At 38.9% G+C, this 72,089-nt stretch overlaps 1 protein-coding gene across 1 annotated transcript; it reads left to right on the top strand.

Moving 5' to 3' along the window:
- Positions 1 to 26,850: 26,850 nt before the first annotated feature.
- On the top strand, positions 26,851 to 71,472 carry nkd1 (NKD inhibitor of WNT signaling pathway 1). Its single transcript, XM_032560654.1, has 10 exons — positions 26,851 to 27,031; positions 27,141 to 27,173; positions 27,359 to 27,498; positions 55,825 to 55,882; positions 59,522 to 59,625; positions 59,731 to 59,826; positions 61,693 to 61,840; positions 62,695 to 62,776; positions 64,282 to 64,409; positions 66,182 to 71,472. Exons 1-10 carry the CDS (start codon positions 27,007 to 27,009, stop codon positions 66,718 to 66,720), a joined length of 1,353 nt encoding a protein of 450 aa, XP_032416545.1. The 5' UTR covers positions 26,851 to 27,006; the 3' UTR covers positions 66,721 to 71,472.
- Positions 71,473 to 72,089: the final 617 nt, after the last annotated feature.

Here is a 72,089-nt window from a genome sequence, read left to right as displayed (position 1 = left end):
TTTGTTTTCCAAAATACATCATAAAATATCCTCATAACTCCAAACTAAAGTGGTAGACAAATAATTTATGTCAGTTATTCCAAATTAATAAGTGTCTGTATATACATTACCCGACACAAGAATTTATACCCTAGGAACCTTTTCACTTTTTGTCACCTTGTGTAATTTTTATGTGAACAAACAAAAAACTAGTGCATTAATGTCACATTGACAAAAACATTGACGTTTTGTGCATGCAGCCTTTTTCTAATTTGAAAGTTTGCAGTAAAAACAATAAGAACTGAACCTGAAAACAGATTAAATGCAACTGTGGTGGTTGGCAGAAAGATAAAATAAGAACTTTATTTTTTATTGATGATTTCCTACGACTTTAATTAGTATTTCCACAGGTAATTAAGACATAATCACTTTTTATGTCCGAATTGGGCACACAGACACCCTGTTACAGACAGCTTTACACTGCTGTTAGGTTCCCGCATGGTTTTTCTATTTTTGTAAGAGAATCAGCTGCTTTCAGCTGACAAATAAAATTCATCCACAAAGCCACGAAGACAACCATGGGGATGGAAACCTCAGGCAGAATGTTGTTTGCGTGTCAGAGAACATTAATTTGTTCACATTAATAAAGTGTCATGAGTTTAAGCCACTGCCTCAGTACTGTGTCTTGTTTAAAGCCCACAGAGAAAATATTCACAAATAGTGTCGGTAAACACTAACACACTACAATAGAAATCAGAAAATGTTGAATTTTCACTTCCTTTAAGAGTAGTGTCAGTTTAAATCAGTAAGAAAAGGAAAAACAACTGTTTGCAATGGCCGTTGTTTTCAGTGAACTGTCTGCTGCAAGTCAGATCCTCTTTTGTTGTTGAGCCTGCTCTCCTGTGGGAATAATGAGCATGAGGCGATCAGACAGCAAAGCTGTTTTCCAGCCTCTGAAGTTTGTGCCAGAAATGCACATCCTCGTTATCCTGGTCCACAGCTACTGGGAGCAGAAAGTTTCCAACTTTGCTTGTTTTCATCCATTGTATTTGCATCACTCTCTAACATTAAACCTTCAGTTGAGTAATGGAGTGGGTACAGAATATTTTCATTAAGCCAGAAGCTGCTGTCCAGCCATGACGAGTCGCTTCTCTCTGTTCTCAGCTTAGGCAACTTCAAAGTTCTCTTGAAATTTTGCCCTGTTTTTATTTCTGTCAGTCTTGAAGCCCGTGTAATCAACAAAGAACTGACTTGAAGGTGTTAGAGAGCCCACTATGAAATAGATCAGTGCTCACTTACATCCCTGGGTATAAGAGGTGTGGACACAAATTTTCGCATAGGACAGTGGTTGAAATGAATATGAATTTTCAGTATTTTGATCTCAGCATTGAGAAGGGATAAAAGGCACAGTCCAAGGCACATCTGAAAGAGGAGCTTACATTTTCTATAAAACTGAACCTAAGTCAGCCTTTGATCTTTTAATCCTGTGCTCATAAGGTTCTGAGATAAGCAGGCATGACTAACGTCTCCTTCTAATAGTCAAGAAAGAGCAGAGCCCACATAATGAGCTGTTTTACCCCTTTTGAAGACAAATTGGACTGAAATTCCATGTTTAATGGATCTTCCTTTCAATAGAACTCAGTTTAAAGTCAAGGGAGAGATGGCCAGTCACATTAACACCACGATTAAACACTGTGGAAGCGTGGCCTTGTTTTTCTCCCATCCTACAGTAGATCTGTCTAAGCCGTCTGCTGCTGTCCTTGAGCTCTCATCTGCTTATTTCTTTATTTAGCCAACACTGTCTCTAACGCTGAATTGCACAATTTACGTAAATGCAAAACCAGTATTGAGTCTTGTCAGTCTTTCGCCCACGGATCTGAGCGTCTGTTTGTCCTCTTTCTACATCACCAAATCCTTTAACTAGACTGAACATAAGTAGTCTTCTTATGAACAACGCATTAAGTCAACGATTCATTCCGTAATCTCTGGAACATATTACTTTTGAATAAATAAAAGGCGTTGTACCTTTTATGTTTGTCTAATTCCAGGGTGGTTTTAATTCCAAAATAAAAACTAAAGCAAAGTTGGAAAATAAATCTCAAATGTTGTTTTAAAGAATCTCTGTCCCACGTAAAATTATCCAGTTCAGTTCTGATCAATCTCCATATTGTATTTATTAAATCAGACATGATCAAATATCTGGTTCAATAAACCAGGTTTTGTAGTGGCTTCTTTAATGCTTATGTAAAGAGCATTTTAATGTTTTGTTATGAGAGTTTCACACCTAAAATAGGATTTATTTCATTGTAGGATGGATAAAGTCAACAAAAATTTCCTCTGACAGCTGTTGACTAGATTACAACAATTTATAACACTTTTTTCTTTAGTGCACTGTAAATTGTTTGGTGATTAATCACCAAACAATTTTTAGTTGTTTTTTCCCTAGATGTTGATATTTAATGGTATGGTTGTTTGAAAGCAACTGTCCTAAAAGATTCTCATATTAATCATCACTACATCACTGTCCCATTGCCGCTTAATACCTTTATATTATATGTATGAATTCTAATTCCCTAAAGCTTAAAGTACACACTGACACCAGTAACCTATGCAGCTCAGTAATAAAAACTAAGTCAAATAAAACCAAAGACTAGCCTGGTGACAGCTCATAAATCACAATCCTAGAAGGCTTTTTGTTACATAAACTTAAATCTCATCTAATGAGATGATTTTCAACCATTTTATTTCCAAAGATCCATAAATAAATGTTGACCTATAAGCACTTGCAAGGGCAAAGCAGGTCATCTAATCATTTTTACAGATTAAAGCCCTCTGTGCTGGCTTTGAAACTACAGCTGAGTAATAGTTTCTGTGTGTCTCTCCCAGAGGCTGTGCTGAACCTTTAATGGGTAACACTCATTCCCGGTTGCTCTGTCTCTCCCTGTAACTTCCCCTCTCTATTTCACAAGCTGACAAAGTTATTTAAATCTTTCTAATTCTTTCATCTTATATTCTCTTTGTCTCATTGTTGTGCACTCAGATGAAAAAGACACAAAGAGCAGAAAGGGAAGAGTTTTATGATAAAACACATTCTTCTCACTCAACTTTCCTTTTTTTCTTCAGAGAAACTAATCTCTGCTACTCTTGAGAAGTGACAGTGGCTACAGAAGATGTCGTGTTGATAACACGGAACAAGGCCAATTTGTTTAAAGGCTGGAGTTCAGGAGAAGGCGTGCCACGGAGCTGTATCCATACACAGTATTTCTGTTTTGCCACCAGTGAAGGGTGTTCTACCGTGTGGCTGGTTCCCAACTCTGCGTTTGATGACGGCTGCAGGAAAAGGAGGGCATTGTCTTCTGTGGCCTGCAGGCATGTTTGTAGCTACACAGACTGAGCCAATGGCGAGTCAGGGGCCAGCAAAATGTCAGACGCATGTGACCACGCTCACATGTCTTAATGCAGGCCTGTGTCTGGCTGTTGTCCTTGTACCCCTCAGACCCCATTTGTCTTTATCCCTCTGTCTCCAGCTTCTCCCTCTGTCTGAGATATACACGCCATCTGGTCTGGCTCCACATCTGTGGATATCCTGTCTACAAAGGCTGGACAGCAGCGCTCTTTGTGCAGCGAAGCTTTTGCGCAGCGACGCTTTTGCGCAGCAGCTCTTTACACTCTCAGGCACCTGCTATGGCTTAAATCACGTTACTCATGCAAAGGAGGAAAGCCAGTCAATAGTGACCTCCAGTGAACATTATTTGTTGTAGATCATTTAGGGCGGTGTTGTTTATAGCCTCAGGCTTCAGCACAACTCCGCCGTGGAATACCAACATGGCTGTGCAGAGGAAATCCATTTGCAAATCTGTCAGCAACCTGCACAGCTATAGCAAAAACAGTCAAAATCTCAGCTTTTTACCCAGACAGGGCAGTATGCCAGAAACTATTGAAAGGGGGACAGTTTGCATTAGGACAAAAGTATAAACACACAACAGTCACTAATTAGCATATTTCAAAAGGGCTTAAATGTGCTTTTATCCTGTTTTGTATGGCTGTTTTTGTGGATTTCAAACAAGAATATAGAAAATGCAAAACAAGTTACTATTCTCTTTATGTGGCCTTGCACAGATGCATACAGAGTGGGAGCCATTGTGGTAAGTGCATGCGTACCAGCAGGAAAACCTTATATACCATTAATGGTACTGGTTGTTGCAGGTGAGACGAATTCATTTTACAACTCAATGAGTGTGTTCCAACTACAAATTGTTAACTTTTATTTCAACTATCTTTAAAAGTCTGTTTTCAAATTATGTTTCAGCAGATGTGAATGTTTTGTATCACATTTACATTTAATTTTTTTGGAAATCAGATTTTAAAATCTCAATAGCTGCATGCATGTTGGTTGTTACCTTTCAAGTTTAGGCTAAATCACTGCTTACTGTTTGTGCGATAGCTTATAGCTATCGCTATTTAAATTAATAACAGCTGTTATTAACTATAATCTTTTTACATTGTTGTTTCCAGCAGATTTGTGATGCCGCATTCCCTCATTTCTTTCCCATGTCACTTTGAACCTTTAGGCCAGAGTGCTGCTCGTTCCTCTGAGCTTTAGCTCTAAAAACACAAACATGTCAGAAAGATGGAGCTTTTCTGTTTTAAACCCTCGTTTCAGAGTAAAGTGTATTTAGTTGGCTTGCAATCTCGACCATCGTCATCCGGAGAACACTTGAGGGTGGTTTTTTTTGCCTTTTTTGGTTTCCTTCTGTCTGCCTTTGGTGCTATAATTGAAGAAATAAGTTGTTAGGTTTTGATCCAAAGAGTTGAGGGATGTTTTCTGCTATTAAATTCCACAGGACACACCCAATCCTTAAGTGCATCTGTAAAATACTCCCACATTTTCAACACATCCTTTTTTGGCAGAAAGTGGGGTGAAGAGTGTTCCCTCTCACTCTCTCGCTTTCTCTCTTGCTCACACACACACACACCCACGCACACGCCCACACACCCCCACACACACACACCCACCCACACACACACACACACACCCACGCGCACCCCCGCCCACACACACACACACCCACCCCCACACACACACACACACACCCACGCCCACATGCCTGCATATAAATCATAATTTTCATCTCATCTCACCTAGCTTCTCTCAGTTTTTGAATGTTCTGTTTTTATTTTGCAGCAAAGACAAAAACACATGTGGGATGCGAGCAGTAAAGTGACAATCGGAGCTCTCTCAGTGGTTTGATGGTGGTACTGAAGTATCTTTAGAGTGGTAGCAAGATTGAAATATCACCTTTTTCCACAGCTGAAGTCATACAACTGATTTTCTGCTTAATTAAAGCACTGAAATATGTCTGGAGAAATGCGCAGCTGAGAGCTGCAGGCTGCCTAAAACCATTGTGCTGCAATCTTTCCTTTATATCTCCATGAAACGGTCCAAGCTGAGAGGGACTCTGATCACAGCGAGTTGTGTACTCTCTGATAATGCTGTTTCAGACCCTCTGCAGGCTCGCATGGGCTTTCATATGAGTTATTTGTGTAATTATTATCCTCATGAATTGTGGATTGTCAATGACAGTTTGAAGATGAAGCGCTGTGTCAATTAAAGTAATCCACATTTGAAGCTCGCGTCACCCACCACTACAGAGAGAGCAGTTCCTCTGATGTGCAGGCATGAATACAAGCAAATGCATGTGATTAAATATTGTTTCCTATTATTGTTTACTTGAGAATTTCTCTGAAGTTAATTCAGAGAGTCTTCCACACTAAATCACTTTGAGGCGCACATCAGAGGGAAAGCTTGAAATCAAATGCTTTTGGTTTTTTAGACTTTCTCGTGGAAAGTTATTTGAGAGATTTATTTCAAACAGATTCTCTTGTCAGACTCATCTAAAGCCTTGGAATTTTAGAAATGCACAATTCTCTCCAGAGCCATCATCAAACCAGACTGAGCTCAAACTTTCCACAAACTTTCGGTCAGACACATGTTGACCTTTTAGACATCTTCTCTCCAGAGTCAATAAGTATATTTGGGATTGCTTCTACTTGTCTCCTTACGTTTTTATGTAACATCACAATTCACCTTTGATCTGGAATTTATTGGATATTTAACCGGAGAGCACATCTTGGATCCATTTAGACATGTGTTTCAAATTTTAGATACAACCAGATTTTTTATTTGTTACCAACTTGTCCATCTTCATTCTGTTTTCAGAGAATTCACCAGAAATTTGTTCAATTGAAACAATCTCCTAGGTCTTAAAAAGCTTGGATTAAGTTCAATACAAACTACAGTAACCTAAATAAGAATGGTCATTGTACTCAGGAGAAGAAAGGTTGGAAGTGCTGAAAAACTTCATCTGTCAGAACACAAACTTTTCCAAGCATTCTTAAACTTTATTTGGCCAAGTCTGTATCAAAGCGAGCGGACAATCTTCTCTTTCATCTCTTTGAGGCTGCGCACGAAAGGACTGTGTCCTGCCATTTCTGTGAACTTGTACAGCTTAACACGATGAGGTCCATGGGTTTTTTTTTTCTTTTTTTCTCAGTGGGTTGTCCTTTGAGTCTATTTTTTTCGTCTCCAACCTTTTGATCTAAATCTTCTTAACTTTAAATGAAGTGCTTCACCCTCTTGGTGATTCACAGTTTTCATGTCACTGTTCGTCTTAAGATGTAAATCCTCTTGGAGACGTGACGACTTGACCATGTTGTTCAAGTGCGGTCAGAGCTTAAGTGTGGACATCCAGGCTTTCTCCGATTAAAAAGATTAAAGAAAATTTATTTTGATTAGAACAAGTGGAAGTACACACTGACAAGAGGCAACAGTAGGACAGTTTGAATAAAAAGTGATACAACATTTTTGATGAGTTGATGGAAGGATTTTTTTCATTTGTTTGATAGATTTTGAGATTCCATATTTCTAGGGTTAGTCACTGTAAAAAAAATGATTCAATCTCTACTTTTGGAGAATTTTAATTGAAACATTGTATATGATTGCTGATGAATATTCAAGTGTCAAGTTCTTGGTAGCATCAACCCAGTTGTCTTCAATATACTTAGTTTTCCTGTATCTGCTGAGGAAAGTCATACCCACATCATGATGTTGCCACCACCTTGTTTGAACATTAAGGAGAGTCTGATTCTTTATTTGGAAAAAAAGGAACACTGTTAAAAATTTAGACTTTCTTATGTCCACTTTACAGTTATGCATTATTGCTCTATCACATATACTCTCAATCAAATGTGAGTAGAGTACCCCAAAAATTGTACTCAAGTAAGAGTAGCACTATTTGAACATATTTTGGCTACTTTCTTGGCAAAACGTAGCCAAGAAATTACTCAAATAAGAGCACAAAAAGTATTTGGTAAGAATGCTAGTAAAGTACAGAGTAACTGATCAAAACATTAGTTATTTAATATTTAAAAGTGACATCATCAGATGAACCAAAATACAAAGTTATGTGAAAAGTTTGTATTTTAAGGACCAAAGTGAAAATATGTAATGTAAATAACATAATTACAAAATAACAAAATTAGGCAAAAGAAAAAAATATTCAAATTAGTTTCTTTCAAAATAAAACTTATGAAACTTAAACAGAAATTGCAGGTGTGTGTCTGTGAATGGTGAATATTTGGTTAAAACAAGCTTGTTCTTGCTTTTCGTTCAGTGAAGTCACTCAGTGAGCAAAGCATTCATAAATTTTGATGACATAAGAATAACAATACTTCATAATGAAATTACTGAAGTAAAATTAAAAAGTACAGTGTGGTAAAATTAGTCAAAAGTATTTTTTCCCCAATAAGTTTCTCAAGTAAATATATGTATCTTTTATGTAGCCTTTTAAAAACCAGCTCCTTATTCTACACTATTTGCTTTCTAACGCAGAAAATTTATGTCATCGTTCACAACGTCTCCTTCTGTTCGCTGATTGGCCCAGTCAAAAATCAACTGGACACTAGTCAAAAGGAGAAAGCCCAGACTGTACTGGAAGTGAACTTTTTTCCAAGCGTAATTGAACAGGAAGGCAATAGCCAGGCTAGTTATTACCCAATTCTGGTCCCAGTATAATGTATTAAAATTTCTAGTTGTAAAATGTGTGAAATATGAAAATGGGGTCTTAATACTTTTGCATGACAGTGTGACCAATAATTAGCCAAGATTGATGAACCGGACAGTGAGGACCAAACATTCCTGTACCTACACATATAGTGAGCAAGCGATGCCAGGAAGTTCATGGAATAAAAGACCTCTGGGGTCCTCTGTGCACAGTGCCACGAAACGGGCTTTTGTATGTGCTGTGCACAATACTTCACCACTGGCACGTTGGACAGCGTGAGAGCTTTGCTGCCAAGGGAGCTTCAGGCTGTTGTTCTTTTCATCCAAGTTAAGCCACTTGGCCTGCAGCAGAATGGACATGGAGAAGAAAGGACAAACAGAGAGGCTTGTGGGACATGGCAGGGTTCCTCCTGGTCTCTCTCTGGGACACATTTCCCCAGCATTTTATCCTTGCACCCCTCGGTTTGATTCACCATGAATTCTTTGGTACTGCTCAATTTACATGTGTGCCAACAGGCTTTTAATGTATTTAAAACTTGGATGACGTTCAAAGGATGCTATAATTCCTCTGAAATAGGCCTTTTGAAGGCTTTATCTTGTTCTTTCTCTTCTGGCTAATCTTGGAGCCCCTCTGTCTGCCAGAGCAATTTTTCTAATGCCAATTAAGCTTGACATTAGCATAAACCAGCTTTTAAAGTTTTTTTTTCTCTTAGAATGAAAGACTTTTTTTAAATGGACACCTATTTACACCAGAATAGCCTGCTTTTGAGTTTCAATATTGTGCAAGGTCAGTAAAGTAAGTTTTTGTGTCCACTTTGTTGACTGAACATGTGAAAACACGATGGGAAGAAACTCTCCTCATAGCAACTCAGTGCTTTTATCGATCCATCCATTTTCTGTACATCCTTGGCCCTAGTGGGGTCGGGAGCAATGTTTTTATTTTTCAATTTTTTTATTTTGCTGATTAGCAGTCAAAGTGGCCTGATAACACAGTCCAAATGAAGGTTTGCTTTTAATGCAAAATATGTTGGCAGTCTCTTTCATTTCCTCCAAGAACTGGATAATTGCTTTCTCACTTAGGTGAGAGCTATAGGAACTAATTAATTACCATTAGGGCTCAAAAACAGAGCGCAGTGAAACAGAGAGCAAATGGCTTTTTATTAGCCATAAATGTGAAGATCTTACCCAGAGGAGGGAAATGCATTCTTTGCAGATTTCTTGTGAGTGCAAGTTAAAAGGCTCATTCTTTCACCACATTGAGAGATGGGACAGTATTCACTCTGGGGCATTGATGTCAGAGAAACCAAGCTGTTATCTTCATTGGATCTTATTTTTCAATTGGAACTGAATATCAATATGACATGCCATTCATTGTTGCAGAGCAGGTACATAGTTTGTCTATGTATATCATAATATATGCTTAATTTTCTTAAACAATAGGATGCCAGCAATATTTCATACCACCAACTGGAGATAGGCTTACTAGAGGCTTACTGACCTACATTCACACCATGTTGGTAAACATAAATTAAATTTCTGTAATTTTTATTTTAAAAAATAGGTGCACAGGATTAAATTATATTTTAATTTTCTCTAATCCAGTGAGTTGTAAATATTACATCTAGGCTCAAATATATACAGAAAAATCCCAACTAATACTTGACGTATAAGTTGCAGCCACACCACACACTTTCTGTAGCCTTCAACAAATTTGTGGCAAAGTTATGAATGTCTGTCTATTTTTAGTGTTAGAAATGATGGAGCTCATTCAGACTGGTTGACTTGCTGGTATATATTCTGCTTTTAAGGGAAGTACACACATCCTCAATAGAACTGATGTTGGGGATTAAAGAGTTAGTTAAAGTTTAATGTTTATTTTCCATAAAACTGTTCCAATTGTTCTCTTTGAAAATTCTACTGCGTCCAATTGAGCTATTTGGACACAATAGCAGGAACAATGTTGGGAGGAAGTCAAGATGAGAGGTTCAAACACCACACTGTACCAAATGTCATCCATGGTGGTGGGAGCATCATGCTGTGGGGCTGTTTCTCTGTCAGCGGTACTGGTGCATTGCACAATGTAAGAAGAATACTGAAACAGGAAAACTATCTCCAAATTGTTAAACTTAACCATAAATCAACAAGTAAAAAGTTAATGTTTGGACACAGATGAAACTTACACAGTTGAGAACAGTAGTTACAACACACATTAAAACAATTTGTTGACTGAATAAAGGAATCTAACACTGAGCTTCTGCAGATCTTTGATCTCAATCCTTGCACCCTGGATGCTTTCTTCTCATATGGAAACATGAAAAAAAACTTTTTCATTTTTGGACCTGTACTGTGACTTGGTTTGTGGTATTGTAAGCAGATAAGAATAATCAGAACAATGCATTGTGTCCTTTATTGCTTTTTATTGGTAAAGCATCATTTTGATTTGACAATTTTTTTGGCTCATGGTGGAAAAGTTTGAACACTACTGATCTAAGATGGTTCCTGAACCATCCTGCTCTCAGTGTATGTCAGAGTTTCTATCCTAATACCAATGTAATACTTCACTGTCAAACATGTTTCCACAGTAAATAAAATGGGTCTACAAACTGCAACATGTGCCACAGTGTTAACGGCAAAGCAGGAAAAAGTGACCAAACCATCAACAACGAGAAATGAGAATTTAAATCAACTACAGTGTGAAGTTTAAGTGTAAAGCTTTTGACTTTTCTAGTGTCTGAGTTAAGTAAACTTGGAGTGCTGCTCACACATTCCTGAAAACAGGAGAGTAGTGCTGACAGGGAACAGGTCTCCAAGTAAAGAGGTTGTCAGATTCCCTCGGAGGAGTCCATCAACATGTCTTTCAGCACTCTCTTATGTTTCTCTCCCATTATCTGATTCTTTAATCACCTTTGTGTTTCTTTGTTGATGCTGCCATGGCAGTGATTTGCTGCTTTTACCTCACAGCTATGGCAGAGTACAGATGCAATTCACCCATCAGATCAGAGTGCTTTGACTCTTAGTGAGAAAAACAACAACAAAAAAATAAAATTAAAATAAAGCTGTCATTGTTTCTCAGCAAAATAAAAAGTGGAATTCTTGAAAATGTGTTAATTTTCATTATTTGCTTGGAAAAAAAAACAACTATTTGTGTCTCCATCAGTCTGTTTCCTCCGAACCCTCAACACATAAACATCCCAAAAAAGAAGAAGAAAGGAGTAAAATGAGATTGCAACCCATTAGCAGCAAGTCACTTGCAGTGAACATCAGCATAAGAAAGTGCTTTCAAGTCTGCTTGCTGTCAGCAACTCTGGCAGCTTCGCAGAGCTTTTGGCTTTGACTGGGAATCTCAGCAAAGTAGAAGTGGTCGGCAGTGACAAAATCAGTTTGAACTCGTGTGTGGAGGATCTGTTAGAAGACGCTGTGGATCAAAGATGCCTAAGTGGGTCAATACTACCTTGACCATCAGAGAACAGTCACATTTTGACTGAGGGGTGGGGTAATCTGCAATGTAGAAGTAGATTAACATTTTGCAAAGATTCTTCTCAAAGACCTGAGATCAAAGCAGAGCATAGCTTTTATTTATCCTCTTCCAAAGTTATGGCGACTTTGTTCATTTAGTAAATCGCATATAGCAGAGCAAAATGTTTTAACCTCTTTTAAGTGTTTTGAAACATTTTTAGGTTCCTAAGATGCTTTTTTGTGCAAAATGTTGAAATAAATAATTTCTACTTTGGTATTTAGGTTGAATATTTTGTTAAATAGCACCTACAATGTGAAATGTCCCACTTAGCTTCAAGCAGAAAGTAGTAATAGCTGCAACACAATCTGGTCTCTGTTGGCATTGTCTTTACAATCTCCAGTGTCGGTGGGTGAGACGGACTGAAAGCAGCAATCAATAAACGTCTATTGAAGGTGGACACCTGCAAATTTACATTTAAAACAATCTGTTATCTTTATGATAAAAATAAATATGTTTGTGGTACACATAAATCATGTTTAATGGCTTTGAAGGTTAGCGGTTTGAGAAAGATTTGGATAAAAAAAAGAATTTTAGATCATTAAAATCAAAACTACTTAATTCACATGTGTGAATAAATAAAGAAATGGAAATATTTCTATCTTGTTATAAAAATGTTTCAATCATTGCTTTTTCGTAAAATTAAACCATGACATAGCATTAAGCAACATCCATCACTGTGATATTTTCTTTCTTTTTTTCTTTTTCTTTTATTTATCCCTTCTGGAACATTTAAACAATTAATCAATCTGCATACCCACACAGAAACCCTTTAGTCTCCACTGCTGTCATAGGTCACTGGAAACCAAAAGCTTTGTTTTCCTCTTCTGGGTAAAGACAAGCATGTAGTCTTTAATCTTCTGAGTTGTAACATCGTCAGTCATTCTTGCATTGCTTTGGTGTGGAGTGCTTTGGTATTGTCTTTATCCACACACTTTCTTTTGTGGCACACAACAAACGAGAGAAAACGAGGAATGTCTCAACTAGGATTTTTATCAACAGTATTGAGGTAAGTCCTGGTCAATATTTAAGAATAGGCATTGGTCAATACCAAGTCACACTTTTGCTGATGTGCTGTTTTCATTATCATTTCATTGTTTCCTATCCATTCATTAATCATTTTGGCTCATGTGGCTACAGGCAATTGTGCAAGGCCAAAATGCTGTTCTCCTATTTCAGAAACTCTCTTACCTGTCAGACGCACCAAGAGCTGCTTGTGAGCGCAGTAAGCGTAGTAGGTTACATGATACAGAAAGACAGACAGGGAGTCACTTCAGGCTCTCTGTGTCTCTTAGAGTTATTATCAGAAACCCCAGATTTGATCAGTGAAACCTGTAAATCAGTTTTGCATGCCATGTAAAAGAAAGCAGCTGGGAGTGCAGCTGGCATAAAATGACAGGGAGTACTCTAACAACCAGTTACCAGGAGGTGAGTTTAGTACTGATCATTTAAAAATATAGTATTCCAATACTTTAAATTGGATCAGATTATCCCCAAATTGATTGAAAAGACAAGTGAGCATAATATTTTAGATGAGAGTGGTGAAAAACTATGGTGGTTCAGTAACAATACATGTGCTGTTGCAACTCTAATATTGAGAAATAAGAATATATTTTAAGAATACAAACACAATGTGTGTTGTTGGCACTGTTCTAAAAACAAAGGGACATGCAATCTCAGAGGATTGATTCAAGGCTAAAAACACGAAGGCAGTTGCAGCAGTGACCTGATCTGCAGCTGCATTATAGAACATGGTAAAGACATGTGAAAAGGTCTTATTTTTCATGACCATCATCATTCCTTTTTGAAAACTTAATCACTTTAGAAGGATTTACTAGGAATGACATGGAAATGATAAACAGCCTTAAGTGCTACCAGTTTGTTAAGAGGGAAATCCGTTTGATCTCTTCCATATTAAGCTTAAAGTCAGATTTAAATGTTTATCGCTCTCAGCTTTTCACTTCTTTTTCCAAAGTCTAAGAGCAGTCATCACTTGTTACTGGGCTCGGAGGAACAGGAGTGAGATTTTGGCTACAATGTTAGCCAGTCTGTACGAGCACAAAATGGTTGGTCTTATGGCTGTAATGAGCCATGGCAGCTACTCAGTGGGAGCCCTGTATGAGCAAATGGACAAGAGAAGAGGAGCCATAATGGATTAAACTCAGATGAAATCCTTTATGAACAAATCACTATGATGATACTTAAGAAATAAGGCTATTTTGATGGTGCTTTTGGTGTTATTTTCCTTAACAAGGCCCATATGTTGCTTTATTCTATGAGCTGGAGTCAGAAGAATGCCAAGGTATTGTTTCATTGACCACTTTACCTATTTAAATAGATTTAAATGAGATAAAAACATTTATTTCCAAAGAGCATTTACTTCAATAGTGTTTTGTCTTAGCTCATAAACGGAGGCAATTTCTGCTTTTACCAGGGCTGTGCTAATTCCAGCCTGGCCTTTGGTACACTCGAGGCAGCCCTTTAAAGACGGCTCCCTTTTGAAGCCTGCTGGTCGAGCTGTTCAAAGCTGCAGCTGTTTTTGGTGGTGTTTGACAGCTTTAATTGATGTTTGTTTTGGCATCGAGTTTCGTTCCTTTCATGCAAATGTCCAGCATGTGGGGAAGTGGGTCAGGGCAGCACTAGGTGGGCACTGCTTGTGTGTGCTGGGATAAGAGCAAAGCGGTTAACGGATTTACATTTCAGATCAGAGAATGTCAACAAGCACAGAACGACAGAAAGAAGCAATGCTGATGTTTTAAGTTAGAAATACAGGCTTCATTAGCATCTTCCAGATTAGATCATTGCTGGTGGGAGCACTCTGAAAGATATCAGCCATTTTCTGCAGCTTTCACTGAGGTCCACCACTTTTTATCAACAAAATATTTCCAAATTTGTTGTCCACCTGAATGCCCACTGAGCTGTGGCCATTTATCAGACTCCAATACCCCTCCCCACTCCAAAACCCACCCCGCCCCCTATCCCATGATCCCTTTTCCCTCAGCCTGCGCTGACATCACTATGGAGGCACGCTGGGGCCTCTTCATCTGCTCTCAATTAAAGCCTTGCAAACTCCTCAGCGGAAATAACCTCAAACTGCTATGATGCTAAGAGAAGCAACCTGAGACCTTGACAAAACAAGTTAGTGGCAAAGCATACCACCAGTGTGTGTGGCAAGGTGAAGATTTGTGTATGATAATCAAGTTAGAGCATGAACAGAAGTCCTTCGTGTGAGGCAGCGTTGATGTAAATGTAATCTTCTGATGACCAACCAAAGATGTCATAAAATCATAAAAATGTTTCAATCCTGTTTCACTAATTTTGGAAGGAACCCAAAAATTAATTAAAAGTGTCATTAAAACTTGCTATTTTGGGTTTAACATGGATGTGTTTTTTCAAAAGCCTTCCAGCCTTGTTAGATGGAAGTTGATTTGTACTTAATACAAAGCCATGTCTATACTTGATGTATAGACACAGTGTGCTATTACTTTAACTTCAAAAGTCTTTTTGAAATGATCAAATATAAAATTATACATATTCAAGTTGATGCGTACATTATGTGCTTGAATGTAATGCCAATGTTAGTCTTTAAATTATGGAATCAAATAATTTTTGGGAGGTTTCAGTTGTAATATACATGTTATCAACTGTGGGTCTTTGAGTTTTGGTTATCACTTTGGTTTTTGTCTTTGGATAATTTTTGTTTTTTAGTTTTTGCCATCCACTGCCTCCACATTTAATTTTTGTTTTGGTATCCTTAGCTCTGTATGTGTTTTGGTCCCTTTCTTTTACATTCTTATCTAAGTTTTGAGTCTCTTACTCAGGTACTCTTCATTCAGCTGATTAGTCTCACCTGGTTCAATCAGCCACTTCCCCAGCAGTCAAAAGCCAGCCAGTTCTTTACCTTCTTTCAGATTCTTCTGATCTCATTTTAAATTCATTGTGATTGTTTTTCCTCCAAGCACCATTGTTGTTTTGATTTGTCGTCTGGTGCAATCCAGTTTCTGAAACATTAAGCAAAGACATGGGCATCCACCAAACCTGGCAAAACACATTAGTTTTTTTCTCTGGATGTATAAAGCTTGTAGAAAGGTCCATAAATCATATTCTTGTGTTGGATAATGTTTTTGTGATAATTCTGTTAATTCATTGTGCATTTAATGTTCAAAATCTCTTTAAAACTAAGAAATACAAACCATATTAGATATGTGTGTCGAATAAGCTTGTCATATTGTGCTTTAAATACAAATGCAGTTGTTTTCAGATGCAAACAGCAATGATATTAAACCTATCAGTATGTAAATATCTTTAGAACTGTTTGCTAAGCCATATGCTATTTGAACTCCCCTTTGTACAAAAACACTGAAAACTTATTGACCTCTGCAGTAGTTTGTACGTTTTACAGTTAAAGTTCACTGTGGTAATGAGCATATAACTCCAAGCTGGGACTCAAGTTTTAACAGATGATAGTGACGCTCACAGAGCATCAGAGGTTGTTGTGACCCAGATGCTCTCCAGATGTTACCCAACACACAATGAGAGTCAGACATAGACAGGAGGTGAATAAAAGGGGATGAGTATCTCTGGAAAAGGCCATGATTAATAAATCTTTGCAAGTATAAAAATTTCACCTGTATTTCAGAGCTACGATGACAAAACAAAACGAAGTGAAGCAAAAACCACTTTATGAAGTCAGATGCATTAAATATATACAGCACACAAGACTGCTGAAATCATGAGAAGCTGGAAAGACAGCTGAGCCTCAGGAATGGGGGATGGTTCCTCTTCTCTCCAACTGCTAGTTTTTCCTCTCTACAACTGAATGATAAACAATATAAACTAGTTCTCCTGTTTATATGGGGAAAACAAAGTAAGTGCCAAATGAAACGCATCATTAAAAATTTATTTTTAGTCCATAACCTTGATGTGACAGTCACTTGCTCTACTTTGTCTTATTCCTTGTTCATCAGGGAACAAAAAGCAAAACCTTCAGCAGAATGATGTGACTGACCACCACGTACCCTCACCCCTCTGTCCTTTCACCCCAACCCCCAACTTTAGAGTCAGTGTTGAGCCACCAGGCCTCCAACTGGCCAGCCTTTCTCTGCTGGGAACAAGAATTCATTACAGAGAAGAATTGCCTTATTGTGAAGACCCTGTTGCCCCCTCGTGCAGGAGAGGGTGGTGCCTTGCAACATGGACACTGGGACATGATGCAATGACCCGGCTTCAGAGGTCACATCACCCACTCATCACACACTCACTGTTTGGAAAAGCATTGCATGTACAGGACCGTCTCACAACCACATTAAGGGCCAACCTGCTGATATTGTTTTTGATGTTGAGTTTTCTTCATATTAAATTGATGTAAGTTGATGTTTATATGAACTACTGACTACACAGCTTACCTGTGGCCATGCAGGTGGATTTTCTTGCTTAGAATCTGAAACCTAAAGTTTTACAATCCCTGTAATAAAAAACTTAGGACATTTTCTGTTTTCTTCGGTTGAAACAAAACTGTGTTCAGTTTATCTTCAGGTTTATTTGATGGTGATATCAATCTGTAGGAATGTCACTACACTTCCCTGTGGCAGTGTTTATACACCTCAACCTTATTTCCATTTCACAATAACAAAGATCAATGAATTTTGTTGAGGGTTTTATCCAACAGTCAAACACAAAGTAAGTCAAAAAGTGTCTTTTATGTTCTTTGTCTAACTGGTTGAATTGACACATTTTTTAAGTTTTTGAGTGATGTGTTTAGAAATTATCTATTTTTGTCCTGTTGTATCCACCCAGCAGTACCAATTGTTTGTAAAAATCAAAGCTTTGAAAAAAAAAAGTCAGCAGCCATACAAAAATACTGAGTAGGTAGACATGTTTTGGATGGGTTCAGAGGGCATTTTCTCATGTTCAAATAGGAAGCAGGTGTTTCCTTGCCTTTGTAAATAGAAATGGTTTTATTACAAGATTTACTTGCTAGGCCATAACCCTGGATATCTCAGAAGCTATAATGAGATAGTTGAATGCAATATGATGGTTGCATTCAACTGCTGAGCGTGACATTGCTGAGGCCCCTTTCTCATCAGATTAAGACCACCACAAAATCTCTTGGAACTCCATGACTATTCAAATGTGATTATATTACAGCCCAACTCCAGTGTAGCAATAATGGCACTAATACTGTATGTTCTTAGTACTATAATTAAATTTTTCATTTGCTGCTTTTCTTGCTATACTATCATGATGTTATCCCCAAAACACATAGGCAATTCACACACTCTGCACAATTTTCTAACATTTACAAGAATATTCTTGTAAATGTCCACCATCAGTTTCAGCCTTGCTGTAAAAGTGCAATCATCAGCTTATTAGAAGCACATAAACTCAGGTGGATTGGTTTTCTAAAGTTCAGTGCATACCATAGCATATCAGTAGCTCCTTTTCATTTGGTGTAGTACTATTAGATGTACACAAAATGTAAAATCTTTTGTATTGTTGTATCTTCCCATGCATATATAGTTTATCTTTAGGTACTTCACAAATATGCAGGTCATTTTTTGTTTTGAGAGATGGATGAAGATCATGGTTTGTCTTTGTGATGGACTCACACCCTGCATGAACAACTTTTGAATAATGGACAGAAGTTGGCAAGACTATGATAATTTATATTGCACAATCCAGTTCAGATATTGAATACTGAGATGCAGTTCTAAATTACTTTTCTCATAATCCCAACCCTGTCCTATGATTTACAATATCATACAAAATGTCTTGAAAGAGAGAGATCTACTCAGACTGAGAAGTATGATTTGTCATATTTGAACATTGCGGTTTGACTAGAATATTGCATTAAAGAGATATCAGCCAGTTTTATTTGTGGATTGTGTGGTAGAAACCACCCTTTAAAGAATTAGAATTAAATTTGTTGCTTTACTTTGGAAATGCCATTGCTGTTCTGCAGTTGAGCAGATACAGACATTGTTCTGTGGCTCTGGTTGTGAGCCAGCTCAAAATTGTTTTGTTGTAGTGGAAAAAAAATATTAAAAGCAGTTGCTTTACAACAGTGCTTCTGGCATGCCTGTTTTCACTGACAGCGGGCTGCAATTTTAGACTTGTTTTAACATAACATGTTTTTAGAATAAACATAAAAAGAACACAGAAAAAAACACTGCAAACTAAAAAAGACCTTTGAGTAGTTCCTTTGGGGGCGTGCCATACTGACAGAAGTTTTTTTTTTTTTTTTGTAGATCAATTTGTTCTGCAATCATGTTGTGTACTCATGCACTTATTGACATAAAATGTACCTCTTCTAAGAAAGCAACTTAAATAGATTGGAATTTCTCATGAGTGATTTTTACAAAACTGTCTGGAAGTAATATTTTATGTTAGTCCCAACACAGCTGCCATTGTGTTTTATCTGTGTGATGAAATCTGCAGCCTGCAGATCAAAATAGATAATGCTATTTTCCTAGTACTGGTTAAAAATAAGACTGTCTGACTGAAAATCAAAGGTGTTAAGATTGAGAATAATAAAATTAAACAGAACTAAAAGGTTTCATGTGATACAATCTCCTTTCACAAAAGGCTGAGACGTCTGTTTGGTTTGTTTAGGGGAAATGATCGTATGAATGAATTCAAGACATTGTATTTTTACTCTGAAATCCTAAGCAAGGTAGTAGCCATGCTGTAGTGTTAAAAGAGCAGAGTTGTTTCACAGCCTGATTGTAAGATGTGATGATGGCATCTGTTTTTCCAACCAGTTGGCTATGGGATTTGTAAGCATTAACAACCGTCTGTTGTTATGACCAGAATAGAGGATCTTCTTTGGACAATAGTGGAAGATGAGTAGATATTCAGAAACATTTGAATACCTTCCAGTGGGTATGGTAGGTTTAATATGACAGTAGCTTAAAGGCTTGTGGCATAGGTTATGAAGAATCTCTGAAAACACAGGGAAACATTAGGTACATTGTTAGGAAGCATGTAACTCTGGTTATAGAGATAGATCTCGAATACCACTACAACATAGGACAATCAGGCACTAAAAGCTCATTCTAGCTTAAAGATACTTGTCTGTAAAGTACTATCAAAAATAGCTTTGAGAAAGATGCATGTGGGATTGGCAACTAAAGCTTGTCCAACTGAGAAGTCCCAACTCTTCAACTTTAGTACCATGCATGTCTCAGAGGTCTCAAGTTCCATTGAGTGATAATTAGTCTCATTTAACATAAACATGCCCAAATATCCACTAGCAGCATCTCTTAAGTCACACCTTGGCTGAGTCACAAAGAACAGGCTACGGAAAGACTATATTGTCAGTGGTTCAGCTTGAAATGACAAACAGAAGGTTCATAGGAGTTGTGCTGGTTCAAGCTGATAGCAGAGATCACTGCCCTTCCCTGCAGTGGGAGTGACAGGCTGCAATTTTTTTCTCCTCTCTTCATTAGCTATTTACATTAGCACCTAATGTGCGGATCACCATCGCCACTCAATGTGAATCCAACCAGTTCAAAAGGAGAGTTGCTTGGAAGTGTTCACGGCACCCCGGGAGTCGCCGGGTGTTGGACGCCTGCGGGGTGGTGGGTGCTGAGAGCAGGGGCTTGTTTGGATCAGGGACTGAATTTTCCTCTGAAGATGAGGAAACGGTTTATGGCACGCTCCCATGAGAGTGTCTCCTGCTCTTTGAAGCTCCTGTCTTGGTGGCTGCTCTTATCTTTGGGAAGGGATTATTTTATCTCCTCCTGTTTCTTTCTTTTTGTACCTCTTCCCTTTCTTGCTCTCCAAAAACTCAAATCTGGTCCAAAGACCTCTGTGGAGATCATCTCATTGCCCTTCCAATTTCTTTCCACTCTTTTCCAATTTCTCCTTTACCGTCTAGCCACTGCCACCCCCAGCCTTCTATTGCTTTCTCAGTTGCACCACATATTATTTTTCTTTCCCCCGTATATCTCCTGTATTCTGCCCTTCCAATACATGACAGACTGTGTAATTAATGAGCATCATAAACCTCTCTTTCTATTAGCTACCCATTAGTAAACCTGGCAAGCCTGTCATTTTGGACAAAAACACACAGCTCTTTCATTTGATCCCCACATCAAAGGAGAACCCCACTGTTTTCGGCTCAATACACTAATTGTGTCCTCGTTCTGGATGGGGCTACACCCCCACTGCTTCAAAAAAGCAGCCAGTGCTGACGGGAGATAGTAAAGAGGAGTACAGAAGCAGAAATCATTGATTATACAGGCCTAATTTTGGAGGAACCTTTTGTTGTAAAAATTACCAGACATTTAGCAGAAGGCCTAAAAGTCGGAATGCGGACATTTATCTGCACACCACCGAAGAGCTTGCTTTTACTGTGGGCATATTTTAAAAAATAGGATGTGTCAGTGGGCTTCAGGCTCTGTTAGAGGTGTTTTATATGCTGCTGTAAAGATAAAAAGGAATTTATAAGTGGGACGGAATGGATTCCCCTACTTTACACTACAAACAAATAATGCAAAATCACGAATCAGCAGTCTGGTTAAGATATCTTTCATCAAGAAATGCTAAAAAAACAAATAGATTATGTGTGTATATGTTGCTTTTATGAGTCTATATGACCTTTTTCAAAAATTTAAAAAAATATTTTGAAAAAGATTGAGAAATACTAATGCTAGATATTGGGCAAAACACAGCATGCAGAAAAGCAATAACCAACAAGCAGGCTGTTTTTCCTCTTCTTAAAGGCCTGACACATCACACACTGGGCCACCATAATAGGCCGAGTCACTACGATGGCAGGAATCATCACTTTACTTCAGTCACTATTGTCTTCTGCCCTTTGCAAGGCTCATGATCTTTTGTTCCCCCACATAAAGGCAACAGTCACATGTCTGAGTTTTTTGCGACCTGCAGCTGCTCTTCTCTCTCTCTGCTTCACACCCTCTTCTTCATCTTCAGGAAACACTCTCCTCAGTGGCCTCGGCAGGCATCAGGTCCCTAAAATTGTTAGAAGGAACAACCAAAAATCATTAGATTCCCCCCTGACTCGTGCCTGACTGCCACCATTTATTTTTTCAAAAGAGTATGACAAATTATATGATGGAATGAGTCAGTATTGGCTACTGAGGATTTTCCCTAAGGGCGATCTACGTTAATCAATCAAGGCCACCTACATCAATGAGCAGCTGCTCCCAGTGTTTAGATTTGTTCTATGGAGACAAGGGAACACAAAGGAATTAAAAACTTGTCTCTTCTCTGGGTTTGATAAATGACTCAATAAACCGCAGATATTTGTTCTCCAATTTGATAAAGGGCCAGTATAAAATAATCCCATCCCGTGATAACGTGGATTGATTGTAGGTTGGGGGTGGGGGGCCAGGGTATCTTCATGTCCTTGGGATGGCTTTAAACTCTTGCCACCTCCGCTTTCACAAGCATCAAAGGCAAGAGCTTGGAAATAGGGCTCGCAAAGCCATCTCTCCGTTGGCCTCTTCAAAGGACAGGAAGTGTGTCAGAGGGACAGGCCTTCTTTCCCAGCAAATTTGGGCAAGTTGCTATAATAACAAGCTCATCTGTGTGTCTATGGCAGTCCAGTTCAAAGGATGGTTAGATTCCTCTTGGTACAACATGTGATGGTGAAGTTAGGACTGCTACTGAGTCATAAGCATAGAAGGATGATTTATGAACATGCTTCCAGTGAATAGACTTAGATATTAAGCTTCTGTATTTATATTGTACCTTTCACCTTTCCTAAAGTTTTACTAACTTTACAAAATATGTTATGGGTGAACAAGGCATAATAAAGTTTTCAATGTAACTTTACTAAAAATCCATCCAGCTCTCATTTACCATAGCTGAAACTTATATTTTCCATGTGTGTATGAACTGGCTCTTCATCTACTTAGATGTATTTTCTAAGAAGCTTGTTTATCTAACTCATACAACACCAAGTCATCCATGGGAGCTCATGGGAGGTGAGAAGTCTTTATTTATTTGTTTATTTATTTAATCTGCTTAATCAAATAAAGCTAAATCAGTCTGGTTTTGAAGTGCTTTATCTGGAAGTAACATCAATGATCCTCTCTAGCTCGTCATCGGAACTTCCTAGCCATTCCCAAAGACAAATATAATCTCTTCTGCATGTTCTGGCTTTGTTCCTGGGTCTCCTTTGTGTAGGGAAGGCCCAGAAAACCTCTGAAGGAAGATGCCCAGAATGCCCCAAGAAGTTAATCTTATTCTGATGTGGCGGAGCAACAACTTTACTTTGAGTCCCCAGTAAACGATGAAGCTCTTACAGAGGATGCTAATTTCAGCCATCATGTCCAGAATATTATTCTTTCTTATCCATACCTAACGGTCATGGTAAAGGCTTTTTGGACGACCTGCTTCTCTACTCTTCCTAACTGGAGCAGAGCCTGCATTACTGCAGATGAATCCCCAAATCCATTAAGCCAAAAGATGCCGAGAGAGCTCTTCAAATCTTCATAAAGCAATGATTAGACCCTATGGTTCCCTAACAGATACACTCTCCTCTTCATTACTATGCGTTGAAATTCTGATTCCAAAAACAAACTTTCACAAGCTCATTTTAGAGCAGTAGTCCTCAAATCCAGACACTGAGGACCAGTGTCTTGCAAGTTTTAGATGCCTTTCTACTTCAACACACCTGAGTCAAATAGAGGTCTGCAGAGAACTTGACTGCTACTGAGGAGATAATTCAGCCATTTGATTCAGGGGTGTTGGATGGTCACTTCTAAAAATTGCAGGGCACTGGTCCTAGAGTAAACTTTTCACAAGAAACTGAGAAGTGTGACACCTTAGTAGTTAGACCAAACTTTCTGTGTCTCTATTTAGCCAGACTCACCTTCCTTGTTCAAACCTGTAAACCTTGGTAATGACTGTCTTAATATATCCTTTCCCTGGATAACCTCCTGGCGAATCTTTGCTCAGTCAGACCGCTGTTACCATTGGACTCATTCCTAAGGCAACTGTATTTCCATACATACATTCCATACATTTCCATTTTCACCCTAGATGAGCCCTTAGAGAGCCTCTAGTCACCTAGACTCACCTTCCCCTTTGGCTAACCCTCCACAGTTACAGTTTGTCTTGGCTTGATCTCCTCCTGAAGATCCCAAAGAAGTCTGTTCTGCCAGACTCACTGTTGCTCTTAGCAACCTCTCAAAGCTGTGGAAATACCATGCAACTTTCCCAGTGTTGACAGATTTAGAAAAGAGTAGGTATTCACTTTAAGAGACTGGTTTCTGTTCTACAACTGAACAACTGTGGATCACATACTTAACAACTGTGCTTGATGTTGGTTCACACCGACATGATTTTCAGACCAACTGAAACCTTCCGAACTCTCGTGGAAACTCTTGTTTGGGCAACAGTTTGAAGTTGGAACAGCCATACCAATAGGTGGTGTTACTAGAACATATTTCCAGGATTTACATCGCAGCTGATGTCTTATCCCAACCTCTCTTGAACATTGTCAGTGATCTGTTCACACTACCTGACTGAATTCAGGTCCACATAAAACATTCAAATGTTTGCGACTGAAGTTGGGTCAGTTCAGGTTCCCTCACACACTTGCAGCCGCCAGTTTGAAAATAACTGTTTATTGTTCTGATTAGCTTTGCTGACTGACCACATCTAGAGTAAACTGGCCGATTAGGAATTGGGTGTAAATTGGACCAAAAAAATGTGCAGTGTTGACCCAACTCAATGGGTCTCTGCTTCACCAATCCTACTTGAGATATTGATGAGAATCATTTGTTCTCCATGCTAAGTTCGTGATGTAAGAGGTTGAAAAAGAGTCCATGAGCTGAATTCATGAATTCCATTTATTATACCAAAATACAGCTGGTCCATTCTGACACGCTACCTTTAAGAGCTAACAGTCAAAATGGCAACGAGCAACAGTTGATAACTTCTTTTGTTAGCCTCTGTCTAAGCTACGCCCCAAAGAGGGCGTTCCCTAGTGTGTCATTTCCTCTAAGCAGAGCTCCCCTTTGCATGTCATTTCCTGTAGGTTTAGCGTAGCAACTAGCTATAAGAGATAAACAGAATTTATTTATTCTCACCAACATGAACAACTGTCTGATGGTACAGTTCAAGTTTAAGCATGAACAGAGAGGTCTGAAACTGATTTGTGTGAAACTAAATTATTTGGTTCTTTCAAACTCATAACTAATGCTGAACACATATCCAATTCCATCTAATGACTTATTCTGATCGCTCAATTCACTTATCTTGTCTGACAAGCTATGCGTTATAATATAAAACATGCTAAGATGTGATAGCAGATCATTTCAAGTATTTCAGTGCCTTAATAAAAACTCCTGGGAGCCCAGTGTAATCATGAATAGTTATTTTTTGTAAATGAGCAAATAAAACACTGGCTCATTTAGTTCTGCCTAAGTTTTGCTTTTTATTTGAAGATGTAAAATTAAAGATTAAAGAAATCCAGCAAGCTTAAGATAAATTTCTCCAAGGTGCTTTCTGTTTGCTGAATATGCTTTTGTAAAGGATTCTTAAATAAGTAAAATAAATTATTGTATTCCTCTTAATGTATACCTTTTGGCATCATTTTTGGTAAAAGTAGAGTAATTCATGCAAAGTTAAATAAGTAATTAAAAGCAATATATTCTTGTTATCTAATTGATCAGATAAAAATTTGCTGTTTTTGCTTTTAAAATGATTTTTTCTTTTGTAAATTGTCCCTTTGATTTAATATAATTCAATCTAATCTATGAAAGATTAATGTAATCTGTTTTGTCTTCTTTATTAGAAAATGTGTTGTAGTTAGAGTTATGATTCAAAGTATTTTAGAGGAAAAGGGTGAAAGGAATCAGTCCTTGAATGCAAAACTTTTGAGCATGATTAACATAACTTTTGATCTTCCACGGATACAATTTACAGAAGACTTCTTGGGAGAACATCTGGAACCTTAATGTTTATGGTTGGCAGGGTGAAGCCCACTGTGTGCAATATTACTGTCACACTGAGAGACTGGCAGCCTGGCATGAAATGGCCCAGTAGCTGCTGTCTTTATGCTGTATATCTGAAGACATCAAAAGCATCTTAGCTTGCTTTCATCTGCTGCCTCAGTCCAATAAGACTCTTATTCTCATGTCAGAGACCTCAAACAGAGTGATGAGCGCTGTGCACTAATCCTGATTTGATTCTGACCTCAAGAGGCCCAAATGGGTGCATAATTGTTGACTTGATTTATCTAATTCTAAAAGGGTTATAAATTCAAATGCTATTCAATTGTCATGCAACTTTATCCTCCTTTGTTCTCAGAGCCAGCTAAAGGTTTTATGAGGCCCAACGCTGAAGGTGGGTCCTTGTCAAACCCACCGGAAACTGCAAAGAGCCACTGACCTATTTTATATTTTTGTGCAGGGACTTCTTTTCCTTTTTCAAATGTTATTGCATTTTACATTAAAAAGATTCATAAAAGTTTGGAAGGTGGAGCTTAGACTGACCCCGTGTTTACAAACAGCATTTTGCAGACACATAGAAACAATCAGTTATGTCTTTGTCACTTATCATTATTTGCTGGACTGATCCTAAATTGTGTTTTTCAAATGGTGAACACAATGGATCTATGTTTAATCTGTAAGATATAATTAAACATTTCGAGCATTCATAAAATGTTCACTTTCATGTAATTGAAGCTATTATAAAGAGCTGAGTAGAGCTCTTTGTAATAGTATGTCAATACATAAGAAGTACATTTTGGTGCACTTATGTTTCTAGTCTACAATTAACTCTGACAACAAAAAACGTGACAGGCTGCACGTCCGATTGGGGCCCAGGGTTGTGACCCCTGCCTGGAACGTGACCCTCCTTTTGAGAAAACTAAGACTAATCAGTGGGTTTACACTCATTCGCTCACACTCGCGGTTGATATTATATTCGTACAGTTAAAAATGTAATCGTTTTGATGTCACCTCATCAGCGCTTTAACGAGACTGAAGCGCACAAGCGGCATCAATTTACAATGAGAGACTCAACTGGTTCCGGAATCTGGATGCTTTGGCTTTGTTACCGTCAATTTTGAGATTTTGAGCGTGAGCCCCATTTTTTTTAAGGTCAAGTAGGTTAGCTTAAAATAAATTTTAAAGTTTCAGGGGTTATGATTAATATTTATGCCTTCAAAAAAAAAATTGAAATGCTGTTAATTCAATTCTGGTTAATCTTAACTTTCCGCTCGGTTATGTGACTGGGTTTATTTTGAACGCGCCGACAGGAAGTTGTTCAGCCTATAATCTTGCTTGTGTCTGTTGGCGGCAACGCTTTGGATCAAAGACTCACTCTGCTCCTCGGTCACACGGTCTTCACTCCATGTAGTGCGCTCTCGGTCTCCACGGACGCTCCGCTGTCTGGATATCGCAGCCTGTTGTTATTTCATTGGATTATATTCTTCTGATGGTTTTCAACTCCAACTCGATGTATAGAAATGGGTAAACTGCACTCGAAGCATGGTACGATTTCTTATTCCCGATAGGAAAAAACACAGCAGTAGTTGTTCCAACTGCGCTTTGATACTTTCTAGTAACACATTCATTGTTTTCCATTTTTCTGTCTTTCAAGCCACTATTTGTAAACCGAGGGAGAGTCCAGAAGGTAAGCAGACTTTATTTCTGCTCCCCTTCATAGTGTACTTTTAATATTTTCAGTCAGTTTGTAAATGGAAACGTTACACGTAGAGTTCGTCTCTTAGAGAAGAGAGTCCCGTTTTTCGGAAGAATGAGTTCTGCTTAATAAATTATTGTTTTTAAGCATCTAACATGTGTTTGTTTGTGTTTCAGGCGACAGCTTTGTTGTGAATGCCTGTTTGGCGAAAAAGGGAGTCGACGACTGGCTCGTGAAGCAGAAATACTACTGCACGAGCTCTAGCCTCGAGCAACAGGACTGTCACCACAAGAGTAACTGCGGACTGACTGCACGGGTGAGTTCCCCTGGCCACCTACGTTCACTTATTTACTGCCAACTTACTCGGAAAATTCGGTATAAGTTGTATCTCCCTTTTCCCACTTGAACATGTGTGAGTAAAAATGTTGGAAACAATGTTTAATGTCGGTTTTTGAAACTGCGATCGAGTTTATCACCGTTTCAGCACGAGGCTGGTTTTCGCTCATACACCGGCTTGCAACAGTATTCACACCCTGATAAGTTTTCCACATTTTTGCACGTTAAATTTACTTTACTTTATTGCTTTTATCGGAATTTTGTAACACAAGTCAATACAAAGAAGAGAATACTTGCTAGGGATGGTTTTCATGTTCTTTAGACAAATAAAATTAAAGTAAAAGAAAAACCCCAGCTTGTATTTATGAAGCCCACCTAAGAGATGGTATTTTGTAGAAACCCATGTGCTCTGGGCACATCGGCAGACTGACATTTCTGCCCATTCTTCTTTCGAAAATACCTCAATCTCAGTCAGATCAGTGAACATCAATTTTGAAGTCCTGCCACACATTCTCAATTTATTTAAACAAAATCATTTTAGTGTAATAATTAGTGTTTCTGATCTACTGGAAAGATAGACTGTGACTGCACTCTCAGGTATTTTGCAGCCTCTGACAGGTTTTCCTCTAGGTTAGCCTAGATAGTTTCCCTGTCTTTAGATTCTCATATCAACTCTGCAGCTCCTCCAGAGTTACCGTGGGCTACTTGACTACTTTTCTGATTGATGCTTTTCTGAACGGTCAGTTTAGGAGGATTGGTTTGTATTTTTCTGAACTCTTCCTATGAGACGTTTAAGCTTTTCCAAGCGTGACCTGTTTGATGTTTTTAACAGAACATTTGTATTTAAACTGAGATCATTAGTTTCTTTTCTCTTTAAAGTTATGTGCAACTTTTTGTTGGCCCATCACATAAAATCCCCGCAAAATGCATTTTATGTTTGTGGCTGTAATGTGACAAAATGTGAAAAACTTTAAGCTGCTGTGAATACTTTTGCTTAGCACTGTAGTTGTTTTGTACTGCAACAGTGAATGCTTACACTGCTTGCTTGAACTCGCATTTACTCGTGCATGGAACATTGATGATGTCAGACTCTTTAACTGATCTGAGTCTCTCTCTCAGTCTCTCTCTTGTAATTTAGTTAACAATAGACCCAGGCTGAGTTGAAAGCATTGCTGTGTGACAGTCCAGTGACAAGTGTGGATTGTAAAGGCTGGGGAGAAATGTTGGAGATCATGCTTGTTTTGTATTTTGGCAGTGTGGTAAACACTGTGCCGCTGTTGTCAAGTAGGGAGATCCTTTGGAATTGCTTCAGAGGAGCTTTTAAGCCTCTTTGGTTAGAGATGCCTTCCTCAAAGGCATGCATGTTTCAGGAATTGAGACCTGTTAAGTAGAAAAATGGGAAATGAATTCGCCCACCCAGGATTCAGACATTTTCATCATAAATCTGCTAGTTTATTAAACGTAGAGCCAAATCCCGGATCTGTTGCATTCTAAATAGACGACACACTATTGTTTGATGCTGTATAGCATCATTTAAATTTTTGGGTCATTCCGTAAACATGAACATGTCAGCACCTACTGCTCGATGTAATAAACCACTTTATTTTACCCTATTTTACTCTTGCATCACTTATGTCCGAACCCACCTTCTGATGCTTGCAGCTCTTCTCAACTTAAGGTAATTTAATGCAATAAAATGCACCTGTATAACAAAGATAGTGAAAACAGCTACTCGTGCAAGGCATTTTGGTGAGCAATTGTTTGCATAAAAATTGAGAATGTGCTAGACAACAAATATAATTTGTAACTATATACAAAAGTCAGCTCTAAAGTAGAAATGCATGAATTAGTTAAGCACAGCTTGAATAAATTGGCACAATTATGCATTTTTCTGTTGGGCACTACATCAAAAAAAATCTCTAGTATAAAATCATTAATTTGTTTTGTGCTGGAAGCTGCTTTAGTATTACATGTGTTCTTAATCATGAAGTAAAATTGTAGATAGTTTTAGGAGTTTTTTTTACTGGTGGTGTTGACATTATTAATCGGGATTAGTTATTGAAGCAAGATCAATCTCAAACCTCAGTTTTATGTCTTAGTTTTTGATATATTTTGAAGAAACTTTGTTTTTTTTTCTAAAAGCTTGTTGGCAGGAGTACTACTATTCCACATTATTTAAATGACTTGAGGCAATTTAAACATTTTAAACCACAGTATTACCAAGCACATACAATAAATAATGAGCACAAAAACAAACATCCATTCCTTTGTTCCTCAGCATATTCAGTCGCTTTCTATTTCCAGCAGCACCGCAGTGTAAAAGCTTTTGGCCAATAGTGGAGGGGGCGTCGACTGTAAACTTGTTGGCATGGAATCTCTTTCTATAGAAGTTTCCTCTTATTAATTTCCTTTGTTACAGACTGAAATTCTTGTGTCAATCTAGCTTTCTGCTGGGTCTCTCCAATTCACAAGATGATGTAAACTAAATATGTAGATTTAGGATACTTTTTAAAAGTTATTAAATCTATAGTACATCATGTAATAGTTTGTGTTTCTCCCTATCAGATGTCTTAAAAGGTTATTGATTCCTGCATTTCACTACTATGTAATATATAATTTGCAGGGTCAGCCTTACTTTTATTGATTACTTAATTAAAAATAAATGTTATAATCCATCAGCCTTTGATTGGTATCTACCAATTTATCCCTTATCATTAAATACCTAAAAACGTAATTTTTTTATTAAAAAATTTATACAAATTTTTCTAGTTTCTAAAATTTTTCTAGTTTCTTTTAGATTAAAAACAATTTGAAGGTTCAGTACTTTTATGTGTAAAAGTCTTTAAAGAAAAAATCTGAATCAGTCAAATTAAAATCGACAGATAAAACCTCTGAAAAACTGTCAACCAGGAAAGTTTAATCAGTTCACCTGTAAATAAAGTGATTTTAATTGTATTATCTATTCATTAGGGAAAATATATAAAGATAGTTATCAACAAAACATTTAGCAAAAATATTATTTATTTTCATTTTGTAATGTGTGAAGGATTTATTTTCTTTTTATGTGTAAAAGTCAAATCTAAAAGCGCTGTTAGAAACAGGAGTTGAAATCTCGCTCCAAGTGAACGCAAGTCCTCTCTTGGCTTTGAAAGTTGTCGGTGTTTCATGGAATACCTGGTGGGATAGTTATTTATAGCCACTGTTCTTTAAGCTCCCCTCCCAGTTGGACCAGGGTTCAGGAGAATGTGGGTCGGGTGTCACCAGTGGGGTGTCCATGCTTGAAATTCTTCTGAGCCAATCTTTGCCACACTATAATCCCAAAAGGAACAATGCTGACTTTAAAAGAATGTCGAGGCTGAGAGATGTGGCTCACATTAACAGTTTGACATTGTTGCAAAAGTATTTACACCCCCTTAACGGTGGGACACGGTAGTGGCTTCATCATGCTGTGGAAATGCTTTTCTCTCACAGGGTTTGGAAAATTGGGAGTTGGCAGAAAGAATCAACAAAAAGTGTTTACTGTAAGAGATTGTAAGCCACACTTTTCACATTTTTAACTCTAAAAAATTTTCAAAACCTTTTATTACGTTCCAACCACTTTGCAATTATCATCCAGCTGGGATGCCAATAAAACCCCAGTAAGTTTGTACGTTTGTAGATGCAATCAGTCAAAATATAAAAAGCTTAAAGAGGTGTGAGTACTTTCCCATTCATAAAATCCACATAGACATTTGTTGGGCAGTGAGTGGTGTAAGCAGGTGGATAGTGAACCTCAATAAGATCAGAGTCATGTGAGCCTCAGTGACATGCAGCACGGTGTCCACATCCATACCCAGCCGTAAATCTGATATTTGAAGCTTCCAGAAGTGTATCGTTAGAGGCAGATAAATAGCTGAGTATTTTCACTTCAGAAAACTTTTCAGCTGGTTCGGTTTGTTGCTTCTTCTGGAAGTAATCGTCAGATGTTCACATGAGAGGCTCTGTTTTAATAAGCCACCCTCTACTATTCTGCTACCTCCCCGTGCCCCACTCCCTTTGGTTTTGCCTTCTTCCCCTCTCTGCCTTCCTATCCTCCATCTGTTTGTTGCGTTTCTCATGTGCCCTGTGTTGGTTGCGGTTGATGACATGCGACTGCATTTGAAGTGGGCCGTGCAGGGAGGTGTTTGTAGTGACACTGATGGCTCCTCCTCTCTGTGAAGCTCCAATCTGTGTGTAGTTTAAAAGAACCCTCCACACTGAGGCTTCCCAGCCTGCTGCTCTCGCAGTTCCAAAAGCTTAGATTTTCCTCTCCAACAGAAGTTTGTGAGCCGTTCAGACAAAGAGCAAAAGGTGCATTTGACAACAGAATGCAATTTAAAAGCGGATAGCATCGGCGCTCTGGCTCCCACCTTCCCTGATTCACAGTTGGTTGCATTGTCTTTGATTTTTTTAGAAGCAATTTTTGTAAAGTAGAAAGACCTTTTAGAAATGCTCCTAAAGATTTTAAGCACATGGCAGGTTTGTGTTGTGCTTTTCCTTTCCAGGTCGTTTTCACAAAGCTGGGGCTCTTGTCTAGAAGCTGAAAGCACCTTTCAGTTTCAGACTCCTCTTCTTCTCCCTCTTCTCTTTTTTCTCCTCTCCCAGTGCATTGCAATTTCTTTTCCCACCGACTGGCCTCCTGTGCATGCTGTGTGACGTATACCCCTCTCCCACCATGCTCTACCCCCTCTGTGGTCCCAAGGGGCCAAGGACCTGTTGTTGCTCTTTGAAGAGGCTGGGAGAAAAGTTTGGAGCCACTCTCTAAAGAGAAGAAAAGCCCAGCCTTTGGGAGGAGGGGTAACACCTGGCCATAGGGGCTATGTGATTTTTTCTTTTCCCATCGTGAGAAGATGTATCTGAGGTCTTGGGTTGACATCAAATTAGCTGGAGGACTGGGAGGGTCCAGGATGTTGAGGTGGCTTTAATGTCACATCAGGCGTTGTATGTCACATAGTTTACTGAAAGCTGGAGGAGTTGCTCTTTCATGACAAAGCAGAGAGGATTACTGTCAGTTGAAAAAAAATCTTATGAAATAATGACATTAGTTTTGTGTAAAATAAAACTGTCCGGACTGCACTAAATGTTTCACTGATGTTTCAGAACCATGTATTTAGAGTCTTTATGCCTGTCAAATTAGTACATTAATGCATTGGAATGGAATTTTATATGAAAGACCAGCACAAAGTACTGCATGAATTTGAAGTGGAAGTACTTTTCAAATCTTTTTTTAAATAGGAATCTGAAAAGTGTGCTGTACATTTATTTTTATATCCTCTTAGTTTGATACCCCAAAATAAAACCCTGTGCCTAGTTAGTAAATAGTTAGTAAACAGGGTCCATGTGACTCTATTAGGCCTGTCACGATAGCAAATTTTGCTGAACGATTAATTGTCTCAAAAATTATTGCGATAAACGATAATATTGTTTGAAGACTTTTTTACACTGAAAATGATGTAATAACGCATGCGATTTCTTGCCAAAGTTAGATACACTTTATTTTCAAAAGAACACTAAACACTGGAACTGGTAAACAAAATAAACAAAACAACCAAAAACAAAAATAAAATGGATTCTCAGTCTCATTAATAAAAAATGTACTGGAAAAAAAACTAAACAACATAAAGCCAAAGTGTAAATAAATACTGCATTCAACCAAAAGAGTGCAGATTATGAAGTCTGTATATTATGTTGCCCTTCAGTAATAATTAGATTTAAATAGAGAAGATGGGCACATCGACTACCTGATGCAATAGTTCACACTACATGATTTTTTGCTCCTATTTTTCCCCTTACTACAATCTTAAAACGTTGGTCTTTCTAAGATTGTGTGGTGTGTTACGGTAGATCATCGTTGCTGCTCCGATCTAAATCAGGGGTTTTCCCCGACTGGGATCTTCGCAGCCTGTTGAATGTGACAGGTAGCCAATCAGAAAGCTCGGATTCTCCTCCGTGTTTTCTGAGGGGAAATTAGGAGGGGAATCCCAAACAGCTGACACGGCGCAACCCGAAGTCCAGGACATTGGAGATGATATGTGGAAACAACATTAATGTTTATTCAACATGCAAAGAATATAGAAATGACAAGGGGAGGAGTTGGAGCGAAACCGGTAACTTTTCAGCTGTTCTTCGTTAAGGTGATGTAAATAGGTTATAATGATTTTCATTCAGTCAGGACTTTACGCTGACACTAGCCACATGCATTGCAGGTAGATTGTAGTAAAGCATTAATTAATGCCTGGTTTTAAAATTAGTTAACTGAACTTGTGGCCATTATTTTGTGCCCATTGTTGGACACCACACGGCAGGAACGAACCCGATCGAACCGTTATACCTAGGATTTCTGTCGGCTAATGTGTGATCTGTCAGGTTTTGAAAATGGGCCGACAATCGGCCGACAGCTCTAAGATCGTGTTGTGTGCGCTGGGCTTTACACTAAGGAAATGAGGAAGGGAGGAGTCAAGAGATACAGCCGGCATTAGGAGAGCAAGCTGAGTAGTATAAAAGTTGAATGGTGAAAATAGCACAAAGTATGCAGGAGAAGAAGCGTGGCGAAATTTACGGAGCAACCAGGAAAGTGGAACTCAATAGTGTGAATGAATGCCTACAGCATTCACACTAATAACAATGTGTAGGGGGGTAAAGTGGAGGGACCAATGGTTCCCTGGCCCAACCTGTTCTGGCGAAGCTGCGCAGGTCACTTCCAGTTCAGACTTGTGGGAATAATGTATTTAGTGCCCACAGATTATTTATTTTCATAGCGCATGCTCACTGTGAGCTATTAGTACCCCAGCAACAGTTGCCATGCTGCTGACAATGATGTCATCAGCCTGATTTCAAATGATGTCAGTGCCACGAGGCCCTTCTAAGGATGCCTCTGTGATGTCATAGTCCATGACATCACCAACTGATCAGTTGAGTCTCCAGTCAGTCAACATAAAATTCATTTGGACACTTTAGCTGACGGAATAAAGATGAGCAACGAAAGCGACGTTTATGTGAGACCCAAGGTCTCCTTTTGGAGCAAACTCAGAAAGACTTGTTGTTCTAACAGAGTTCATCCTGGGCAAACCACCCCAGATTATAGGAAGAAGAAATTTCTCAGCGAGCTTCTTTGGAAAATAATAGAGAAAGTGGCAGACGGCCCCACCATGCATCTCGTCAGGGAAATCTTTTTGGAACAGCACAAAAAACTTTTGGCCTTACTGCTGAGAAAAACAGGTGAAATAAACGTGGACGTTCTTTCAGATGTAGCAGAGGAACTGAGCGAACGAATTTTTCAAAGCATTGCGAGGGACGCGTTCCACTATGCTTCAGGTCTTAATTTAATTGCACTACTTGACTACCCAGAAGGACATATATTTATCGTAAGAAAATTCAAACGCCACTTGGAGGATCCGGTTCCAAAAAGAAAAATGTTTACGACTACAAAAATGAAGATCAGGAGGACATTTTTTCCCAATGAAGATTTGTACAGTGATGAAAATTGCCTGAGTGAGTCTTACACTCAGGCAGAAATGGATCCAGAGCAGTTTTTAAAGGACGCTAATGAAATGGGATTTAAACGGGGAACTGAAGCCCAAAGAAAAAATATGGTGGAAAAAATATTTTGGAGACTAATTTATATCTCAAGTTACAGATCCAGCTATGGTCATTATAAAATGAAGGACACCGACCCCGTCCACAAGAAGCTTGGTCCAAAACTGTGGGAAGCGGTAAAAGATATCGATTTTATATTTTTTGAGGACATGGAGACAAAACTCGGCCAGGATATCTTTCAACTTCTGAGCGGAAATGATGACGTAGTACAAGAGTTATTGTTTAAAATGATAAAAAGCGAAAACCCGCTGGTCATTTATAAACTAACCGAATGTTTCCGAAGAACCCTGGCACGTCCAAGGAAAATTCATTTTAAGAAAAGTTATATTAGAAAGGCGTGGAAGTGGTTTGAACAGGCAATCTGCTGTGGAGAAGATTTAGAAGAAAGTCAAGACATTTTTAACAATGGACCAAATGTTGAGCGTCGCCCTGTTGCTGACTCGGTACCAGCCTCTGACTCGGAACCGGCTTCTGAGGCCGGTCCGGCCCCTGACTCGGGACCGGCCTCTGAGTCGGGACCGGCCCCTGACTCGGGACCGGCCTCTGACTCGGGTCCGGCCTCTGAGTCCGGTCCAGCCTCTGACTCGGGTCCGGCCCCTGACTCGGGACCGGCCCCTGGCTCGGGACCGGCCCCTGACTCGGGACCGGCCCCTGACTCGGGTCCGGCCTCTGAGTCGGGACCGGCCCCTGACTCGGGTCCGGCCCCTGACTCGGGACCGGCCTCTGACTCGGGGCCGGCCTCTGAGTCGGGACCGGCTCCTGGCTCAGGACCGGCCTCTGAGTCCGGTCCGGCCCCTGACTCGGGTCCGGCCTCTGACTCGGGTCCGGCCTCTGAGTCGGGACCGGCCTCTGACTCGGGACCGGCCTCTGACTTGGGGCCGGCCTCTGAGTCGGGACCGGCCTCTGACTTGGGGTTGGCCTCTGAGTCCGGTCCGGCCCCTGACTCGGGTCCGGCTCCTGACTCGGGACCGGCCTCTGACTCGGGGCCGGCCTCGGAGTCGGGACCGGCTCCTGGCTCGGGACCGGCTCCTGGCTCAGGACCTGCGTCTGACTCGGGGCTGGCCTCTGAGTCCTGTCCGGCCTCTGACTCGGGACCGGCCTCTGAGTCCTGTCCGGCCTCTGAGTCCGGTCCGGCCTCTGAGTCCGGTCCGGCCTCTGGCTCGGGACCTGCCTCTGACTCGGGACCGGCCTCTGACTCGGGACCGGCCTCTGACTCGGGGCAGGCCTCTGACTCGGGGCCGGCCTCTGAGTCGGGGCCGGCCTCTGACTCGGGACCGGCCTCTGAGTCGGGACCGGCCCCTGACTCGGGACCGGCCCCTGACTCGGGACCGGCCCCTGACTCGGGACCGGCCTCTGAGTCGGGACCGGCCTCTGACTCGGGACCGGCCTCTGAGTCCGGTCCGGCCTCTGGCTCGGGACCGGCCTCTGACTCGGGGCCGGCCTCTGACTCGGGGCCGAGTTGGGACCGGCCTTCGAGTCAGGACTGACCTCTGAGTCGGGCAATAGGGCGAGTCGCCTTTTTGCATTTCAACTTAGGAAAGCCCAAATAAATAGACATGTCCCCAAAATAAAACACCCCTCAACAATGCAGACTAAAACACAACCCAAAGAAATAGCTGAAGCATTCGCAGAATACTATAAAAAACTATATGATAATACGGACAAAAACACTCAGGAAGATGTAACATCCTCTTTTTTCAAAAAGATTAATCTCCCAACTTTGTCAGAAGAAGAGTCGCTGGAAATGACCCGACCTATAACTTCACAGGAAATTATGAATGTTATTAAAAACCTCAAAAACAACAAATCCCCGGGGACAGATGGACTGCCAGGGCAATTCTACAAAACATTTAGCCAAGAACTAACGCCAGCAATATGTAAGGTATTCAACTATGCACTAACAGAGGGGGACCCCCCTAAATCACGGTCTGAAGCCATTATATCGGTAATCTATAAAGAAGGTAAAGACCCAACTATGTGTGAAGGCTACAGACCCGTGAGCTTATTATGCAACGATTTAAAAATACTAACAAGTATAATGGCAAAAAGAATGCAAAAATATATAGCTAAATTGATTAAACCAGACCAAACGGGATTTATTCTGGGGAGGCAGGGAGCAAACAATATTAGAAGAATATTAAATATAATGTCATATACAAAATTTAAATCATTATCCTCCCTTTTAATTAGTTTAGATGCCCAAAAGGCTTTTGACAGGGTAAAATGGAGTTTTCTATACCAGACATTATTGAGATTTGGATTTTCACAGCAGTTTGTTGAATGGGTGAAAGTAATCTATAAAAATCCAAAATCCCGAATTCGAATTAATGGGTACTGTTCAGAATTTTTTGATCTCAAGAGAGGAGTTAGACAGGGGGACTGTCTAAGCCCTCTACTATTCGCGGTTAATATTGAACCGATGGCAGAAGCAATAAGACAGAATAAACAAATCCAGGGAATAAGAGACGAGGGAGGGGTGGAACATAAAATATCACTGTTTGCCGACGATCTATTAGTACTCCTAACAGAACCACTCCGGTCAGTACCAGCTCTACTAGAAAGCCTTAAAGAATATGGGAATATCTCTGGGTATGCGAGTAACGAAAGTAAATCAGTAGCAATGATGGTATCAGGGGAATGCTCAGCACAGCTAAGAGATAAAGTAACGTTCAAATGGACCGATAAAGGATTTAGATACTTGGGCATAATTATCACACCTCCAACTTCACAATTATTCAAAGCAAATTATGAGAAACTGAAGAAGGAAATTATAAAAGACCTAGAAAGATGGGAGATCATACCACTGACCCTCGGGGGGAGGGTAGAAACAGTCAGAATGAATGTATTACCAAGACTACTGTTTGTATTCCAATCACTCCCAGTTTCCTTTCCTAACTCCTTTTTTAAAGAGATGGATAAAAGAATATCAAGGTTTGTATGGCAAATAAAAAGGCAAGAATCAAATTTAAAATACTTCAGTCCTCAAAGAGTAATGGAGGGTTAGGTTTACCGGAATTAAAGAATTATTATTTAGCTGCTCAACTGAGAGCCATAGCTCTATGGTTAGCAAAGGATCAAGAGACAATATGGGTAGATATGGAGCAAAGAGCCTGCCCAAATCTGTCCCTAGAGTCACTGCCCTTTACAACAAGGAGGGTTCAAAGAAATCTCAAAATTCAAAATTGCTGGATTAAGGATACGATTAACATTTGGTCAAGAATAAAAAAGAAATTTAATTTCCCTGACTCTATATCAAAAATTGTAAAAATAGCGAAGATTCCAGATTTTACCCCAGCTACTATGGATACAGGGTTTGAGAGATGGACAAAAGGGGGACTGGTATTTATAGCACAGCTTTTTAATGGATCAATAATTAAATCTTTTGAACAAATCCAAAGGGAATTTAATCCACAAAAAACAGATTTTTACAGATACTTGCAACTTAGACATTATCTCCAGAATCATAGTGAATGGCAAAAAATCTCAACAGATATGACCAAGACTGAAGAAATTTTATTATCAATAGCAAAAGGTGAATCAACAAAAGGCATGATCTCAAAACTATACAAAAACCTGCAATATGAATCCAGTGTTAATAATAAGTAGGCCTGTCACGATAGCAAATTTTGCTGAACGATTAATTGTCTCAAAAATTATTGCGATAAACGATAATATAGTTTGAAGACCTTTTTACACTGAAAATGATGTAATAATGCATGTGATTTCTTGCCAAAGTTAGATACACTTTATTTTCAAAAGAACACTAAACACTGGAACTGGTAAACAAAATAAACAAAACAACCAAAAACAAAAATAAAATGGATTCTCAGTCTCATTAATAAAAAATGTACTTGAATAAAAACTAAACAACATAAAGCCAAAGTGTAAATAAATACTGCATTCAACCAAAAGAGGGCAGATTATGAAGTCTGTATACTATGTTGCCCTTCAGTAATAATTAGATTTAAATAGAGAAGATGGGCACATCGACTACCTGATGCAATAGTTCACACTACACGATTTTTTGCTCCTATTTTTCCCCTATTTTTCCCCTTACTACAATCTTAGCACGTTGGTCTTTCTAAGATTGTGTGGTGTGTTACGGTAGATCATCGTTGCCGCTCCGATCTAAATCAGGGGTTTTCCCCGACTGGGATCTTAACGCAGCCTGTTGAAAGTGACAGGTAGCCAATCAGAAAGCGCGGATTCTTTCTGAGGGGAAATTACGTCGGGGAATCCCAAACAGCTGACACGGCGCAACCCGAAGTCCAGCGGACATTGGAGATGATATGTGGAAACAACATTAATGTTTATTCAACATGCAAAGAATATAGAAATGACAAGGGGAGGAGTTGGAGCGAAATTGCTACCGCAGTTGATAAACCCGGTAACTTTTCAGCTGTTCTTTGTTAACGTGACATAAATATGTTCTAATGATTTTCATTCAGTCAGGACTTTACGCTGACACTAGCCACATGCATTGCAGGTAGATTGTAGTAAAGCATTGATTAATGCCTGGTTTTAAAATTAGTTCACTGGACTTGTAGCCATTATTTTGTGCCCATTGTTGGACACCACAGGCAGGACCGAACCCGATCGAACCGTTATACCTAGGATTTCTGTCGGCTAATGTGTGATCTGTCAGGTTTTGAAAATGGGCCGACAATCGGCCGACAGCTCTAAGATCGTGTCGTGTGCGCTGGGCTTTACACTAAGGAAACGAGGAAGGGGCGGTCAGTGGAGAGCATCGGAGTTGAGCCTTTTTTCATTCAGTGTCATTAACAGAAAGAGGAAAAGGCCGGAAGAGACGATAATGCCGATAATTAAAATGACGTCGGTAGTTTTAATTTATCGTACGATTAATTGATTTATCGTTTATCGCGACAGGCCTAGACTCTATTTACACCTAGTTAGTAATTAGAGTCCATGTGAGGTCTTTTGTCAAATGATACCAAAATTAAATACTATCTTGGATAGAAAATTGATTCTGCACAGATGGGAATTTGTGGTAAAGCTTAAAAATTGTTCTTCATAAATGCTGTCTATCCCAGGTGATCGGGGTTGAGCAGTTTTGCAAAGAGGACTGGAAAAAAATAGCAGATTTTAGATATGCAAAGCTGGTAGAGACACAGTCCCAAAAGAGTGCCAGTTGTGTTTACAGTGAAAGGTGCCTCTACAAAGTGCTGTCTCAGGGGGGTTGAAAACAAATACACCAAAGTTTTAAGGTTTGGAAGAGTAAAAAATGTTAAAATCATTTTCCATCTGCTTCAAAAATATGCGATGGTTCGTGTTGGTTCACCACAGAAATTTCTAATAAAATACATTGAATACATTCGTTTCAAAGTGTGAAAAATCTCAAGCAATATAAATAAAAAAAATAAAATATATCAATATTTTTGATGTTGATAGAAAGTGCCATCTTTCAATTATACATTTAAAGCATTAAGAATAGGCTACAGTCATAAACATTTTTGAGGTAAGGTATTTCAAATACAAGCTTGTATAAAAATGTAGACCTGAATCTGTTGAGCTTAGCTTTAGAAGTCACTTAATGAACCTCCATTTGTGAAAAAAAAAAAAATCTTCAACTGTCACCGAATGTAGCAACCACAAATAAAAGTGCAATTTGGCACATTATCAGTCTGAGACGAATGCTTGTGTTTGTGTATATCTGTTCCTTGCGTGTGCATGCAAGTGTGCGTATGTCTGAAGTCAGCTGTCCGGATGCACTCCAGAGATCAAAGGCTTCTTTGGGAATGCGCTCTGAATCTCAGGGGATTAGCAGCTGAGATTGTGCTTTGTTTCCCCAAATATATGCTCAGTTTGGAGCAACGGATAGCTGTTGATCAAAGTGTCTCCCTAGCTAAAGGATTTTGTTGCACACTTGAGGGTGATGTTTATTTCAAAACCCCTAAAGAACAGATACATTCTGAAGATGTTTTCATTTATGTGGCTGGACTGGATTTTTATTTTATATAATATATTCCTTTGTTGAGTGGAGACAATGGGTTAAGGAAGAGAAAGGGAAGGAAAGTGTAAAACGTTTAATCCAATAGATTTGCTGTTATTTCAGTCAGTATGCCAAAGGGAATTCATACTACCCAAACTTTCTATTTTCTGCCACATTATAACCACATAGTCCAAGGTGTTTTATTTGATTGACCAACAAAAAGTCATGCAAAACTGTGAACTGGAAGGAAAATAATATCTCTTTTTCATAGAAAGATTTGAAAAGTTTGAAAAGTCAGCTTTTAATTTGAGCTGGACCAATTACCGTACTTGCAGAGCTGCCGAGATAAATAGTGTCAACAAACAAATGTGTTAAGAGCTAATAGATATGGATTTTAAAAATCTGGCCTTTTTGCAGTAGTAGCAGCATCATGTTGTGTGAATGATTTTCTTAGGACTCACTTTACAGTAGAACAGTCAAACAAAAACATACAGCCAGAGCTACAAGGTAAGAGCTTAGATCAAAGCATACTGATGTGTTAGAATGGCCCAGTCAAAGACCAGACTTATGTCCAATTTAGAATCCAGAGCAGGTCTTAAAAATGGCTAATCACAAACTCTTTCTATCACAACTGACAAAGCTTTAGCTATGTAGCAATGACGAATGAGCAATTACTTTTTCTCTTGATGTTCAAAGTTTGTAGAATCAAACGACTTTCAACTTTAAATGCAGCAAAAGGGTATTCGGCAATGTATTACTCAGAGAGACTGCATGCAAATGCACACCAAACCTTACAGATTTTTTTTCCTATTCAGAGCTATGCACTACATTGTGTAAAAATACATGGCAGTTTGTGGTTGTAACATGATAAAGTGTCAAAAAGGTGCAGCAAGGGATCTTTCCAGTTAGGCAAGGCAATGCAGATCAGAAAGACTTTTTGGACCTAGCGTGCCTTTGACACAGAACAAAAAGGCAACACATCCATTTCCATCTGGCTCTTTTCCTCAGTGGGAAGGGGCCTAAACCTTCATTTCAGTTTCAAAAGCTTTCTTAGCTGCCAGAGATATTTATTGGCTCCAGATCTCATTGGTTGTGATGATGACATAAAAAATGCTGATTTTTGCTCCCTTTTGATATGATATTATAGGCTCCATAATAAGGACAATGACTGCTTGCAGTCTGTTGGTAACATCATAGTCTCTTTGTTATTTCATCTATAAAATCCATCATCCGCTTCCAGCTTTCAAGCAATATTTGCTTACCCTTGAGAGATGTGTTTAGCACTCTGAAAAGTTTTATGTCTGAACACTGTTAAAATAGTGTAAGGAGGAAAAGAATCAGTCTTTAATATGTTTTCTTTTAGTAGATGCATTAAATGCTCCGCATAGGTACGTCTTCAATTCTTTCTACTCAGACCTTCAGATATGTATAAGATTTCCTCAAGTAATAGCACACAGATGCATCAGTGTGAGCTTAGGTCATATTACAAGGAGGGAGAGGGTTTTGTTTGTGTGGGTCTGGGAGTCGCTCTAGGTTAGCGGGGCCTTTATGGTAGTTCTGGGCTTTCTTTGGGAGTGCAGTGCTCATTTTAATTAACCACATAAATGGCTCTGTTGAAGTGGATTTTTAAGTGTTTAAATCCTGAATAATTCTCTGCTGTTTGTTTATCTGACTCCCCTGTGGACCGCGCTCAGGCCCATGCGGTAAGTGCTGAATAATTGGACCGAGAACTCAAAAGTGTCTCTCAGATGTGACGAGATGGGCATCTGCATAAAACTGCTATCAAGCTCTCATGAGACCGAGCACATGCAGAGGAGCATGCATGCACAATGAAATCTGGAGGCAGTCCCAAATCTGAATCTGCACATTACCCGTGTGTTTAGCCTAATATGCGAATCCATTTATCACTGCTAACAGAGTCCCAGCATGGATCCTCTCCTTTTGTTTGTTTTACTAACAGGATCTAGGGAAATGCCAGTGATGTGTGCTCCACAGTTTCCATGAGCCCTGGTGTATTCATCCTCCTTGTGTTTGCATGCTTTAGTGACCGGGGCTTTGAGGCCACCTGAGGCGGAGGGAATGGAGGAAGTAAATTTAGGTAAACAGATGTTGGAGAGCATTGTGCCTCTCCCTGACAGAAGTTCAAGTCCGTTTTGGCTCTTCCTGTGGCGCCAAGCTTGGAAGAGGTCTGGATTGTCTTATACGGGATGTTTTTAGTTGAAGGAAAATTAAACAGAAGATTGGCCCTTCTGAAAGGAAAGCTGTCTGTCCCTGGTGGATTTACACTCCAGAGGATCTCACTCTCCAGATGAGGTAGAGCAAATCAGTCCACTGCTCCTGAAAGGGTTCTGTGGCCTGCCATAAAACTCACCAAAAAATTTACACTTAACTACAAATCCAGGTCTATAGTGGGGCTGGACAATAAATCCATAATAATGCGTATTGTGACAGACATCTGATCAATGTCAATAGATAAAATATCTGAAAGAATATTCAATAAGTCCAGAACTGCACGGTATTATGGGAGATGTAGACAGAGGAAAGGCTTTACCCACTCAATCAACCCTCTCAAGGTTGGTAGCATCAACTATCTCACTCACTCTTTGGTTACCTAGCAACAGCGTGTTACCTTACCTGCCTCATAACTGCTTAAAAATAACAAAAACAATAGTGTGGAATGAAAACGGTAGGTAAAAAAGGAACGGTCATGCCTTCACTTTGGTAGTATTTTAGATATTTAAAACAAAAAACTCGTCAGTAATTATCAATATCGACTGCAATGGAACTCTTATGTCATTATAGGTTTTTCATTCTTCTCATCTTAAGACAGATTTTCATTTTTACTGTTTTGGGATCTAACAGACTTTTAAAAATGGTTGAAACCCCAAAAATGTTCACAGCCATTTCTGAAGATTTTGAGTGCAGGTTTGCTTCTGGAACTTTTCTTAAATATCTAAAATTAAAAACAGAAATGTTCTTCCCTCTCTGCTTCACACAGGGAATGTGACAATGTAGCCCATGTCCTGGATATGTCTGTGTGTGGTGGCTTTTAAAGCACTGTCTCCAGCTTTTGGTCACATCTTGAGAGTCTCCACAAACCTTTCAATGGTCATTGCTCATAACCTACTCAAGGTTTTGTTTATCCATATTGCTTATGCTTTTTCTGTAGCAGTTTTCCTTCCATTCAACTTTCCAGAGATAGGCTTGGAAACGACACATTTAGCATCACGTGTAAACAGCTTGCACGTTTACACCCCTCCCTAATTAGGAGGGGTAAAATGACCACATCTGTATTAAAAATCCTTTTTTATGTGTCTTTAGATGTAATATTAAACTTTTTAGTGAAATTGGATTTCGTGTAAGCCATATTCATCAGAATTAACAGTATTAAATGTTTTAATTATTTCACTGTGTGTAAGTAAAATATATGAACTTAGCTTTAAACTATTTTCCAGTGATCTTTTAATTTATTGAGATGCACCTGTTAGCTTTCATATTGTCAAACTGCCGTCTGCAACTGTGGATGCTCCATGTTCGTTATGGTGAACATTGATTCAAGCCACTAATTCCAGTCAGCTATGAATAGAAACGCATATCTGGCACCCACACACTTGTATATAGAAGTTGATGTGTCTATTTCTGCTGCTATGTTTACTTGCTAACTTAAAACACTCTCTGTAATTACATAGATTTTAAATCTACAGTTTAAAGGTCAGATGTGAGGGATGTTTTGAGGTGGTGGCTTGTGGCTGGCAGGACGTCTGCTCCAAACATGGTGTGTGTCAGTGCATGACGGGGTGTGTCTGTGTGTGTGCACAGGCAGTAAGGAAGAATGTGGCCACCTTGGTGTGTAGGTTAGTCCCATCTGGCTAGCATGAACACTTCAGAGATTTCATAACTGCTACCTACCACATTGAGCTCTCCAATCTTAATTCAAGTGACAGGGTCTAGCTGCAGCCTTTGTGTAAACTTTACTGTGAACTGTCATCTGGAGCATTTGTAGAACATCTGATTATATCAGTCAGACTTTCTGATCCTCTATTGCTTCTCTTTTTGAAGACCTTATAGTCTTGGTAGTAAGTAGTATAAACTAAGACTTAAAAACTTATATTTTGACAATTTTAGCTATATGCTTAATGTGTCATTACACAAAAAGTGGAAAAGAAATTCCTGTAACTTTGTAATCAGGTGTCTTCCTTTAAAATGGAAAGTTATTGTAGGAAAATCTTAGTTAACCAACAATTGTAACAATATGCACAGAAGACCTTTTAGAAAGACTTATGATGCATGGCCTGACAAATCAAAGAGGTCTGTCATCTAATTTGGTTTTGGGAGAAGGTGCCAGTCACTTTCTTGATGCCCTTGAGATACGTTTCCTTGCTTATGTTCCTCTGACCCTTTACACCAGTTGAATCATTTGCCTGACCCCACCAAAGCAAACTGAGAGAACATGGAGATCTTTGACTGATCACCCACAACAACCAGATGTCTTTTAGAATCATAGTCCATGACGTCAACACTCAAAAACTTGAACTTTTGGACTTCAAATCTGTTCTGTTTTTGTTGGATTTGTGACACACACCTGGACTGGACTGTAAAATTATGGTTTGTACAGCCAGCTTACTTCCATCAGCGAGTCATGATTCTTTTGTAATTGCCATACTAGCAGAACCTTTTTAGGCGGACAAGATGAGGTTTCATGCAGTAAATACACAGAGCCATAATGCTTCATTGTTGTTAAGTAATAACTGGGTTAGTAGTATTGGATGCTACTAACCAATTTGCTCACTCCTCTCTTTCGTAGTTGTCATCACAATATCCTTTGTATGCCAATCTCTAATTGGCATACAAAGCATGAATGCATTTGTAGTCAGCTACTAGATGTATCCTGATCAATACGATTGTACAGACAAAAAGACTTGTGCAACTATCCAATTTAGTTGTATATCTAGTAACAGGTTTTGCATTATTTTTGTCAATGATAGGACCATTCAACAGAGGGTGTTTTTCTGAGTAACGGTTGCACTGGTAATCACCTGCTTGCAGGCGCATTGTACATTTGAAGTAAAGTAAGTGCATGTTTTATTAAGACTTATTCAAAGTTAGTCAATAATGTATCAGAAACCTACAGTGGAAAACAAAGAGTTGAGTTGGCACACCGGCAAGAGGCCTTTAGACTTTTGATCTCAAAGGTTCTCTTTTCACCTCTCTGCTGATATAGAGTTTTGATAAAATGCGTAATAAATCTTAACTGCTGTGGTTACATATTTTTCAAAGGCTAATAAAGGCTATTACATTAACTAACAGGTAGGGCTTAGCGCCTCAGGGGTTTCCAGAGCTATAAAAGCGTTTTTGTTGCAGGTGTAAAAGTTTTGTAAATGGGTCGTTAAAGTGTTGGCCAACTTCACACATAGAACACAAAAAAGCAAAAAGGGAGGGAGATTACTTCAAATCAGCATGTTTCTGAAACAGAGAGATGAGTGCTTTAAATCTCTGCTAATATTCCACGGAGCTTTTCAGGAGGCAGCCTTTGATGTGGGTGAGGTAATGTGACCAGGTGTGTTTGCAATGTAAATTCAACGTGGAGAAATGATTAGGGACTGTGCACAATCATTCTGCAAAAGGAAGGGATCCAGTATCAGCTTCTTGTTCATTTTGAAACAAAACAAAACAAAACAAAAACAATCAATTAGGAGAAAAACAGCTCATGCCTTCTAAGTCTCTTTTATGGCAATAACCCAAGCTTAATTTAATTCTTGCTGCAATATGACTGGATGCATTGCAGAGATGACTTCAACAAGAACAACACCGTAGCAAAAAAGACTTTTGCTAATAATACCCCAACTCGTACGAGAAGGAAAGTGTCTAAACTATATACTAAAAGATTGGGCAGTTTAACATCTGCTAATAATGTTTTTACAAAGACAATTCATTAGATTTTTTCATTTGACACCAAAGGTCTTTAACCTACTTCTAACTTTTTCTTTAAAAATAAATCAGCATCTAGATTTTTAGTAAGGCACATATCACCGTGTATTAATTTTAAAATCATTCCAAACCATTTATAGCAGATTTTCCATGTTGATTTAAATGTTCTGAAAAAGATTTAAGATGTTAAATAAAAGTATGTCCAACATACAGTATATATACAAAGTAGCTTCAAAGATCAAAGTTTTACTCTCATGAGTTAAACTAAAGAAATGTGTTCATGATTTAGCCATAGGAAATAGACGAGGTGAAAATGTCACACATCAGAGAGTTTGAAAGTAAAAACTGCTGATGTTTTTAAAGATGAATTCAACAGCCTTTCTCACTTTTACCAAAAAATATCTTGATGATTCCCAAGACTTTTTTGAAAATTTTCAGCAGACTGATGAGACAAAAGTGGATGGCTTTGGAAGTTGTGGGCACCGTTACATCTGACATCTTGCATTTCACAGAAAGAACATCGTGCTTGCAGTCAAACAAAAGGATAGGAATGTGATGTTATGCAACACCTGCATGTCTACCACTGAATGGCTCCAGAAAGGAAAAAAGGTTTTTGGAGAGGTCTGATTGAGAAGCTGTGTCATGACCCTAAATGGGCTGTTCATCATCAAAATCCCTCCCAAAGCTGCTGAGTTAAAATAATTCCTCAAATTAGAGCGAGTCAAACTCTTCCTCACCAATTTAAAAGACTCGTCCATGGTTGTTTCAAATTCTCAATGGGAATCTTTGCCACTGAGAGTGATACTTAGGCTTAAGGGACATTTACTTTTCACATAGGGCAGCATTGATTTGAATAGCTTTTAATCATTAATATAAACCTCTCCTGGTGTTTACTCAGGCTATCTTAGAGTGGCATTAAAATTTGTTTAATAATCTGAAATATGTAAATGTGACACAAAAAAAAGGCTAAAACAGAAAGAATCTGAGGGAGCAAATGCTTTTTTTTAACCTTTATAAATTCTATAACATTATATGATTGCATGCATCTGTATTTGTGTGTGTGGGGGTGTGTGTGCGTGCGTGTGTGAGGAGCATCCCAGCATGACCTTAACAGGATAAGGCCTCAGGCATGTGTGGACTCCTCAGACCCTTTTAGCTTTGTGTGTTGCTGACCATGTACGCTTTAATCATGGAGCTGCTTACTCCAACTTGCCTGGTGATGGATCCCAACTCCATGGCTATAATTTCCTTCCTGGGGTGCAGGAAGAGAGGCGAGTGTGATGTGACTGAAGGGTGTCAAGCATGGGGCCACCAAGTCTGGAAGGAAAATGTCCCTCTTTGAAGTTGCAACATCAAATCATAATGCTGGATCTTATTATTGGAAGGAAATTGGATAGGTCTATTAATAACGTTTTTCTATTTAGTTTAATTATGGTACTTTACTATTGAACAGCAAACAAGATATTTGAGTGGGAATTTAATCACCTAATTTTGGCACAGTGCTGCAAGTTGCTTCACAATAAAATAATCTATCTTATGTTTTGGTCAACTGAAAGATGTTCAAGGCTCAGCATCAAAAGATTTACAATATGTGACCTCTGGAAAGGCTTTGAATTTCTTATCAAAGGCATAAAATTAAACATTGAAACAGAAAAGATAAAATTAACTTTTACCTGCACACTGCAGATGATATGACTGTTGTGCATTTTACCAGTTTGTTGTACAATTTTGAGCAGATGTAATGTAATACCTTGCCTCACTGGGTCACATGATAATAAGGCTAAAAAAAAAATCCTGATTTATATTATGTTGCTGAAGAGAAATGCATAAAGATCAACTTGTCATGGCTGCCACTGTGAAGGTGTTGTCTGAAAATCATCCCAATCTCCTGTTCCACTGTGTCTCGCGTCAGCTTTACTACGCTATATGATTATCTGAGATCTTTATTTCATGTGTGAAAACGATCCCCTTTGAAGCTTCACTCAGAGGCAGTGCGTTGCTTCACCACCTCGCGTCAACACCTTCTATCTTGGCTCCATCTCTGGGCGTCATGTTTTACTGCTACGTGGCACTTTGAGTAAGGCTGTTTAATGTTGCTGGAAGGTGAAGAATGCTCCAGCTTAAAGAAGTGGGAGAGCAGCCTGGAGCCAGGTCTAAACTGCTGCTTGATGATAACTCTTGGTGCTTTTTTCCCTCTCTCCTTGAGCTACATCAGTACTCTTACCACATTTTGCAGGAGGGGCACCACTCCAGATTCCAAGGGTCGTGTTCCTTTGAAATTACCACTGGTGAATAAGTTTACTCACTTCCTCTCTTGAGGAGTTTTGTGAGATATAGCAAACCTATAATCTAATTTACAGCTGTAAGCATAATAAGAGGTAAGTTTTGTTGCTTTATAGATTAGTGTGCACTTCAACCATACAAAAGTCCACATGCAATACAGCTGTTTGTTCTATTAATCAAACAAAATCAATCAGTCATTATATTTGCTAGTTGCAGAAGATTATTAGGCTCAGAACAAACACAATGACAACTTCAGGCTACATGGAAGACCATATATCATGATTTTTCAAAATTTCTTTTCACTATGTACCTTCCAGTGGTCATAAAAAAGCACCAGCAAATTAATAAAAAGTTATAACATTATTTTTGGCATGCCAGACTTGAGCATCAATTCATTACACATTGGCCACCCAGGACTAAAGTGCTCAAAGTCTCCATCTTTAATTTGTGTTTATAAAAGGAACAATTTTATGGTCATTTATCTAGTGAGGAAAATAAAGTTATCAAAATGTTAAATAGCAGTAACTTGGAGATATAGCAAACAAACACCCTATGGAGGGATTTAAAAGCATTCTGTTACCAGCCTGTCTGAAATTCCCTGCATGTGGCAAAACCTGTAATTTCTATGTAATTTATGGCACAGTAGTTATGCTACAATTCTGACCAGCGTTTTTCCTCTGATGTGCATAGTCATACGTCAGCATGATGCTCATAACAACCCCTCATAAAAATTCATTTTATGTTAGCAAGCAATGCAGTGGTGGTTTTAACTTTCCCTTTTCACACATGATCGGTTTGGTTTTACTCATGAGGGTTTAACTTAGCAATAATGTATATGTCATTATGTTATTCTAAGCACAGTGTCACACCACCAAAACATTTTAAGTTCAGCTAGAGCACAGATTCTTTGGCTCCAACACTGAAAAAGAAACATTTTAAAATATACTGACAACTAATGCTATAAATAATCTCCAGATTACTGATTACAATAATAAATTTAATGTTTGGAGAGAGAAGTAATCTGGAGATTACACAATCTATGGACATCAGCAGGTGTTTTGTACTGACAGAAGACAAAAAAAAGAATAAAAAGTGCTGGAAAACATTTTTTTAACAAGTGAAACTTTATGTTCATAAACAAACTGAGGTCAGATGCTTTGGTGATGCTCAAAATCTCAGGTGTAGCATAAACTATGTTGCATCTTCTTTCCTCAGTTTAGGTTCCTCCTAAATTCTGTTCTTGTTCTGTGGTTCTAAATGATGATGGCATACATACTTTCACTGTCATATGATTCTGGTGTATCATGCTGCACAAATGCATGTATTAGAATTTCATGTTTATCAGGTAAATTTTCAAATGTTATGTTACTGGATGGGATGTAAAACCAGCTTGAAAATTAATTTTCCCTGTTTAATATCTGGCCTGTTTGATGTAATTTCTGTTCATCTTTAACCATTGCTCTGACCGTTGGAATCCCAAAGGTGTATTCCTGCACCGGGTGGAGTACAGGCCAGGAGGCACCAGGCTGCAGCCTTAATGAGATTTTTCCTGGGTTTTTGATGGAGTGCCAGTAGTGCTGCCATTGCTCCTGAGGCCTGCCTCCACTGAGCCCTGGCGAGCGATCAGGGGGAGCTGTCGTCGGCCGCATAAATTGTCAGACTGTGTGGTGGGTCATGGAGGCAGACGGCATAGAGACTGAGAGGCCTTGTGGGACTTTCCCACAATCACACACAAGTACTTATTACTTGCACTTTAATGTACCCTTTTGCTTCAGTGACAGCCTCAGAGAAAAAACTTGGCCCACTGGAACCGTGTCTGCCGACACAAGTAAGGGAGAGCAAGAAAGACGCTAGAAGCAACTTTGTGTCCAAACTCACCAAGTCTGTTTCCTCCCAGCATGTGCTTGCTGTCTGGCTCACTTTCTGTTTTACTCTTGGTCCATACTAAGTGCAGCTTCTCTTTTACACAGAGCAGTCCTGTTTAGCTGTTTTTGTTCTGGATGAACTGAGCAGAATTGTTTTCTGATTTATCTTTACACTAGTTAGTGTCGGCAAACTCAAGACTATGCTGTTTTTACCATAAGCTTAAAGAGCTAAGATTTTGTGAAAAAGTAGTGCTATCATATGTTGTCATAGGTTTGCTTAAAAATAGAATCCCTAGTGAAATATGGGAAGTTTTTTTTTTTTTTTTTTTACATATTCATTAGTAATGATTTCTATGTATTATGTTGCAGGTGTCTATATATAAAGTGAGGACTGCAGTATAACATGAAAATGCCTTGAAATTATTTTCAAAGAAGACTGAAAACTTTAAACATAAGTTCAAATATTATTGTATTCCAGCATGTGGCTGTTAGTCATTCTTATAATTTGATGAGGGGTCAGAGTCTGACTTGGAGAAAACCAGTGTTAACTTTTGCACTCAACTAATTTGTTTTGATTAAAAAAGGCAGTGTTTGATTGCTCACTGTGGTTAGAGATTTGTGTTTTAATATTATGCCATTGCTTAGTTATTTTCACATGGAAGTTTGTTTCTGTAAATCTGTTAAACTATCAAACTATGAGTTATATCATGTTTTATGATTACTGCTTCAGTCAAGCAAAATCAGGATTATTTTTGATGCTGCTGTTTGTTTTATTGTTGCTCCTCACTACGAATAATATCACAATCTAATGGCTTTCTAATATAGTATCTAGCTGGTACTAAAAAGTGGTGGAAAAATTGTCCTAGATTTAAAAATGAAAGCCACAGCTTTGAAATTTAGTTACTATCAGAAATGTTTTGATGGATTCTTCTTCTGGATTCTTACCAGCTTCTCATTGATAAAAATTATTCATGATTTGACTTTGTTGTGACTAATATTACTGTAGGAGAAAGGAATGACCCCATCAATGACTTTAATTCAATCAGTGTTATTACTGCAAAATTTACTCATCTGGCTTAACCATATCCATGAAGTGGGTTATTGATGAATTTTAACTCTAGACAGCAAAGCAAACATGTTTTCAGCCCTAACGACAATAGTAGATTGCGGCCTGTGAATGGCACTGATGCACTATATTCAGTGAAGAGGTCCAGCAATAAATCACTTCCTTTGAAAGGAATTTAGCTACTTTAAAACACACAGGGGCATTTCCTTCTTATGAGTCCTAAAAGAAGCTCTGAAGAATCTGGCTGCCATTGAAAGCAAAAGGCTTCACGCTCTGCTTTCCACAGGCCATTAAATGCCATGTCTGGAAAATTGTTTTAGCTGGTCTCATGGGTAGTGAAATTTGTTAGTTTGTGTCCTGAACCAACCCTGCACCTCTGACTCATTGCTGGAGGTTTCATGGACAGATTTATTAAGTTGAAACAAAAAGCAGAAAGAAATGGACACCAAATCATCACCAAATTCAGTTTTTCTTACCAGCGTTGGTCTATGTCATGCAGATGCATCTGCTATTGTACTACTACATTTTGAGGTTTGGGTTTTCAGGGCACTGAAACTTCTGTGACCCCTGACTTTCTAAGGGTCCTACAGGAATATGCAACTAGCTCTTTACTTTTTCCAAAGTAGATTAATGTCTCCTATATGACTGTGTGCAAGAATTATGAATTGGTAGCTACATTTCAAGTCTTGCCTTAGATTCTCAACCAGATTTAGTTTGGACGTTTTTCTTTAGGCTATCATGACACGTAATTATTATTTGGTCCAAACCATTCCTACAATGTTTCACCATATAAGAGCTGTTTAGTGCTCTTGTTCATTTTTAAACTGGACTTTTCATACTTTTGTTCTGTAAAGTTTTCAATAAAGGTCAGATTTTTGGAGAACAAACCTAGCTTTAAAAAATTTGCTTACGGTAATTTGTTACAAGTCATATTTTTGTTCTTTTACAGTAAAAGCAGGAATATTAAAAATAATCACGGCTTATTTTTGTGCGGTTTGGCATTTTTTCTCTTCTGGTAAGCCTCTGCAAAAGCTTGAAAAACTTGAGCTATGCCTGTCAAGTGATATCATGACCTATGATTTTTTTTTTACTAATAATATTTGTATTTGGTGGTGGAAAATGATTTATTCTAGAAGAATATGTTTGTATGTGTGCAGTATAGCATGTGTTTGTGCATGGAAAGTGTAAAAAATGTGATTTTTTTTGTTAATAATGACCAATGTGAATCCTGATGTATCCCCAGTTTACTAACATTTGTACATTAGTACATTGATCTTGTCCCTTTTTCTCATGACAGTGTCTAACCTCTTAAAGGCTTTAAAACTCTTAGAAACACAAAAATCAAATTGAAGATGAGAATTTCTTAGATTTTCTTTTTCTTTGTGAATCTTCAATCTGAGCTGCCATGCAAGTTTTACATGTTTCCCTGTATTAGTTGATTGCTAATATATACTTTTGCCAGGCAAAGGGATGTGATTATTTCTGTTGAATTGGGTGATTGTGAAAGTTAACACAGGTTATCTAATATGTCAAAGTTTAGAAAGCTAATTGAAATGTTTAGGTAGTTAGAAGGCGGAGTGGTTCACGGTTCCCATCAGAGACTGAGGGGTTTTGTGACGCTGGAGATTTGCTTTACAAAATATGATTTTGTGCAAATATTGGAGTGAATTAAAACTAATTTTGAATTAAACAGTTCCAGACTGACATGCACAGCACTGAGGCAAAAACTTCTATAAGTTAAACCAAATGCAAAGCAAGGCAATCTATTCTACATCTGTATTTGCCTTTCAAACTGAAGCAGATAAACATTAAACATTGCTGAAATTATAATGATATACAATATTTATAAAGAAATGGTAATAGTATTTTAATACACTATTCACCACTTATGTTTATGTCAGTTCTGTGTTAAAATCCTGAGAGACTCATAAAAATCTTGACTTGACATCACAAACAGGAAATACAACATCCCAGCTGCTTGTTTTGGTGCATCAGCCTTTATGTCTTCATTCAGCACTAGTTATTCTCTGACTGAGGCCACCCACAGCGCTACACTGTGGCCACCATCAAACCCAGAAGGTCATAATAATAATATCTGACCTCCTTCCGTCCTGGATCTCATACTCTGATATGTAAACCATAATTTATACGAGGACAAAATTGACTTTGAACTTACATGGCCATTCAAGAGCACCGTTAACATGGAGATCACTTTACAAAGCTAGTGATAGAAACCTGTTTTTATTATTAACTGTGTTAATAATTATGATTTCTCAAAATATAACAACAGATGAGTATTTCATTTTGATTGTTATAAAATATTTAGTGTTTATATTTTGATAAACATAAAAAATGCAGATAAACCTACAGGGAGTCTCTTTTATTTATTGTAGTTATTGTGGTACCATGTTAGAACTTGAAGTAGTTTTTATTTACATCACTGTTTTAAAAACTTGTAGGCAAACAGATACAGTGTTTGTTGATTAGGGAATAAATGTCTTATTTGTTAATATTCAGATTCAGCATTTTTCCTTAAATAACCTATTTACACGATCTAGTAAAAAGTATCTACGGTAAGCCTTTTGAACTTTTACATGTTGCCTTATGTAACAACTAGAATTTTAAAAACATTTTTGGGTGATTTTATGTGTTAAATAAACAGTCTCCGTTGTATTTGGCCTGCATCCAACAAATGTGTGCTGGAAAAATAATACTTAAAATCAACCTAAACAAGCCATGGTGGCAGCATCATGCTGCCAAGACCCTTGATCTGTGATACAAGTTTAGCATTGCTATTGACAAGGAATCCAATCCGAGCAAGAATGGGCAGAAATTCAGTGTTTTGTGTGCAAAATGCTTTATTTGCATCAAAATGTGTTTATTTTCAGCAAAATGTGTTTAATGCATGGAAGTATTGCAAATACATGCTTAGGCATTGTTGTTTAACCAGCGATCTGAATCTAGGACTAGCAGACCGATTGTTTACATTAGAAATGTTGCTGGTAGATCTTTGCCTGCGTGTGAATGTTTTGTGGTTGTCAGTATGTGAGTAATGGTTTTCCAGCCAAATGACTGTAGCACCACACGGATACTGGAGCCAGATATTTTCCACAGCTAAGCCTGTGGATCACATGTCCCTCCAGTCTCTGTGGTATGCACCAACAGGCATGGTGTCCCAAGTATGGATAAAAACAACCGGCCTGGACGTATCCTTCGATTATGATAGTGAGCCACAGAAATAGCTTTACTACCGGACCTCTCACTCAGATTCCAGTACAGTCAGAGACTGTGATTTAGATGCTTGTTTCGTCATCTGAAATCTAACTGCCAATCTTGTGCTCATTTTGCTGGAGTCCTGCAATTACTGTGCCTTTAAACTTTCCACTGCTGTTTAAGCTCAGCTTGCAGCTGTCAAACTTTGTTCATATATAGATATGCGAAAGCTGTAATTTAAATGCTGGCATTTTGTTGGTGATGTAAGGGCAACTTTTTGAGAAGGCTGATCCTTGCTCTTTGTTTGACGTACTGTATGTAATGACTTCTTTTACATGAGTGCAAAACATTGATTTTGTATATCTTGTTTTTATTCTGTCTCTGTAGGACTCATTGGTTGATGCGTGTGGTGAGGGGATCATTGATGAACACTATCGTTTAGAAGGTAAGCCTGATTCTCATGTAAAACACCAACCCATTTCATTGATTTTGCTTCAGTTTGCACTTTTAATTATATATGTACATTAGTTTTCAGTTAGCAAATAACAGCAAAGCAAACATCAATATAATATCTCACCAAAGCAAACGTTTTCTCCCCTTTTCTCTCCTGAAAGCAAACTAAAAATAGAGCAAGTTAATAAACAAATGAGCAAGTAACATGATATCAATTTCCACTTTAATTCAGTTTTATTCAGTTCTGTTGTTGATTAAGTTGAATTAGTCTGTCACCTGTTTTCCCAACCCACTCTCTAATGTCTCCTTTAAACTCTCATGTTGCCTTCTTCTCAAACGCCCCCTTCACTTCTTATCTGCCACTCTTCAGCTGCTGTAGGCAGAGTGCTTCAGTTCCTCCATTTTTTTCTCTGATGTGATCCTGGATTAAGTGCTCTGGGAGGAGAAAGTCTCCCTCCCATTTAAAGACAGTGCTGGACGTGAGGTGCAGGCTGATATCTACCATTTAACGAGGCCGGCCCACAATTTGGAAGAAAAGCAAAATAAATTTGGCCTTTGCTTTAGTTCAGCTTCCCTGGGTTGTACCAGAAAGAGGAGAGATAATGTGTCTTGGTCAAAGCTGTCCTCCCCTGAAGACAGATGTTGCTAATTAGACTACACTGCTCTATTCATCCCATGAGATTAACAGGCAAAGTGAAAATCTGGGAACTTTCCTGTCTTTCTAAAAGTCTCAGTCAATCAATCAACTACACCTTGATGCCTGTTACCAGCCTTTAACCTCCATTGACTTCTTACATAACAAATAATAGTTAACACATAGAGAGAACTATGAAGAACTCCTGCATGATTTACAGATAACTCAGTGATATTAAAAAGTAGAGCAAATTAAAAAAACGGCTATGGAGAAAATACAGAAAGCCAGCACAAAAGAACATCAAGGGGAGATGAAAGACTTCTTTCTTTAAGGCAGGAAGAAGTACATCCGGAGAAAGTTTTTATGGGGATTAAAAGATAACTTTTCTGCTAAAATTGCGAAGGAAATGAGATGAAATCCGAGATGAAAGAACCCAAAGGATATGTTGCAAAATTACTACCTGGATTCATATGCAAAAGCACAAACAGCCTTTGAAGAACCTCAGTAATTGAAATAAAAGTTATATTTTGAAAGAAGTTCTTCAAATGCTGGACATTTTCGTAGTAATTTACCGCTGTCGGTGTTTATGAGACCCAGTTATGTCTAAGACGGCATTTCAGATCAGCCGACTCCTCATGGTACGTGGCAGCTCTCCCAACCTGCCATGGTTTGCATGCGTGTGAAAAATAGTCCTGCACGTGTGTAGAAAGCTTGGCGGGTGCCAGCCTCTGCTGTTTTCATCTCGCCCCTTGGATCTGATGTGCGGTCAATTCCTTGGCTGCAGTTTCACTTGTAAGGAGCCGGTTTCTGTCTGCGACGGGGAAGGGGTCAGCGAGGGAGGAGGGTGACAGCAGATTACTGTTACTCCTCCCGGAATTTCATTAGCTCCAAGATAAGTATCTCCTCGCCATATTGAGCCTGCTACTGAACAGATTTACCCTTGCACACAATGTTCCCTTTGAGCACCTCAAATGATCAGACAGCAGGACCCCAAGTGTTGCTCCTCTCCAAAAAGTTGGTAAAAGCTCCCTGGGATGAAGCCTTTCATTTCTGGCATTCTCCCCCACCCAGGTCCACTTTGATCTTCGTTGGATCAGGAGGAAAGAAATTGGTCTGTTGTGTCTGCTCTATTGGCGAACAAACAAACAGCGTTTCAAATTTGACTTGGCTTAATTAATTAATGATTCTGTTTTACAGCTGGTCTGATCCTCTTCCAAAAGGTTTGAGAATAGAACTTCAAAGTGCGGCAAGATGAGAGGATGGGGGAGAAGGGCGTGGTCTGTGTGACTTTATGGGTGTGTGCTGCCTCTGTTTACTGTGAATGTACTGCATAGGTTTTTAATCCATGTTAAATGGAGCTGATAAAGCATCCTTGACTGAGACAAACCTACAGAAATCTGCAAGGATAGAGCATAAAAATTCCTGCTTAACTGCAAGTTATGTGGACTTGTGAAGAAACCCACATATAAGTGTAAAAGAAAAATACTTTCACAATTTTAAAGGGGGGTAGCTAATGTTGCTGCTTTAGCTCTGACCCAAGATCCAACCATGATAAGACCCTTGAAATATAAGAATCTTTGTAATATTTTGATCCAGCATGATAAATAGGCATCCATGTGACATTGAATTATCCAATAGCATGCCAGTGTGATCTGTCACTTTGGACATTTTAAATCAATCCCTTGTAATGAAGAAAAATAAGGGTTGCACAAATACATTTTATTATTAACTCCCCATTCATATAATTCATTGGTTATTGAGCAAAAAATATTTTGATTTTATTCCAGACAGTGCCTTTACTGAGTCTCAAAAGGATTAATTTTTCTATTAGGAATCAGAGAGACAAATATGTTAAGATTCTGGGTTTTTCCTGACATACTGTTCAAATCTTTAACTCAATAATGTGCCTGCTGTGTAAAATGTGACCATCTGATCAGTGTTTTATGACTTTGGGTCTGCCATCCTTCAATGCTGGTTTCCAGTGACACCTCCACCATGGTAGTAATTGGCACCAGCTACATTGGACTGAGTTTGTCAGGGTCATTTGCTGTCACTCTTGTTTCTTTGTTTATGCAGTTTGCTTAACTTCACTGGAAGGCAACAAACATTTAGGTCTGTCATAAAACAAAGAATGAATATATGGGGAAAAAAAAATCTTATGCTCATTGTTAGGTATGATGGAGGATGGTGATGCTGAGGGCTTGTGTGTCTTATGCTTTTTAAGTCTGTTAGTTTATGTCATCACAAGGTCATTGAATTACCAGGGCATTTTAAATAGAAATGTTGTAAATTCTGCCTGAAACTGGAAAAGTGGTAATCACTGTAAAAATGTACCTTTGTCTCTTTTAGGTTATAACTAATATAAATTAGTGAGTCATATTTATTGATCCATTTATTATATTTGTAAGTTATTTCATTTACTCTGGAAGCATAAATGTGAATTCAGTGCTGGTAGAGGCACCTGAAGGGAGTTCCAGGCATCACATTTTTGAATCTTTAAAAGTGTTTCAGCCTGACCACACTCTGTCTCAGATCTGTTTTTCTCTGATTGCTGACATGAAAACTATTTGAACTGTGAGAGCCAAACTGTGCTTTGATTTCCTGCAGCCTTTGAGCAGGGTCATGAATACTGTAAATAACTATAAGTTCTGTGGATCTGAGCATCCCAGAAAGGAAAAGTAATGATCTCTGATTTAGTTGTTTAGTAATGCAAAAGTCCTCAAACAGCGATTCTGCTTATAAAACATATTATTAATAAAAAAGTTGGAGAAAAAAGTCAGATTTGTGTTGTACATTTTTGCTCTAAGGCAGGCTTTAAGGTGTTCCACATCTTAATTTCAGCTGCCAAACGTGGAAGCATGAGCTTACAAGTAAAACTAGAAAGGGACGACATGTCCTCAGGTTAAGACTGCACCCACCGTTTTTGTCCTCAGGCTCTCCCTTTTATCTTTGTGCCCGTGCGCTCACTACTGTGTGTGTTTGTGTGTGTTGCCACAGTGGCTCTACCCCCGGAGAAGACAGACAGCTGCTGCGTGGAGGAGAAGATGCAGGAGAGGGACAGCCGGTCTCCCGCGGGGCCACAGAAACAGCTCCAGTTTGAAGTGAGTGTCAACGCAGAGCGGGAGGTTTATCACTTCCCCCTGCGGGTAAAACTGGGCCAGTGGCAGGACTTGCTCTCACATGCGCACTTTCTGAAACTGTTTCAGGAGCTGGAGTGTGCTGTGTCTGTGGAGGAGGACAACAGACAGGAGTGGACCTTTACCCTCTATGATTTTGACAACAATGGCAAAGTTACTCGAGAGGTAATATTTACTTAAAACAGCTAATTGTAGCTGTTTTAAAAGGAGGTGAGGAAGTCCACCCCAATGTTTACCACCCGCATTCAGTTTTAGGTTTCAACCACTGCATTACAGAAGCATTTCTTTTATTTAATAAAAAATATCAATATTCAACCTCATCTTGGAGAATAAAAAAATCCATGTTGCGTATTAATGCTTAACCACCCCCAAATAAAACAAAGCCAGAAGAAAGTAGCATTCACTCTAGATTATAGCCAAATCCAGTGAAGGCGCTGCTCAATGTGGCCTGTTTCTGCCGGATGGAGATCTGAGAAAACATCCAGAAAAGCGTTTTTTCAAGAACAACTTGAAACGGTGAAGAGAGACTACAGCACTTCTCTGTGTGGCTGGTTGTGCAGTTTTTTGGCGCTGCCTGTGGCTCTGTGGCTCCTGAGATGGCAGACAGAGACTTGGTAGGGGAGAAAAAGCTTTCTCTTCCACTATGATGCTTTTATTAGTCACTTCACTGAAGAAAAAAGTGAAACACAGGAAGCATTTATTTTATTGTTTATTTTTTTTGTTTACTTGATTTATGTATGAAACCAGAATGGAGCTAGTCCCTGAATAATTTCAGAGTAGTACACTGAATATAGTTGAGTAATTTGAGTCTTCGTGGGGAAAAGGCTTAATTTTCAGAAGATTACTGGAAGTAACTTAAGTGTTAAAGCTGTTTCTTCCAAAGTAAAACAGAGAAATTTTACTTTAATTAATAGTTAATTTACCTTATGAATCGTAAACAGTTCATAAAGTTCATAATTCCTGCATAGAGGAAACACAAAATTGGTGGCAGGCCAAATAAATATGGAAAAAACAAAACAAAAAAAACGTAATCGCACACTGAAAATATTTGTAAAGTTCATCCTTGAATATAAGATATTATTTTTATTTAAAATCTTTTTCAAAACGTTTGTCATGCAAAAGATACTTAAAAATATTTCACCTTTCACCTTTTATGTTTCATGATTCCCAGCATGTGAGCATTACTTGATACAAAAACATTACTTGAAAATAATTAACACAAACAGATATTCAAAAGTATTGAGACTTCTTAATTTTTTTCTAAGTTTTTGTCACGTTGCAATGACAAATTCTAACACATTTCATTCATATATTATGTGTTAGACTGACACTAATCAGCACAAGTGTGAGGTGGAAGCAAATTATACCTGAGTTTCCTAAACAAACATCTGAATAGTGTGGTGTGCAAGTGCACTCAGATCTGCCCATGAAAAACATCCAGTGCAAGCAATTGCTTTTAAGCATTATTGAAAAGTTGAAAGCAAGACGATTATATGAAACAATCTCGTACAGTTTGAATATTTCAGGGAGCTGTCCAATGCATTATGTGCAAATGGAAAGCTTGTGTTACAACTGCAAACCTACTGAAACATGACCATCCACAAAAATGTGTAGCCCAGGAAAGAAGAAGTCGAGAGACAAATGGTGAAACTGCAGAGATCCACAGCTCTGTCGACAGAAAAGCCAACAGTTCCGCACTCTAAAAATATTTGGTTTATATAGATAATGTAAAAAAGAAAGTTATAAAATTTCTGTTTCTAGTTTAACCCCAGTTGTTTCAGTTTCACTTGCATAATTCACAACAATAGAGGGCATACATACATGTATGAACAAAAATGTAGGCCAAGCTTTTCAGGTTTTTATTTGTAAAATAATTTTGAGAATTAGGTATTGTTTTCTTCCACTTTACAATTATGCTGTACTTTGCGGTTGTCTGTTCTAAAAATTTACAATAACGTCCATTGAGGTTTGTGAAAAGTAAAAAAAATTTTCCAGGCCACTCTCAGATTTAGCCCCTGTTCTTCCCTACAGGACATCACCAGCCTGCTCCACACCATCTACGAGGTGGTGGACGCCTCGGTCAACCACTCTCCTGGCAACAGCAAGACTTTGCGGGTCAAGCTCTCCGTCGCTCCAGACTCAAGCCAGCGGTGGAGGAGCTGTGCTCAGGGTGCCACAGGTAAGTGTCACGTTAACTCAGTGTGGGGCAGCTGCTGAGAAAAAAGGCGCCTCTGGAGTTCCATCAGTGGATCTGTGCTGACAGCTCACTCAGAGACTTGTTTGTTGTCATGCAGAAAGGCGGTCGCTTCAGGCCTGTCAGAGCTTTGTTTCCTTGCAGTTTCTGCATCGCTCCATCCCTCCCACTCAATGGGGTTCATTTTTAATGATGGGGGGTGACTGCGTAGAGAGAGACAGAGAGAGAGCGCCCCCTCCCCTCCCTTGCCGCCTTCAAATACCCTAAAAGAAACCTTAAGAGATGTGCCAAGTCCTTTTGATAACCACAGCCATTTTTCCTTTTTCCAGTACTCCCCTTTTTTCCCTTTTCTCCCCCTCTCTTTGTCCTCCTTTCTCAGAGCTGTGGGGAAAATATAGCAGCGTTCGACGTAACTTTCCTCACTGACTACTTGACAAACAAGTAGTCAGAGGAAAATATCTCAAAAAGTATATATTCCTGAGTGTTTGCGTCCTATTGTTTTGTCTATAAATATCTGTCAGGAGATTCAGATGGAGGAAGCTTTGAAAAGATTGCCTTCATGCTAATTTCAAATCGCATCAGATCCCACATCCTAATAATACTATTGCTGAAACCAGCCTGGTTTTTATGGTATTCTGCTCCTTATAAGAGGCTGGGAGTTGAAAATAGAATAAATGAAGCACTGTTGTTTTTCCTTATCTATAGATCTTCAAAGTGAAACCCTAAAACAAAGGTTGCTTTCTTTTGAGTTTTGTGTGCCTGGTGTTGTGTGTGGGTGTGTGTGGCTTCTCTGCATTGCTCCCTTTGGTAATAGCCTCTGTGTCTTTGTGCATTCTCAGACATGTCCCACTCCAGGGAGAAAAATGACAAGTGCATCGATGATCTCAAGAGTGCGGACAAGAAGTCTCGAGCGCTCCTCAGGTAAACCCAGCTCCTTGCAAACTCACGTTCTGGTGCCTCTGGTATCTCTACAATATAGAAACCTTACATCTGCATCCTTGTAAATCCAAATTTCATCAAAACGTTAATTTATTTGGCTTGCATCTAATGAAACACAACATTTAGTTTATCAGAAATTTAAACATTACATAAGGTCAAAAGATATTTGAATAATTACATAAGACCTATTAAAGTGATTTATAATAAAAATACCACCACTGAAATATTTATACGCTTCTGTCAATGTGATGAAGTCCTACTAAGCATAACAAAAGGAGCAAGTACAAAAAGCAAGTCTGTTACTCTTGGTCTTTACTGAAGATCATTTATGCTATTGAACTGAGGAAGAAGTTGTAAGTTTTTAAGGAGACGATGACAGAGGTTGCCTTCCACGGCAACAGCTTGTTATTAAAGTCCACAAGCTGAATCCGACTCCTCCCTGAAACTTTACCAGCCACTTTAACCTGGTTCCAAAGTCTGGTTTATTGACCAGAGATGACTTACCGCACTGGCAGTGATACAAAACATTAAAACAAAATATTCAATAAAACCTCTATCTCAGATGAGACATTAAAGGTTGCCATAGCATTAAGTGCTCTAAAGAAATCCTGGTAATGGCTGTTCTGACTTTGGACTTGATAACACACAGTGGACCAACACCAGCAGATGACATGGCTCCTCAAATTATCACCATCTATGGAAACTTCATCCTGGACTTCAAGTTCCTTGAATTCTGTTGCTCTCCACTTTTGTTTCAGAGTTTGGGAGCTTTGTATCCAAATCAAATGCTGAATTTAAATTGAAAATATGACTTTAAAACACTGAGCAATTTTCTTTTTAGCAAACTAAAAACACTTCTGATGTTTCATGTGTTTTATGAGTGATTTAACAAAAGATCTGACAGCTGTAGCTGATGTTGATATGTTAAGTTCCCCCAAAACTAGGTGTGCAGTTATCCATGTTGCTGATTCACATTTGTTTTTGCCACACTTTTCCTTCCACCAAATTTCATGTTATTGTTCTTGGGAGAAAGATGTTTTGTCATTTACCATGCTCATAAAAAGTTCCTGTTACAGCGGTATGACTGTGGAGGCCATAGCATTGCCATCACATAAAAACACACAGAAATAGTACTTATTATGCTTGAAATGAATCACTTTATGCATAATTAATCTAAATAATTTACAAAATTAAATTTTTGATTAAAATTATGAAAATGCTTTTAAGTTATATTCTTATTTATTGTGAAGCACCTGTACATCCTTTTCTTTATGGAGATACAAATGTCCTGTTAGTTAGGAGTTCTAACCTAAATAATTTGTTTGCACAACAAAACTTCTGTTGTTTTTCTTCTGTCCACATTCAGTGACTTGAGATGTAACAGTCCCAGCTCTGTAACAGTTGTCCTGCCTCTACCTGATCACAAGCAATGCTTGTTTATCTTCCCCAAACTGCTTCCTAATGAGAGGTGCCACTCATTTCCACAGGCGCCACCACAGCGACCACCACACCCAGTCTGGCTGCCAGCGCCACTGTGTGGACGAGAACCTGGAACGCAGGAACCACTACTTGGACCTGGCAGGCATTGAAAACTACACGTCCCGCTTTGGAGCTGGTGAGTGGACCGGGGTAAAGACGGGTGGGGAGGGCGGGAGGCAGACCATGGCTCTTTGAAGCCCGTCATTACTGCCGCACCTGCTTAGAGCCATTAGGTGGGACGACCAGCCTTCTGTGCACCTCGCCAGCACAAACATCTGGGCTGAGGCAAGCACAATACATCGAGTGTTTGAGGGGAAAGTCCATCAACAGGATGGGGTGGTGTGAAGGGAAATTTTTAAAGTTGAAAAAGTTTCAGCCTTGATCTGCCAATCAGTGATGACATGCCATTATTGTGTTGTTGTAGGAAAGTGCTAACAGGAATCCTCTGTGTCTGGGATCTCCAAAAGGAAAATAGCCTGAAACAAGATTGGAGAGTTTCTGCGTTGAGCTTTACACACCTAATTTGTATCTATCTGTTTTGTGTAAATGTAGAGCCAGACGAGGTGTGTTTCCAGAGGCAATGTCTGTTTGTTTGTCTGTGATAAGAATTACACAAAAAGTCCAGGTTAAACTTAAGAACACAGCTAAATGTGTAACATCTGCAACTTTGGTAGACTGTGAAGATGAAGAATAGATATCTGGAAATTCAGATACATCTTTTTTTAAACCAAAGATCATAAGAAAAATATTTTAGAAGCAACTTAATTTATAATTAATCAAACTAATATCTGAGTTTTTTTCTCTTTTAACTACTGCTGAAAGAGGAAGCTTTGTGATTAGGAAACTCAACAAGTAATTATTAAACTGATGAAGCATTTAACATCTACCAAGAGATTTATGGTCTTTTAGGAATCTAAAGAGAATTCTGATACTTTTATTATTCTAGGACGTATTCTAGGAAGTTGGGATAAAAAAAAAAAATTAAACCAAGGTTTGGAGCCACTGTTAATGGCTGGCAAGGACATTTCATACTACACAAAAAGTAAAGTGCAGAACTCCCAGGAAGTGTTTTTACGTCTCACACTGCCTCAAAAGACCTTCATATTTGAACACCAGGCAAAAAAAGGGTTCTGCTTAGAACAACAATCTGCAAAAATTCTCAAACCAAAACAGAATGTCGTCATTTTGTCTGGGAGTCAATGCAATCAATTGTCCACTGTCACTACATGCTCGTGGAGAATGAATTGCCGCAAAGTCAATGTCTCAAAATAATCTGAAATGTATCTGCAAGTTTTTATTGACGGTATGTTATTTTTAAAAGCCAACTCAGTTTACTGTAAGTGTATAGAGATAAGTGAAGAACTCTCCCTAGTTTTGATCTATAAACCCACCAATCAACAGCATGAACTGTGATGCATTAAAGATTTTGGTTTTAAGGTCACTGAAAGCTTTGCAGTTATATTAAAAGTAGAAATTCAGACAGCAAATTATTTTAGTATTCACTAATTCAAAATTGATGTTAAGTCAAACAGAAAGGAGTGAACTTTTCACATGTTGATACTACAAGTATTTTTTTTAGTTACAAATGATCAAAAATCTAAAGGATCCAAAGGAATGCTATGTTATGGCATTATAGACAAAAATATTTTCTCATTAAAAAATTTATGTATTTGTTTATTTGCATTTCTTAAATGTTTTGTTAATATTGCATAAAAAGGGTGAAGTGATTAAATGAAAAATTTGCATAATGTACTAATTTGTTACCCAATTAATCATCAGGATAATTGAATACTAAAATAATTGTTAGTTTACTTCCCATGGTTTTGACTGCCAACATCAAACAGTTCAGTCAAGAAATAAATGTTTTGTTGAGAGTTGTTTGGAATAATATCATTGTCTCTCTCTCAGGGACAGGTCCTGCTGCAGAACCAGCAAAGGTAGAGGCTCAGGCTCGCTCATCCAACCAGGCTCGTTCTCGCTCACATGAACCAGAAAACGGACACCCCCACTCACACCACCGCCGGCTGCAGTCGGCTGTGGACACTCCTGCTGCAGAGAGCCTTCACCCAGCCCGGCCCAGAGGCCAGGACTCCGGGCGGCATGGCATTCGCTCTCCGAAGACTCACAACCGCACACCCCCTGCACAGAACAGTGGGAGGGTGATGAGGAGTCGAGGCGCCCCGCCTCCGCCGGCTCTGCCCTCCCAGACTACCCCTCATCAGTCGGCAGCCCCCTACCGTAAACACAAACAGCGATCCAAAGAGAGCCAAGGCTACCGGGCCTTAGGCTCTCTTGGCTCTCCAGGACCTATAGTGGAGAAAGAGCAGGTCAGGGACCTCCCAAGTGTGTTGCTGTATGAGGGTGGACTGGCACAAGTGGTGCAGCGGCATGAACATCACCACCACCATGAACACCATCACCACTACCACCACTTTTACCAGTCCTGAAGCTCTGGCCTGCCTGGGATGACTCAACGCCCCTGCATTACCACAGAAAACAACCAGGCCAGCAGACTCTGACTGCAGCGCTGCACCTGGCAGCACAGGCACAGGACATGGGGAGGACATGAGGGCGACGGCCAGCGTGTGCCAGGGCTGGAATGTTAAGTAACCAGTGCTATAAAAATGTTGGTCTGACATACAGAAGCTTTGGTATGCAGTAGGACAGTGAGTAAAAGCCCATGTTGAGTAGCTGGACTGAAAATCACATGAAGGCTCAGGAGGCAACCCGGTTCAGACCCGCTGACCTGTAGATCATCAGACCAGCATCCCAACACTCCCCAGACCACTAAGTCAAAAGGAAGAGGAGGAACACGACGAGGAAGCTGTGACTGTAATACAAAAATATATGAAGGAATATGGGCGACGAGCAATTTGTGAAAAATTTGTGTCTAAAACAGAATGACGGTGTGCGCACGTCTGAGCGTCACGACACTGGTGTGTGTTGGAAACCACTGAAAGTGTGCTCAGAATTTAAAGCAAGCTCCCCAGCATAGTTTTGAAGAAAATAAAATAACCCGTAATACACTGTAGGCATAAAGGGGGAGGAAAACTTTGAAACAGTATAATTTATCCCAGATCCGCTTCTACCTCTGTTTTTTATCCGAATTGTTGTTCTGATAGAAACGTTAAACAAGCATTCATTTTCAAAATCACTTTTAAACTTTGTTGAATGAAGATAAATCATGTCACAAACTGCAGCTCTGAAAACTAGAAAGCCTCCTCTGATTTATGAACTAACATTTGCTGTACATAAGGTATTTATACTGTCATCGATTTTATAAGCTTTATTCATGTATTCATTGTGGAAACTACATTTTTATTATGACCACTAGGAACTTCAGTAAAACATGTAATTGAACCCTGTCTCAGATTTCCATTAATTTCCTCTCTGTTCTAACTTTTACACCTAACTAACAGAGTGATGTCTATTACTCTAATCCAAAAGCCGGGATGTGGAACCAGTCTTCCAGACCCGTTGCACAGATTTGCTTAAATTGGACTGCGTTTACCGTAATCTTATTCTGTTAGAGGGTGAAGTTTTCATCAGTCCAGATAAAGTTTGACTTATGTGTCATTCTCTTTTGTCTTCACATATTGTTTTTATTCAGCATGCAGAATGTTGGCACGCTGCATTTTGGTATCCCCCCCTGACGCCGTGTCCCATGATCTCCTAGCTGCTCCCTCTGTTTCCACCCCATCAGCCTGCACCACGGCTGTCAGCAGGTCTTTAGCTGCGCCGCCATGTGTCCTCACTGCTCAGCTGACAGAGCTCTGTTTGTGATGTGGCGGGACGATGTCTCTCTCAGCTGTCTCATTCCTCTGGTGCCGATTAACCCTGGAGCCCGGCTTGCAGACTCCACTGAGCCCATAACTCATATCTCACGACTACTGCCATGCTGGCAGTAGGAACGTTCATCCCATCCCAGTTGCCCTAAAAAATAGATGTTGAGGGTACCCTCGCTTTCAAAGAATATGTTGCTGTAACTTATTTGTGCATTGATTTTTGCTCTTTTAGGCACATCTGAGTGTCATATTAGCAAAAAAATAAATAATAATAAAGATAATCACACACTTTTATTTTTTCACATTTTGTCATGCTGCAGACACAAACTTAGGATGTCCTGTAATGAATCAACACGCTGTGCAATTGGAAGGTGGAGGGAAAAGGTTAGAGTCTTTACAAACACAGGCCACTGAATCAACTTTTCTAAGCAATCGCCAGAGTACCACAGGAGAACCCACACATTTTTTTTTTTTTACCTTTATATTACCAGGATAAAAAAATCCTACTGAGATTTAAGTTTTAAAACAGTTGCATCTGATGCAAGTTCCTTACCAGTCAGGAAAGCTGGCAGCCATTATTATCAAGCAATAATGGCTGCATATTTTTCATGGTAAAAAGCTCACATGACATAAAATATAACCACCTGGCTAATAATTTGTTCTTGCCCCCTTTGAGGTGAAAGCACTCCTGGCCCATTGAGGCATGGACTCCTGACCCATGAAGGTAACCTGTTGGTGTCTTGCACCAGGATTTTACAGATGGAGATCCTGTAAGCTCTGTAAAAGGTCAGGTCAACATCTCAAAGTTTTTTTCAGTTCACCGTTTAAGGCATTTACATACTTGGAGAGTTTTGCCTTGGAGAGTGATGGTTTTTAGATATTTTAAGGCGAGTAACATCGTAATACATCAAAGTCTTATGTGTTTCACTGATATTGGTCCAAACTAAGTCAGCTGAGAACAGAATAACTTTCAGTCCAGAAGATATTCCAGAACATAATGTGGATTATATTTGGTATATAGTTGTCTTTTGTCACTTTTATGATTTTTTAGTGCACTTATTTTTTTTGGAAACTCTTGCTTTTTCAAATGTCAAGTTATGAAAAGCTTGCATACTTCAGCAGTTAAATTAAGAGGGCCGTATTAGGATACATTTTTGCTGTGCCCATGTAAATTGTTATTTTTGTGTTGCTGGAACACAATGCATTATGTTAAATAATGGATTAACTTTGAACTTCCCCACTATCAAATATGAAAGCTTAAAAACTAAAATGATAAATTAACAAAGAACACTGTGATATTGACTTTAATGTGGGGAAATGAGAAACTGCCATAATGTGTCCTGTTTGTTTTGTTTCCAGCTGATATGCAGAGAGCTTTGAAGTGTGGATTGGCACAGCAGGGTGTTAGCTTCTGCAAAGGAAGGATGCTAAATGTTAAGGGATCAGGGGGACATGAGATAGTCTCTTACCAATATAGACTGAAAAAGGTTGAAGAAAAAAAAAACAAAGCAAATCCAGTGATAAGATACATCTGTTCCAGCGAATTTATGAGCCTTTAACGCTTATTTCCTTCCATGCTGGATAAGTGGCTCCCTTTCTGCAGAGAATCTTAGAACTTCAAAGCAGATTTGCTTTGGATAATGCAAATGATCAGAATACGCTGGTTCCAGCCTACTCAAGAACATGAAAAGGAAGAGTGGGAAAGAGAAAATTAAAACTAATTGCTGTGGCTGCCTTTTATGTGTGGAAAGAAGGGCAGAAATAAAATACTTCAATTATTGTCAAGTTCATACGATTAGGAAATAAGCTGACAAAGTGCTAAATTTCAGTGTTTCTGACCCAGTAGCCGTTTACATTAAATGTTCCTTTGAGCTGCCACTTGGTTCTTGCTTATATCTGATGAAATTATAATTAACAGGATTAAATTCAGCCTATAATCCTCATGCTGATACTGGTGAGACAGACTACTTCTAAATCTGTTTTGGACTATGGCTTGTATTCTCTGATTCATATGCCATTTAGATGAATCTGTTGAAACTCTCTTTACTTTGTAACTGAATAATTGTTTGCTCAGAGATCAAATGGCCCCAAAGACAACCTAATTTGTATTTAAAGGTGACCTATGCTTCCTTAAACAAGTTAGGATAGGTCTATGGGGTATACAAAACATATTCATGATATTTTTTGAACAAAATCATTCTTATAGAATGAAATTTTAGCCTGCTCAGTTCTGCCTATTTTGAGCTTTTTTCAGAATTAATTGTTTGGGTCTCTTGCCACTTTAGATCCAAAAGAATTGCTCCTTGCCACGCCCTCCCAACTCAATTCATGTGAATATGACTGCAAACAGATGTGCAATTATATAACCGTACATCTTTGAAAAGCAGAAGGAGAGCCTTCCGCACAACCAACAAGAATGAAGCAAGTGCTTTCTGAATAGTGAGTCGACAACAAAATTCTTGTCTTTTTCAGTAGCCATTGAACAGTGCATACAGTGGAAAAACCAGCTGATCAAACGTGCTGGGGCTCAACTTGGGTTGCTAAGTGATGGATGGAGCTCAGCTTGGGTTGCTAGGTAATGGGCTGGGCTTTTCTGGGTTTGCTAGGTGATGGGCAGAGCCTGCTGATTTGTGACATTACATTCCAGAGGTTCACCAAGAAACATGAACCTATTGCCAAAAATCAGCTGGGTGTTTTATTTTTTAAGCACTTAGCCTGTTTTTAGAAGCAGTATAAACCCAAATGGCAATACAAAAAAGTACAAAATGTGAATTTTACATCCCCTTTCTAATCCAAAATGACAAATGAGGAAATGGATCAGTACTTTTTTCTTTTTTCTTTTGTTATTCTTGAGGTAAGTTGCTTTGTATTTTAAACTCCAGATAGACAAGGTTTATTCCATGGATACATCATAGTAGACTTTACTTCCTGTTCATGCTGGCACTGAAAGTCACTATTCAAATTTGCTACTAGGCAGCTGTTTTCCTTTGCACTTAAGGTGAATAATAGCTAACATTTTAATATTGTTTTAAAATAAGCATTGCAATATTGTAAACTGCTGGATGTTATGTGAATGTTAGGATGTGTTTATGAGGGCTTCATGTACAGAAAAAAGGCATTCATGTAAGATTTCTCTGCATTTATATTTTTAATACCTATCAGAATTGCTTTTCAACAGAAAAAAAAAAATTTAGTTATTTATCCAGTAAGATTTGTAAAAATTTGGCATTTACAGCTTCAAGTGTTCTGAGGTATGTTCTACCAAGCAAACTAATCTTTCGTCCCTCCCCACCCCGTTAACTGAACATCCTGAGTAAAAATTAATCAAGTGTCAAACCTTCATATAAATCAAAATTCAAACTATATGAATAACTCTTTGAATTTGAATATGGAATAAAATTTCCTGTACAGTAATTTCAAAGAAATCTGCTTTTGCTTTGCTATTTCACACATACTTCATTCCTCAAGCTCTGAGGTAATCCCCTTTAACTGAACAAATGTGGCATTTAATAGGATATTCATGGAAAAAGAAATCTATACTCCGGGGATATAATGTGCTACTAAACTTTTCTTATTTCACATTATAAAGCAAAAGCTGCTGTCCAACTTCTTCAAAATCAGAGCCTGTCGTGTGGACTTTAAGAAACTGACTCCAGACCTTTAGAGATAGCAAATGAATAAAACAAGGCTTCAAAAAGTTGCATTGGTTTTTAGCAGATCATTGGAGCTCTTTCTTTTTTGCAACATCAAAGGCAGCCATGGCTCTTTGATGTGGCAGCATGCTGTTTAAGGTACAGACTGAATGGAGAGATGTCAAGCTGCAAGGTGCCTCTGTAGTTTATGCTGAGTGCTGCAGAGAGCTGCAGATGAAAGGAGCAAACAGAGTTTGATAATGAATGTCCAACAAGTAGGACCCATCTCAGACAGTGCACGCTCAGCGGGGCGCCCCAGCTAACCTTGAGCGCAGCACCCCAAACCTTGGGCAGGCGCTGGAGACCAGACTCCTTCAACTTGGCATACTTCAGCAAAAA

The sequence above is a fragment of the Xiphophorus hellerii genome, chromosome 4 (assembly GCF_003331165.1).
Source record: "Xiphophorus hellerii strain 12219 chromosome 4, Xiphophorus_hellerii-4.1, whole genome shotgun sequence".
NCBI classification, from domain to species: Eukaryota; Metazoa; Chordata; class Actinopteri; order Cyprinodontiformes; family Poeciliidae; genus Xiphophorus; species Xiphophorus hellerii.
Note: the sequence above shows the minus strand (reverse complement) of the source record. Positions and strands in the feature narration are given on the sequence as shown.

Coding starts and splice junctions, on each gene's coding strand:
- nkd1 (XM_032560654.1), top strand. CDS start 27,007: ATGGGTAAACTGCACTCGAAGCATG. Junction 59,827..61,692: donor ATGGCAAAGTTACTCGAGAG/GTAATATTTACT, acceptor TCTTCCCTACAG/GACATCACCAGCCTGCTCCA. Junction 62,777..64,281: donor AAGTCTCGAGCGCTCCTCAG/GTAAACCCAGCT, acceptor TCATTTCCACAG/GCGCCACCACAGCGACCACC.